This window comes from Ailuropoda melanoleuca, chromosome 2, assembly GCF_002007445.2.
Source record: "Ailuropoda melanoleuca isolate Jingjing chromosome 2, ASM200744v2, whole genome shotgun sequence".
Classification (NCBI taxonomy): Eukaryota; Metazoa; Chordata; class Mammalia; order Carnivora; family Ursidae; genus Ailuropoda; species Ailuropoda melanoleuca.
Window position 1 is genome coordinate 570198 of NC_048219.1, and position 66345 is coordinate 636542.

The following is a 66345-nucleotide window of genomic DNA, read 5'->3' on the forward strand; positions in this document are numbered from 1 at the left end:
CTGCTTGGGGGGGAAATGATTATTTTGCAGTGAGAGCAGCCAGCTCTAATTTATCAGATTTGAAAAGTGAAATTTTTGCTTCTTGGGTTTTCTAGAGGACATCAAAAATATACAGCATTTCCTGGGCTTAGAAAGTTTCAGTTTTCTGAGTCTTAAAAAAAAATGCAGCTATTCAACTCCCCTTATTATAGAAAGAATTAGAACAAGCCATGCTGGGGCACGGGGGTGGTGCAGTCAATTCGGCGTCCGACTCTTGGTTTTGGCTCAGGTCGTGAGCTCAGGGTGGTGAGATGGAGCCCTGTGTGGGCTCCGCGCTCAGGGCAGAGCCCGCTTAAGAACCTCTCTCCCTCTCCCTCTGCCCCCCCCCCACTCGTGTTCTCTCTCTCCAATAAATAAATACATCTTTTTAAAAAACGAAAAGAACCAGCTACGTTGTCCGGGTTAATTAGTTTGTTTTCAATCTTGAAACCACATCAGCAGTAATGAATCAATAAATCTTTTTTTTTTTTTTTTTTTTTTTAAAGGAGCAACCCNTACATCTTTTTAAAAAACGAAAAGAACCAGCTACGTTGTCCGGGTTAATTAGTTTGTTTTCAATCTTGAAACCACATCAGCAGTAATGAATCAATAAATCTTAAAAAAAAAAAAAAAAAAGAACCAGCCATGTTGTCTGGGTAATTAGTTTGTTTTCAATCTGAAAACCACATCAGAAGTATTTCCTTACTTGCTGTGATGGCCAGGAAGCTCAGAACAAGATTTGTAATACAGCTCTAACCTCCACCCAGAACTTTATTTTTTTTAATTTATTTTAAAGTAGGCTCCACGCCCAATGTGGAGCTCAAACTCACGACCCCAACGTCAAGAGTCACATGCTTTACCAACTGAGCCAGGCAGGCAACCTCTACCGAGAGTTTGAGGCAATATGTGTGTAGGCAACATTGTGTTTTAGTTTGTCTTTTAATTCATCTGATTTATCCCCTCCCCTAATGTTTGCTTGGCCCAGCTTCATCACTTATTTTTTTTTTTAATCTTTTGCACAATATACATTTAGGAAATCCTCTTTGGAACATGGTGGGGTCAATAAATATAAAATACAAATGAGTCATGTGGACTGAGCACTTTACAGAGGCGGTCTTATATAATCATAAATCTCCAAACATCATCAAGTCCACGACTTCCAAAGACAAATAAAATTCCAAGGCCAAGTGAAATTCATCCTGCGAAGCAGAAGGAAGTAGCAAGGCATGAGGGGTGGACTCTTTATCTAATAGATTTCATATCTCTTTGTAAACAGGAAGCATGCTGCTCGCGCAGCCAAGCCGCTGATGGGAGGAGGAGGGGAGGAAGGCCGGCTCCTGAACCAACTCGTTCTGGGGGCAGTGATGGCTCATTGCAGTTAATTGAAGAAACCAGCCACCTTCTAAGAAAGAGGCAGGAAGTTAAAACTATGCAGCGAGGAGACTTTTAAACACGCAGGCGTATCATGAATGAAGATGGCACTGATGAGTCCTGCTCATTGTGATGTGCTTCGAGTGGTTTCTCCAGCGGTGGGAGGGAGGGACTTTGACCTATCCCTCTTGCGGAGGGCCTCATGGAATTAAATCAAGTGGAGGAAGTGCTGCGTCATTTGGGGTTCTTGGTTGCAAGCCACGGAACTGCACTCTCGCTTAGGCAAAACCGAAATACCTTAGAAAGGTATTAGGGACCGAATGCTTGTGTTTCCCCAAACTTCATAGGCTGAAAGCCACACCCTCCATGTGACGGTATTTGGAGAGGGGGCACTTGGGGAGTAATTAGGGTTAGATGAAGTCAGGAGGGTGGGGCCCTCATGATGGGATTAGTGCCCTTGTAAGAGGAGACACCAGACGCCTAGGGCTCCCTCCCACCCACGGTGTGCTCAAAGAAGAGGTCATGTGAGCCCACGGGGTGATGCCCGCCAGCTACAGGAGAGGCCTCAGAATGAAGCCCACCTACCAGCACCTTGATCTTTGACTTCCCAGCCTCCAGCACTGTGAGAAATACATGTCTACTGTTTAAGTCACCCAGTCTATGATACTTAGTAATGGCAGCCGGAGGTGACTGAGACACAGGATACGGGGGTTCACTGAATCCAGAGGAAGCTGCGGGGCTGGCTTGGGAAATCAGCAGCAACAAAGGGAGCTCCAGAAGCTCAGCGGGCATGTTTGTACCATTCCTGGGGCCCCCAGCCTGCTGGCCGATTGTTGTCTGCCACATGTGTTTGCAAATAAAGCGTTACCTGAACTACCTTTCTTACCACATCGCTCGTTTCTTCTATCAGAACTGCAGAGAACAGTAACTGGCCCTAGAATACTCTTTAGGTTACATGTTGTCTAGTTTGCACAGAGATCATAAGACCTGCAAAGCCTGAAATATCTACCCCAGATGTTTGCTGATCCCTGCCGTAGACTAACATAGGATAGAATGAACTAACACCCCCCAAAGTAGTATAGTGCACGGGTGGCCTTGCCTGGGGGGAGGCTGGGCAGCAGAAACCACAGCTAAGGTCATGCTATAGGACAGGTCAGGTTCACATGCTGCCTCTGTGATGGGTCTGCAGTTTCCAACCCCTTTTTCCATTCTCTGTATCCTTAGTCCATTGGCTGAGCTTGAGTCCTGGACCCATTGCTATGCTGTGGGACAGAGGGTGGAAGGATTGGGCTCTCTTGGCCTCATATACAAGGGTGGGCAAGGGTGCCAGGCATAGCCCTCCTATAAGACTCCAAGTGGGTTCCTAGACAGGGGGCTTCGGGTCCTAACAGGAGGAAGGGGGAGCTGGACGCTGATCGCCTCAAAGTCTACAAAGGTCTTCATAAATACGAACAGCACAATCATTGTCTTAGGACCCATCAAGGTAGACACAGCTGTCTCATTCATTCATTGTCATGCCTCATGCCCAGAATCTTCTCCCCTGGCTGCAACCCTAGTCCGGGCCAACGTCATTGTCCTCTCTCCCCTGCATCATTGCAACAGTTGCTATCTTACCCTTCTCCCTCCTTCCAGCCTTGCTTACTGCAGTCTGTTCTCCACACAGCTTTCAGAATATTCCTTCTACTGTTTATTTCACTGTAAACTCCAAGTCAGGTTATATCATATCTCTGTTCATGCTGTCTAGTGGCTTCCTATGCAACTCTGTCAAAGCCAAAACTGTCACCATGGCCGACCAGGGCGAGATCTGTCCCCACACCGCACAGGCTCTCTGATCTTACCTCCTACCATTCTTCCCCGCACTCCCTCTGTTCCAGCCACACCGGCCTCCTGGCCATCCCTCCAATTGTGCAAGCATTGTCTTGCCTCAAGGCCTTTGATTTTGCCCTTCCTTCTGCCTAGAATTCTGTTCCCCCAGATAGCAGCAGGACTTCATCCCATGAGTCCCTCAGTCCTTGTTCAAAGGTCTTCTCAGCAGAAAGGGTGTCCTCGACTACCCTGTGACCTTTATCTCCCTCACCCTGTTCTCTCTTGCCCTAACATCTCTCACCACCAGATACGTTATACACGCCTGTTCATTCGTTTGTGGTCCGTGTGTCATCTCAGAGAGTAAATTCCACAAGGGCCACTGCGTCACCATAAGCTCGGCCTGGAACAGAGCAGCACTCGATGAATAGATGTTAAACGGAAGAATCGTGGCCTAGGAAGGGCCACTGCTTCCCTCGAACCCTGGGAAGCTCTGGACCCTGAAGCCCCCTAGAGTGTGAAAATGACCCTCTTTTCCCCACCCTCGGAATGTTGATCTTGAATTCCCTCACTTCACACTGGGGGAATTTCCAGACTATAAAACTAAAAGCTGAAGGCCTTGACCTTTTTAAACCCCAAAAGCCTCAAGAGCAGGGAAAGGGGGATGAGTCCTACAGCAGGGTCAAAACAATTTTCTGTTTCTCATCCCTATGACCCTGCTTTATTTTTCTTCATAGCATTTGAAACCGAGCTGAAGGCCCATCTAGACACTTGGCTGGTTCTGTATTTTATGTCTGTTTTTCTGAAACTCTCTTCCTTCTGATTTTCCTTGGGAGTCACCACACTTCCTCCCCGACTCCCTCAGTTCAAATGACTTGGTTAGCCTAACTCTCAAGAGCTCCAAGAAGGGGCACGCAGACAAGTCCACACTAGTCAGTCTGTTTTATCCCCCCACTGCAGTGACTGCTTTGAGAATGGCCATGTGACCCCACTGAGACAAAAGAGAATCAGACCACTTTAGGTCAATGGGACTGCTGGAGAGATAGGGTATCTTTTTTCTGCCATTTCTGGGGTGTGGGTTTTTTTGTTTGTTTGTTTAGATTTTATTTATTTATTTGTCAGAGAGAAAGAGGGCACAAGCAGGGGGAGCGTCAGGCAGAGGGAGAAGCAGGCTTCTCGCTGAGCAGGGAGCCCAATGTGGGACTAGATCCCAGGACCCTGGGATCATGACTTTAGCTAAAGGCAGATGCTTAACCAACTGAGCCACCCAGGAATCCCTTCTGCCGGTTTTAAGAGAGAACAAGATGTAAGCCTGGAATTGCTGGTGCCACTGCCACTGCTAGGGAAGAGCCTTCTTATATAAAGTGTTTTTTTTTCCTTTCTCTATAAAGTTTCACAGCAAAGAGAGAGAGATTGGTCCTGATACCATTAACACCCTGGATCCAGCCATATCTGAAGTCAGTGGACTTTCTGATCCATGTTGCCTAAGCCAGCTCGAGCTGCATTTTCCGTTACTTACCACCAAGAGATGGATCCCTTTTTATTCACTCTTCCCTCCCAACTCACTGTTCATTCATTCCCTCGGACTGCTCTTCTGCTAGTAGGAGCCGTATCTCTAGGTCAGACATCAGGCCCTGAAATGGGATACAAAAGCACTTCCTGCTCCAAGCCAAAACAACAGGATGAAGAAGGGGAAAGGTCAGTCCATTTTCCCCATGTTTCCAAATATTTGGATGCTTGTCAACACAAAAACAGACTTCTTGCTTTTGATCTGGTAATTCTGGAGCTCTGCCAATGCCAAACGGCTTGATTCTCATGCTCTCCTTAGAACTGTAGGACTAACTAGCATTTGTGCAGAACTTGGAGAGATGGACCCTAAACACATTTGCTGAACTATTTGTCCAGCTTCGTCTTAATCTACTTCAATGACATCATTGTTTTTAGAGCATTTTGAGCTATTTTTCATTTTTAATGTTAGAAGAATAGAAGCAGATACATGTGGACTGTATCTTTTCAATGTTACAAGAACAGAGGTGGACACATATCTAGACTTCTAAAAAATATTTCACCTTCATCATTTTTTTCTTATGGAAGTGAGAAATGCCTTAGAAAAATAAAAATTATAGGAATATATAACATAGGATACGTCAATTTCCCCATAATGTGACTCTCTAGAGATGGCCAGATTGACAGGGTGCTGGGTAGTCTAACACATACTAAAACATAAAGTTCTTAGACCCGAGTGGATTAGCGCACATATATTGTTTGTGACCTTTTTCTCTGATAGATCACGGACAACTCACCATTGTCTTTATATACCCTTTTAAAGGGTTGCATCCTATCTCATTGTGCGCAGGGCTATGCATGTTGTCTGAGTTGCCAGCGTGTGATAGTTCTGAATTTATAGAAATCCATCATTTATTTTTCCTTTTTTTTTAGATTTTATTTATTTATTTAACAGAGAGAGACAGCCAGCGAGAGAGGGAACACAAGCAGGGGGAGTGGGAGAGGAAGAAGCAGGCTCCCCGCAGAAGAGCCTGATGTGGGGCTCGATCCCAGAATTCCGGGATCACGCCCTGAGCCGAAGGCAGATGCTTAATGGCTGAGCCACTCAGGTGCCCCGGGAGAGAGAGAATCTTAAGCAGAGCCCAACTCAGGGCTCGATCTCACAGCCCTGAGATTGTGACCTGAGCTGAAATCAAGAGTCATATGCTTAACCGACTGAGCCACTCAGGTGCCCCTCCATTCTCTTTTTGATGGGCATTTGGGTTATCTAGAATGTTTGCTCTAATAAATAATGCTATATTTGGATCTTTCTGTGTTGGCTTGCTTGTGGAAGTATGTAGAATTTATCTCTAAATTTTGAATTGCTGGGTCAAAAGGTATACCCATTAAAGTTTTTTTTTTTTAAATATTCTATTTATTTATTTGAGAGAGAGTGAGAGAGCATGAGCAGGGGGTGGGGGAGGGAGAAGCAGGCTCCCCGCTGAGCAGGGAACCCGATGCGGGGTTCAATCCCAGGACTCTGGGATCATGACCTGAGCTGAAGGCAGACACTTAACTGACGGACTGAGCCACCCAGGCGCCCCAACATTTACGTTTTAATACCGAGAGCCTAACGTTTATTCTCTGCGGAGGTTGTACCGGCTTTTCCCGATAACGCAAGAGGGTGCTTTGGTTGGTAAACTTTTCTTTTCTCACTAATAAAAACCATCAGTAGGTGTCTTAATATGTCCGAGCTGCTAGAATAAACTATCACAGACTGGGGGGGGGGGGGGAGCGGGNTTAATATGTCCGAGCTGCTAGAATAAACTATCACAGACTGGGGGGGGGGTGGAGCGTGCATAAACAACAGAAATTTATTTCTCACGGTGGGAGACTGGGAAGTCTAAGATCAAGGTGCTGGTAACTGGGCGTCTGGTGAGAACCTGCTTCCCAGGTCATACTCCTGTCTTTTTTCCCCCCTCCTGCACTGGGAGGGCCAAGTGAGCTCCCTGAGATGTGTCATCAGGGCACTAATCCCATCATGGAGAGCTCTGCCCTCACCGCCTCCCAAAGATCCCACCTCCAGTCCTAGCCCATCAGGGATTAGATTGCCATCTATTAATTTGACGAGGACACAAACATTGAGTCACTGCGGTAGGGTTGTGCTGCTCTCTTCCTTGAGGACCTAGTCAGGATTAGGGAATGCGTTGCAGTGAGCCATTTCCTTTCATTTCACCTCTATTATGTCAGCCAGCAACCAAACTCAAACTGATTTGGCCAAAAGTTGACTTTATGAGGTAAATGGCTTCAGGCAAGGCTGGATTCAGGGCTCAGATGTTGCCATTGGAACTCATTTTCTGTTTCCCACGGGGTTGGCTTACTTCTGTTCTAGGTCATGCCTCCGGCAGCTCCAGGCTCTCTCCTTTCCCCCCCCCTTTTTTTTCCTTTCCTTTCCTTTTTTTTTTTTTTTTTANTCCTTTCCTTTCCTTTTTTTTTTTTTTTAAGATTTTATTTTTAAGGAACCTCTACACCCAACGTGGGGCTCAAAATCACACTTTAGGATCAAGAGTCCCCGCACGCTCCACCCACTGAGTCAGCCAGGTGCCCCCAAGGCTCTCTCCTTTTAGGGGCAGGGCGGTTGCAGGAGCTCCCCCTCTCCTATCCTCTCAGGTTCAAGTTCTGCACACAAAAGCACGTTTTCTAGGGGTCTGAGCCAAAGTTCTGACAGTCGCTGACTTTGGACATGTCATTGACCGGATCACAGTGACCCAGCAAGTGGGCTGAGTTGATTGAATTGCGCTGGGTTGCTCAAGTGCTCTGAGCCCTGGAGGTGTGGGGGTTAGAGCCCACCCCCCTCTCGGACACAGGGCCTGAGAGAAGGAGAGAGGCAGAGGCTCTAAGGAAACTCTGGGTGTGCTGAATGGTTGCTGGGGAGACAAAGCTCCGGTGGTCACACTGCTTCCAGTGCTGTCCTGGGGTAAATCCATTCTCCATACCGCAGCCAGAGAGGGGCCCTCCAAACGGCTGAGCCTTGTTTAAAACTCTTTGGTTGTTCTTCTTTGCCTTCAGGGTAAATTCCACCCTCCTTAACGAGGCCTCCAGGACCTGGCCTCTCCCACCCCCCACACTCCCTAGCATTCCTTAGTAAAGCCAGGCTACATTGCCTAGTTGTCCAAATATGCCTTGTTCTCTCTCCTACTTCTTGGCTTTTGCATAATAGTCTTGGTGATTTATAAAGGACTTACCAAGTGCCAGGCAATGTGCTAAGCATTTCATGTGTATTATATACCCAACGTGAGTCCTCACGACAACTGTGAAAGGAGGCAGGGTGTATGGGACATGACACACACAGCAGTCGATCTGCTGGAGTTCAGAGTTAGGCTCGTGTAGCAATCATATTTTCGCTTTCTGTGTTTTATGATGCTTGATGCTTTCACGTCTTAGGGCCTTGCAAATCCTGGAGCGATTGCCCCTCCCAGGGCTAGCTAATGCTTAGAGGTAGGAAACAACTAGCCTTCCAGCATGCCTCTCCAATACAATTCGGTCAATTCAAAGCCCACACCCCCAACCCCTCCTTTCCCCAACCCTCACGCAGCAAGTCAGTTGTCTCCCGGCCCTAATCTCTCACACACACACACACACACACACACACACACACACACACACGCACGCACCAGGTAATCGGACAACCAGGGCTCACCCTACAGGCTGGAGCCTGCTGACATTATTCACACTAGCCAATCTGAAACTCATTCTTTCCCCTGAAAATTGCAATCAAGGCTTTTGCTGGTGCTTTTTTTTTTCTGTCTGACTTGTGCTGGTGCTTTCCCACATGGCTCTGCATAGCATGGGGTGCCCCTGTTCCTTGGGAATTTCAAGTTATAAATCCTTCTTTTGAAGGCAGTTGTCTCCATGTCTGACATCTTACCATACCTGATTAAAATCAAATCATGGAGGGGCACCTGGCTGGCTCAGTCGGTAGAACACATGACTCTTGATCTTACGGTCGTGAGTTCGAGCCCCACGTTGTGGGTAGAGGTCGCTTTAAAATAAAATTAAATAAATAATAAAATTAAATAAAATTAACTAATAATAAATATAATAATATAATAGTAATAATAAATTAAAAATTTTTTTAAAATTTAAAAATCAAATCATGGGGGGTGCCTGGGTGGCTCAGTTGTTAAGCGTCTGCCTTCGGCTCAGGGCGTGATCCCAGAGTCCTGGGATCGAGCCCTGCATTGGGCTCCTCTGCTGTGAGCCTGCTTCTTCCTCTCCCACTCTCCCTGCTTGTGTTCCTTCTCTCACTGGCTGTCTCTCTCTGTCAAATAAATAAATAAAATCTTTAAAAAAAAATCAAATCATGGTTACACCTCACACTAGTTTAATCTCTAACTAGCTGTGTTACCTTGAGCTCAATCTCTGTCTTGAGTTCTCTCTCTCTAAAACAGGGATGACAGTACCTACTTCAAGGACGTAGGGAGGGCACCTGGGTGGCTCAAGTTGTTAAGCATCTGACTCTTGATCTCAGCTCAGGTCTTTGTCTCAGGGTCCTGAGTTCAAGCCTTGCACTGGGCTCCATGCTGGGCATGTGAAGCCTACTTACAAAAAAAAAAAAAAAGAAGGGGGGGCTGGGGGGCGCAGTGAGTTAAGCATCTGCCTTCGGCTCAGGTCATGATCCCAGGGTCCTGGGGTAAAGCCCGGCATCGGGCTCCCTGCTCAGTGGGGACTCTGCTTCTCTCTCTCCCTCTGCCCCTCCCCATGCTCATGATCTTTCTCTAAAATAAATAAATAAAATATTTTTTAAAACATAGGGAAGAATTGTGAAAGACTTTCAAATGGAAAAAAAACAAAACAAAACAAAAAACCATGAATGGGTGTCTGATGATCTTGCCCATCACAGTTATTGCTACCTTTCATGGTCTTTGAGTTATTTTGCAACTCTGTAAGTCATAGGAAACCGATAGTAATGCAATAATTATTGCTAATAGAAATGCAAATATTGTATCTGATGAAATGCAGCTGATTTTGCCCTGAGGATATTGACCAGTTTTGTCAGTTTTGCATCTATTCGTAGATTTCAGTATCCTTTTCCCAATGATCTCTGGTAGCACTTCCAACTTTCCAAAGTTCTATTCCCACCCATAGTATCTTAGTGGTTCCCTCCTTACTTAAGGAGTTCAATAAAGTCTTTGACGATGTTCACGCTGTCTGTCCAAGAGTCAGGATTTTACCATTTTGGACAATGATCTTTTAATATTCCACCCAGACATCCTAGAGACCCACCTGACAGCTGGGTGGACCTTGCCTGCAGAAGAGTGCCTCGTGGCTGGTCTAAGTGCAGACATGTCTCTTCTTGGCGCTCAGAAAAAGAACCGAACTAGCAAGAGAACCTTGCCTTTCCTGTTTCTCTCTTCTCTCTCTCTACTAGGTTTGTGTTTTGTTTCTTGTTTTGGCTCATGTACAGCCAATAAATTATTCCCCTTTTAGTGGTAGCCGTAATGGGGAATTTGATTTTTATGGTCAGAACATTTAGCAATCTCTGTAAATGGGTTAATGGATTATAAGAGATCTATTCTCTGCTGAGAGACGCAGAGAATCCGGCTCGTTCGTCTTTTTGTTTGTCTATTTGAACTCAAATCAATTAAGACTTTTATGCTTGCCAGAAAGGAAAAGAGCTCTTTGATATCTGGACCAGTGAGTTTTATGTGTTTCTCAGTTTATTCTTGACCCTTGGCTACAGTCGTAGGTTTGAAGCTGGAGCTGCTGTCTTCTTGAGGTTTCAGAGTTGGAGTCTTTCTGGATCCCTCTGGGCTAGGTTAGCAGTTATATCTCCAACCTTGTGCCTTCCCCTATCAAGCCCAGGTCGTAAATATGCTGCAACCATCCCTTTCTTTGTCCGAAGGATGAGCCCCATACAACCAGGGACGAGACTGTTGCCATCACCCTCCAGCCCACAGCTGGCACGTGGCAGGTGCCCACGTGTGAGTGCCAGAAGTGAGATGTCATGTAGGCGTGGCATTTTCTCCCCCTGATGCAGAGAGCGGGGATGCTTTCTGGAACTGCCTGGAACCCCTCAGCCAACCTAACACTCCCTGGGCACCTGTAGGCTGGAGGGAGTATCAAACCTTCTAAAAAGGATGCCCGGAGCCACTAGCCTCTCAGGACTTCAGTTTCTGGGTTTATTTATTTATTTATTTATGTTGTTGTTGTTGTTTCTTCTTCCAAACCAAATCCCAGAAATCCAGATTTTAAAATAACCAAGAAATGCAATCTTCTCCACCAAGCTTGGCAAAAACAAATCCTCAACAAAGACCAATGTGCAGTCTCGCTTCACACTTACTCATTTTCAGATGCCAACTCAGCTCTGTGTTGGGTGGGGAGGAGGAGGGGAGAAAGGACCCCTTGGGGCTGGAGGGCAAGGGCACAGGAGCGGGGCACCGACTGGGCGGGGTGGCAGGCAACCCGGCGGGGCAGGCATACGCCCTTGCGGGAAGACAGCTGCCTGGGACTGCTGTGAAGTCCCGTTTTCCTTGGAGTCCCAGCTTGCTGGTCCCCAGCCCTGAATCGGGCAGAAGATCAAAGCAACCCTGATCCAGAAATCATTCTCCTTCCCTGGGGAGACATCAGCCTCTGCTCCTGCCTGCCTTTCCCCATCGTTACTTAGGGAACTGGCTGACGGTAATAGGGAGTAGCATTTATACTCCTGCGAACAACCTCAAACTCCCTCCTCTTTTCTACATGGTCTATTTTTTGACCTGTCATCTTTCTTAATGCCTATTTTGTGGGCGAGAAAAATGTGTGATGGAAGAGAGGAAATTCGGGACCAGGGAAGGCCTGGAAAACTGTCAAATTTCATATTTCCTCCTCCTTTGAATCAGCATTTATGTCCCTCAATGGGGTTTTCCTGCATATGCTTGTATAACTCCTTTTTAAAACAATTTTTGCTGTTTTTTCCTTTCCCTGCCCCTGGGTAAGTTATTCCAACGACTACTTTCCACCTCAAAAGAAAGTGGTGGACAGGGACAAAGAGGTCGTGTGGTCGGTTGGCTACCACTCCAAGTAGAGCCGGGAGACTTTGGTTCTATTCTGAGTCTTTTTGGGAACAGGATGCAGGAGGGGGACGCGAGCCTTGCCCTTCTACGGGACTTCCCGGATGCGGTGCCAACAGAAGGAGGTTGCTTCCTCCCGATCAGAAGGGGGCCGGAACCAGCATTTACGAAACCCGCAAAGCGCCGAGGCTCACTTAATCCTCGCCACTGGGTGAAGGAGGGTTTGTGACTTCCATATTGCAGATGAGGAAGCTGAGGCTCAGAGAGATGTTGTGAGTTGCCCCAGGGGAGCACAGCTTGTCAGCAGGGAACACAGCCTGGCTCCGATTTCATTGAGTTACTCAATTTATTGAGCACCTATTATGGGCCACTCCCCATTCCAGTTGGGAGCAAAGATCCATTTTTTTATGGAGCTTCTATTCTCGTTGTGGGTGGGGCAGAGGAAGGAGGTAGACAGGAAATAAACACAATAAATAGGTAAATTATGTAACACACGATGTCTTCCAGGCTGAGGACAGAAGTAAAAATAAAGCAGGCTAAGGGTATTGGGAGGGTTGGAGACACAGTTGTACATTTACACAGGGTAATCAAGAGAGGCCTCCCGGAGGAGGTGACATTTGCATGAGGATTTAAGAGAAATGAGAGTCGAGGGTGGTGTTTGAGGGAAATTGTTACTGTCAGAGGGAGCAGTCAAGGCAGTGCTGAGACCCTGAGGTGGGAGTGTGCTGAGCATGTTTGACCAACGGCAAGAAGGCAGGGGTGAGCAGAGAGGGCAAGGAGTCCCTACCCAGAAAAGGGCCACTCTCCTGTGTTGTGAATAGACCGCAGAAGGGTGGGGAGAGCAGGGAGAGCAGGGGAGGGCTGTTGCAGTCCCAGGTTAGGGATGTAGTTGGGAGCAGTGGAGGGGTGCTGGATCTGGATTTGTGCCGAAAGCAGAGTTGGCGGGATTTCCTGACAGATTACATGTGCAGTGTGAGAGAGAGAGGCATCGGGCACGTTCCAAGGTCTCTGCTGGCCAGAGGAAGGTTTTGAGTGGGGCAGATGTGGGCAGGAAAGGAAGATCAGAAGCTTAGTTTTGGACGTAATGAGTTTGAGATGTGTAATTTCTCTCCATTTGGCCCCAAATCAAGATATCACCCAAAAGCAAGTCCCAGGATGCCCATTTATGGGGAGCCTCCAAACTAACCAGCCAGTTTCAGAGTTTCCCCAACATCATCTTCCTCTTTTTTCTTTAAAAGATTTTATTTATTTTTTTGAGAGAGAGCGAGGGAGGGAAAGAGAGCTGGGGAAGGCGTAGAAGGGGAGGGACAGAGAATCTCAAGCACACTGTGCTAAGCGTGGAGCCCAACATGGGGCTCGATCCCTGGGCCCCGAGATCATGACCTAAGCTGAAACCAAGAGTTAGACGCTTAACTGACTAAGCCACCCAGGTGCCCCCACATCCTCTTAACCATCTGTTTTTAACTCGGGGGTCCAAAAACTTGGATGGGAAAAAAATTACATCTTTTTTTCCGCCCCACTAACCTCTTACTAGAATTTTGCATTTCCTTCAGTTATGAATGTAGGCAACAAACCCCAGTAGACATAGCAAGGCCAGCAACTGTTACCAATCGGAATCACAGATATTTTCATTTTACATAATTGGTGCCACAGATTATCCTCAAATGTCTTTTATCTTCATCACTTCTTTGAACTTCTGGTAATTATTAGACACCTCTACAGTTTATGATTTCATGCATTAGCAAGCACATATATTACTATACCATAAATTGGAATTCAAGACATTTTTGATAATGGAATTTCATCATACTTAGTATCCCTGGTAATCCTATGTATTTTATCGTTTGTATCTAAAGTCATTATTTTGGGGGCACCTGGGTGGCACGGCGGTTAAGCGTCTGCCTTTGGCTCAGGGTGTGATCCCAGCATTATGGGATCGAGCCCCACGTCAGGCTCCTCCGCTTTGAGCCTGCTTCTTCCTCTCCCACTCCCCCTGCTTGTGTTCCCTCTCTCGCTGGCTGTCTCGATCTCTGTCAAATAAATAAATAAAATCTTTAAAAAAAATCATTATTTTGGGGGCCTCTGGGTGGCTCAGATGGTTAAGCGCCTGCCTTCGGCTCGGGTCATGATCCTAGTGTCCTGGGGTCGAGTCCCACATTGGGTTCCCTGCTCGGCGGGGAGCCTGCTTCTCCCTCTCTCTTTACTGTTCCCCCTGGTTGTGCTTTCTCGCTGTCTCTGTCCAATAAATAAATAAAATATTAAGAAAAATAAAAATAAAATCATTATTTTGAGGGGCGCCTGGATGGCTCAGTCAGTTGAGCGTCGACTCTTGGTTTTGGCTCAGGTTATGATCTCAGGGTCGTGAGACCCAGCCCCCGAATGAGGTCAAGCTGAGGCCAGAGTCTTGAGATTCTCTCTCCCCCAGCTCCTCCCTCTGCTCTCTCTCTCTCTAAAATAAAGAAATAAGATCTTTAAAAATAATAATGAAATAAAAATAAAAAATAAAACCATTATTCTGAGAAAAGCTTCAGCAGCTTCCCCTGACCGCCAAAGGGGTCCATGGCACAAAAGAGTTGAGACCCCCGATCTGAGTTAAAGACTCCTTGACAGGACAGGAGCAAAAATGAATAAATAAGCCACTAGTGTTGCTTGAGCCATGGCGGGAACCACGCCAGGAACTTGAGAGACGTTACCTCATGTAATCCTCGCAGGTGCAAGGTGGGTATTCTTATCATTCCCCCTTTACAATTGAGGAAATTGGGGCTCAGAGATATTAGTCACCCAGTCACTCAGTGAAAAATTGGGCGTTCAAACTCAGGGCTATTTCTAAAGTGTGTGTTTATGTTACTAAAACAAACTGGTTCCTATGCAGAGCCCTGCGTGGCCCTCTGAATCTGCACAGCCCAATGGCAGGGTGGTATTAGTTAAGAATTGAAGACTTGGGGGGTGCCTGGGGGGTGCAGTCGGAACAGTGTCTGACTCTTGATTTCAGCTCAGGTCATGATCTTGGGGTCATGAGATGGAGCCCTGTGTTAGGCTCTGTGCTCAGCAGGGAGTCTGCTTGAGATTCTCTCTCCCAGGGTCCTGGGATCGGGTCCTGCATTGGGCTCCCTGCTCAGTGGGGAGCCTGCTTTTCCCTCTGCCTGCCACTCCCCCTGCTTGTGCTCAATCTCTCTCGCTCTCTCTCTGGCAAATAAATAAAATCTTAAGAAAAAAAAAAGAATTGAAGACAGGGACTAGTCTGCCTGGGTTCAAATCCAGCCTAAATTATTCAAATCCAGCCTTTGGCTAAATTATTCAACCTCTCTGAGCTTTCATTTCCTTGTCTATAACCTAGGCATGAGGGTGACAAGAATGCCACAAGCAGAAATGTGTTGTGTGTTAGCACGAGCGTGACCCCTTGAACAGTGCCTGGCATGTAGAAGGTGCTTGCTTTATAAGGATTTACTTTTCTTAAGAGCTTTGGCTCTAAAGAGAAACAGATTGGGTTTGAATGTCAGCACAACTTCTTACTAGCTGTGTGATCTCGGGCAACTCACTTAACCTCTCTGAGCTTTCCATTCCTCATCTGTAAGTGGACAGTAGTCCACTGTCATCTTCCAGGACCACGATGGTGAGTTCATCCTCCGTCGGTGATAAGCACCTTTGGTCTTTTATCATCTTTCTCCAGGGCATTGGTAGCCTCCAGGAATAGCCATCCGATTCCTGTCTTTGCAACCGTCAAACACCTGATATATTGCACCCATCAGTTCGTTCTCTTCCTTTCATATCCCATTCCAGTTCATCACCAGTGAAAATTTTAACAATGGTGACATCATGGCCCTCAAGAGGCTGCTGGAACTCCACAAACCACCAATGATAGGGTCTTCATTGGCAGGCAACTGGCCCGTGATCCAGCTCTAAAATCCCATTTTAGTTTGCTTCCTAGAACCACTTTCTGTAGCAACTGATATAGGTTGGGTTCTCTGTGCAACAGATGCTGAGTCTGAAATTTGTATGGAAGACGTTTTCGTGGGGGTGGGATGCTCTCAGGAACCGTCCTGGTGAGTGAGTGAGGGAAGCAGAATCTGGTAGAGCGAGAAGCTGAACAGCAAGGAAGTTGCCCCAAAGCCTCAGAGAGAACCATGGGGAGCTTTGGAGTTGAGATGGATTTTCGGAGTTGTCCTGCCTGAAGCAAGAGGGCTGGGCATTGACTCTCCCTCCTGGACCAGTCATCAGATACAAGGTGCCTTTAGGGAGGAGCCTGATCTTGGGCAAGGCATCACTCTGTGGCTGAGCTGGGGGAGTGAGTGGCTCAGTTCTGCAATCTGGGATCTGAGAGAACCCCGCAGCATCCTCTATGGAGACTTTTTCATACCGGGATGCAAGGATTCCGTGCACATTTTAAATATTTGAGAGTCTGAATATCTTTGTTCAATCTGTCGTCTATTTGTCAACTCTTAGTGTCATTTGCTGAGCAGAATTCCTTAATTAGGTTGTAGCCAAATTAATAGATTTCTCTCCTTAGCGATTTGTCCTCATTCCCGAGGTCACAGAGATCCTCCTACATTACGTGTTTTTCATTAAATATAGTCTTACCTTTCAAATTTAGGTCTTCAGTCCTCCAGGAGCCCTCTTCGAATGCAGGTATTATGGGAAGTATTTCTTCCTTTTTCCTCTGTGTAATGAACCAGCTTTCTCCACGTGTCTTCGTCCCTCTGCTCTCTGGTTTCTGCTCTCATCATTGTCTTAAGACTCCACATCTGCAGAGAATCATTGGCCTCTTAATACTCTTAATTCACGGCTTTAAAAAAAGGAAAAATCTCCATTCATCTTGCCCTCTCTCCAGCACTGGGCGCTTTGGACCATTTCCACTGCTTGCAGCTCTGTGCGCAAGACCTTTCCAGACTTATTATTCTTGTTTGCCTTTTCCTCCTTCATCCTTTCCTCCTCTTTCATCCCTGGGGCTTTGTGGGTTGACTTTCTCTTGCAGCTCCTAACAATTGGTGTAATTTAAGGCTCTATGCTTGTCTTTATTTTTATTCTGTGTAATTCTATCTTCTTCGAGAAATCCCTTCATTTTCAAGGTTTCAATACTTCCAGGTGTGTGACTTCCCGGCTGGCAGGTCCAGCCCTGACCTCTCTTGTGAATGCCGTCAAATTTCAAACGGAAAACTGGGCATTTTTAGTATGTGTAGATTTAAATCAATCTTCACCACGCAAGTAATGTTATATGATTCACCTATATTTTATGCGTTTCCAGATCCTTCAACAATCTGGCATGGTATCTTCTTTTTTTTTTTTTAAAGATTTTATTTATTTATGTGACAAAGAGACACCCAGCGAGAGAGGGAACACAGCAGGGGAGTGGGAGAGGAAGAAGCAGGCTCATAGTGGAGGAGCCTGATGTGGGGCTCGATCCCATAACGCCGGGATCACGCCCTGAGCCGAAGGCAGACGCTTAACGACTGCGCTACCCAGGCGCCCCTGGCACGGTATCTTCTAAAAAGTAGGTGTTCCACATGTATTCATTCAAAGGATGAGAGGATCTCTTATGTTTAGCCGTATTAAAAGTCAGAGTCAAATATTTTTATTCGTGGTTTAAAAGATCAGAGTCACACAAATTTCAGAGGAAAGTTCAGCCATGAGTCAGCTTATCTTCTTCTTCTTTTTTTTTTTTTTAAGATTTATTTATTTATTTGGCAGAGAGAGAGAGAGAGAGAGCAGGAGCAGGGGGAGTGGCCGGCAGAAGGAGACGGAGAAGCAGACTCCCTGCTGAGCAGGGAGCCCAATGCAGAACCTGATCCCAGGACCCCGAGATCATGACCTGAGCTGAAGGCAGACACTTAACCAACGGAACCCCCCAGGCGCCCCAGTTTACCTTCCTCCTTTGGGAAGAGAGTGGTTCTCTCCTGGTTGGTCCCCTCCTCCAGTCTTGCAGCGTCACTCTCTCAGAGAGAGTAGGGCGTGAGGAAAAGAGTTGGCGGTGCCAGAGCCATAGTCCCTGTGCGGTAGTGGAAAGATCATAGTTTTGGAGTCAGAGAGACCTGCGTTGAATATTCCAAGCCCTCCACTTACAAGGGCTTGCTTTTCTTACCTATCAAAGTGGGTAAGAAGGCTCGGGGCAGATGGCTACCACAGACCAAAACAACACAGGGACAGTGCTTTTCACCCGAAGGATGCTAAAGAGAATTCTGAGTTCCCTTTCCTTCTTTCTCCTTGCATCCCTCTCCTGCATTCAGCTTCCAATGAAGACAGAAATATCTGAGCTCTCAGGATCAATGGCCTCTGTGTGAGCACCCTGCAGAGCCAAGGGCGAAGGTCGAAGGTCGAAGGTCAGGACTGCGAATGTCTGTAATCCACACGACCTTCCCCAGGAATCTGTAAGCCTGGCTGAGGGAACTACAACTGTCCCCTCTTTACAGATTCAGAATTCGACGGATCAGGTACCGTCCCAAAAGCATCCAACGAGCACTTTACAGTTTCCGACAGCTTAGAACCCAGACTCTCAGGAAGTGAGCTCACTTTTAACTTTTCAGATGGGCAGCGGAGGAGATCAGGTCAAACTGTCCATCCACCACGATCCTTTCCAATGACATGGGCAGCATGTTCCGGCTGGTGCGGGGATGAGATGTAAAGTCGCCGCAATCATCCCCAGTTTGTCTCTGGAATCCTTCCAGACCACCTCCTTGTTTTTCCACCCTGTGACTCCTCGTTCATGAGTTCATAAGTTTCTTTGTCCTCAACCTCCACCCACCTCTGTGCTAGATGGTCCTCTGGGCTTGACTCACGCTCCTGGCTCGCAACCACCACACTGATCCAAGCCATTGCTTGGTCTTTGTGGTTCGATCTCCCACAATGCTCCCACGGGTGAGAAGCAGCCCATCTGCCAGATCTGCTAGAGGCGCCCCACCCCTCAAGCAGAACCACCAGGGGTCATGGTGTCCTGCCGGTTTCAAGATGGTAGAATCAGGGCATTTCTGCCCCCATCATTAAAAAGCACCCCAAAACAAACAGCGCAGGATATGAAAACAAAAGTATCATTTATTAAATCAGGAGAAAACAGCAGCCCCCCATCGCACAGGGACCAGGAATGTGGAAAGATGAAGGGCTGATCTCCCCATGTAGACATTGGAGCCTCCCCACGGAAACACCAGATTAGACTGTGTGACAGAAGGTGTGTCTTATGCATTTCTTTATCCTCAAGGCTTAGCATAGGACTCATCATTCAACAAATCCTCATTTAACACTTGTTGAATGAATTACATCATTTTATATATATCACATAATAGTTACACGCAGATGAAGGCATATTTTATTGTAAGGGGAAGCGTTAGAATTGTTGCCTCTGTTACTAAGTGAAGCTGCCATTACTTCTCTTAGAGAGACGGCCCTTCCAAACCCGTATGCTAAGGAAGAGAACTCTAAGCAATGCCCTCGCCGTGATGTTTAGCATTTCATTGCTCCACATATTTTTAAAAACTCACCAAATCAGCTCTTTCATTAGCTCGGTGTTCGTCTTTCATTATTTTAACGTGAACTTGGTTCCTATGGCGGTCAGGACTTGATAATTACACGCAGCCCTTTGCAATTATTAATAAGGAACCAGGTAACGGTGCTGACATTTAATATTTAATTGTTTTTGATCAGCATTAATTAGTCACAGATGCACACCAGATTCCCATTGAATTAAATTCTCTCGGGAACATATTGCGGGCTCAGGGATTCTAACCACATCAAAAAGTAAATGTTCAACTTTAAAAGTTGGGCCCTAGAGACCCAGGCATCCATGGAGAGGAAATTCCAGATGTCTCGCATTCTCCCTCTTTCGTCAGAAGTCAACCTCCTCCTTGTAGCCCCGTGGAATCTAAAACCTCCGGATTCTGCAGGGGACCTTGCAGGCTGCAGTCTCTCCCTTTCGTCCACCAGTTTAACCCTCTTCCCAGAATCATTTCCATCCGCCTACACACGAGGAATTTCTCCAATCCTAAAAACCTGCTATGGACTGTACCGCTTCTCAAGCAACTGCCCCCTCTCTTTGTTCCTCTTTAGAGAAATACTCCTTGAAAAAACTGTATGCACTTGACATCTCCAGCCCTGCACCTCCTGGTCTTTCTCGGACCCACTGTCTTCAGTCTTGGGCTCTGACCAAAAGAACCACCTTGGCGAGAAATCCAACAGCCGGGTCTTCATCTCCCTTCGACCACGTCGGTCATATTCTCTTTCTTGAAACAGTGTTTCGTTGTTTGGCTTCCAGGAAACCATTCGTGTTGGGTTTCCTCCCACCCACGGTCATTCCTTCTGATTCTCGTGTGCTGGTTCACCCTCCGCTCCCCAGCTGAGAGTGCCATAGGCTTGGTGCTTGCTCTTCCTTGTTCCTCTGTCCACACTCATTCCTTAGATGATCTTAGAGAAGCACATCTATGCATTGAACACTCATTTTTATCTCCAGCACTGACCTCTCCCCTGCTTACTCTGCGTGTCCTCTTGAATGTTGACTTAGCCTGGGTGCCTTAGACATCAGAGCCTGAGGCCAAGCTCACACTTGGGCATGCTCTATTAAAGGAGTGCAATAGCAGGGCAGAGGTGGGGGGGAGGGAAACAAGGTAGGGAAGGAGAGAGAGCAAACACCAGGGGGTGAATTATCTAGGTAGCCATATGTTCACGAGAGAACCCAGCTAGCGGCAGGGTCACGTGGGAACATCTCCAGAGAGAGACCAGGTGTGTGTGTGTGTGTGTTGGGAGGGACCACAGCACCTCAACACTGCCTCTCAAGAAGCAGGAGGTTTATTTCTGGCCTGCAGAAGGAAATAGAATTCTTCTGTTGTCTCCTTCTTATCTCTTGTCTCTCAATGATCAAAGTTGAGTCCATCACAGCAGGGTTGCGGTCCTTAGCCCTTTTGGACTCTAGGATGCCAGCACTCCCAGCTCTGGTTTAGAACTTAATATGGGCTCAGACGTGTTTGGAGGAACCAGAGCCTCAGTGTCTGGACCTGCGGACCGTGTGCCGGGAGCTTGTGCGGGTCCTGGTGCAGCGGGCAGAAGGGAACTCATGCTGGGAGAGACAGAGGCAGCTGGTCTTAGCAGAAGGCCATTTGCTGTGGTGGCCGGGCCCTTCTTTGAGTTCACAGTCAAGAGCAGGTGGGGAGGATGGGGGTTGGGAAAATACGGGGCAGCACATAGACTGGGTCTCCCTGGCAGCCCCGAACTTAAGCTAGCCAGATCTGTTCCCCCACACAAACTCTTTTCTCCCATTTCTTCTTCTAAAAGATTTTATTTATTAATTTGCTGGGGAGAGAGAGAGAGAGCACGTGCGTGAGAGCATGAGCAGGGGGGAGGGGTAGAGACGTAGAGGGAGAAGCAGACTCCCCACTGAGCAAGGAGCCCAATGTGGGACTTGATCCCAGGAACCTGGGATCATGACCTGAGCTGAAGGCAGATGCTTAACCGACCAAGCCACCCAGGCATCCGTCTCCTGTTTTCTTCTGTCTCAGCTTCAACTCCTACCTTTCCCTCTGCTCACACCCGAAATCGTAGAACTGTCCTTAAGTCCTCTTTCTTTATTCCTCAAACCCACTTCCCATCCATCAGTGAATCCTATCAGCTCTACCTTCAAAATATATCCGGAAGCCAACCTCTTCTTACTGCCTCCTTTCCCATAGTTCTTAGATGATTGCAAGGGTCTTTCTGTCTGCTCTCGGCTTCTGCCCTTGCCCCCACATTCTCTTCTCAGCACAACGGTCAGAGCAATGCTTTTCAAACACAAGTAAGATGGTCACTTCTCCCCTCAGGCCTCTAATGTCTTTCTGTCTCACTCAGAGTAAAACCAGGCTTTGCTATAGCCTGCAAGCTTCTATACCTTCTGCTTCTACCACCCCTCTGATTTTTTTTTAAAGATTTTATTTATTTATTCGACAGAGAGAGAGACAGCCAGAGAGAGAGGGAACACAAGCAGGGGGAGTGGGAGAGGAAGAAGCAGGCTCATAGCGGAGGAGCCTGATGTGGGTCGATCCCAGATCGCTGGGATCACGCCCTGAGCTGAAGGCAGACGCTTAACCGCTGTGCCACCCAGGCGCCCCCCACCCCTCTGATTTTATCTCCTGTTTGCACACTCTGTTCCAGCCACATGGTGTCTTTATAGGGTCAAGCAGACTCCTGCCCCAGGGCCTTTGTACTTGCTCTTCTCTGTGCCTACAAGACTCTCTCCCCAATATCTGTGTGGCTTGGTTCCTCGTTCCTTCAGAGCCCTTCACCTTGTGTTCCACTGCTTCTCAGCTGGAGATGGCTCCATGGAGGATGGGGCTGAAGGATGAGAAAGACAGGAAAACAGGAGGGAAGAAATGATCCCTTCAGGAGCTTGTGGGAAAGCCCAAAGCAATTGCAGGGATAGTCTGGCCAACAAGAAGACCTTCTGTGTGGGAGAAAGTCCCATGAAAAGAAAAAGTTGAAGAGGGGGCGGAATCTTTTCAAATGGCTTTGAATGCTAATAAAGGGGAGAGTTATTTATTCTATAGACAAAGGCCCCCAACTGGGAATCAAAGTCAGTTCACTTAAGTTTCCATTGAAAAAATATCTTCCAATGGGAACTCTTGAGTCAGAGTTTGCTCTGGTGGTCAAACATAGCCACGAAGGAAGCAAGAGAAACCAGCATTGAAAAAGGAGCAACAAAGCTGAGAAAACTATATGTTCCTGGGAAGAATTTTCCAGGCCCTTTCAGGAAGTTGATAGGAGAAGGTAGTCTTCCCTAGAGCCACTCTTCGAGATCTTACACATCCCATGATGTGGCAACTGGGGGTTGGAAATGGGATTTCAAAAGCAACTCAACAGGAAGAACAGGGGAAGCTTGGGGTCCTCTTCTGGTGCTCTGGGGTCAGGACTACCTCACCCCATCACTAGGCTCTCTTGACCCCAGTGTTGTAAGGTCAAGGAGGTCAGCGACTGTGGGCGCCACTGCCCTCTGCTGGAGGGACTGCAGTCCTCCCCAAGGCCTGTATTTGGATCCTTGTCAATGGTTAACCTTCTTTGGATCATGGGTCTTTTTGAGAATGTGAGGCAAGCTATAGACTCAAAGAGAAAAAATAGGTACTAATCCATAAAGATTTGCATAGAGCTTCAAGGATTTGTGGAAAGATCCTCTGAAACCCATCCATCAACCTTCCAGATAAAGGTATAACTTTACTTTTTCCTATTTATGTATTTATTTATTTAGATTTCTTTTAAATTGAAGTATAGTTGACGCACGATGTTACATTAGTTTCGGGTGTACAACGTAGTGATTTGAAAGTCTAGACCTCATGCCGTCTATGTTTCCAGTAAGGGTAGCCGCCATCTGTCACCACACAACGTTATTACAATAGCATTGACTGCATTCCCTATGCTGTGCTTTTTTTATCCCAGTGATTTACTCATTGCATAACTGGAAGTCTGCATCTCCTACTCTCCTTTACCCTTTTTGCCCATCCCCCCAGTACCTCCCTTCTGGCAACCACCAGTTTGTTCCCTGTGCTTATGGGTCTGTTTCTGCTTTTTCGTTTGTTTGTTCCTTTGTTTTGGTTTTTCTCGATTCCACACATAAGTGAAGTCATATGGTATTTGTCTTTCTCTGTCTTATTTTACTCAGTGTAACACCCTCTGGTTCCATCCACGTTGTTGCAAATGACATGATCTTTTTTGGGGCTGAGTAATATTCCATTATGTATAGACACCGCATCTCCTTTACCCATTCATCTATGGATGGACACTTAGGCTTGCTTCTGTATCTTGGCTATTGTAACTAATGCTGTAATAAACACAGAGGTGTGTATATATCTTTTCCAATTAGTGTTTTCATTATCTTTGGGTAAATACCCAGTCGTGAAATTACTGGATCATATGGTAATTCTCTCTTTAATTTTTTGAGGAACCTCCATACTGCTTTTCCCAGTGGCCACACTAACTTACAATCCCATAAAGGTGTAACTTGTGAAGCAGACAGACCTAAGTGCCAGTTCAGGGCTGAGATACCCAGCTATCTGGCTGTGAGACACAAGAGAGATAAAAAAGAGGTTACCCAACCTATTTTTTTTTAAGATTTTTTATTTATTTGACAGAGAGAGAGAGCACAAGCAGGGGGAGCAGGGGAGGGAGAAGCAGGCTCCCCGCCAAGCAGGGAGCTTGATGCGGAACTTGATCCCAGGACTCTGGGATCATGACCCGAGCGGAAGGCAGACGCTTAACCGACTGAGCCACCCAGGCGCCCCCCTCAACCTATTTTCTGTCAAGAATGCCTTTTCCCTTCTTTGGATCCCATATTCAGAAATATTTTCCCTACCAAAAGAATTGCACTGACCAAATTTTTTGTTAACCAAACAGAATAGGCGAGTGATAGCCGGTAACCTCTTTATGGCTGAATCCATACAATCCAGGCAAAAAATCAAAGCTGACGCGACAGTCCGTTAGCCAGGGGAACTGTCCTGTAGACAAGTACATGGTACGTGGCTTTGGTTGGCCTTTGAAATAGCAACACTCAAGCTATAATGATTACACATGCACCAGCTCTTACTCTCAAGCTCATATATTTAAATCCAAAGCAATTCAGAGATGATATTTGTCTCAAACTCACACTCTCTCAGAAATCCATTTCTACGCCCCTTCAGTGTACCTTCAAATGCAGGTAAACGCACCTTACAGGCATCTTGCCAAGCATCCCCTTAGACTCCAACTCTCTCTGAGGTCAATTCCAACACATGGTGACCACAAAAGTACACTTAAGTCTGCTCTGGTTGTTACTCGAGCTGTGTCCCACCCTGGGGCCCTCCGGCCTCCTAGGCAGGGCCACGTGAGAACATACAGCATCAATTGAGCACCACTTAGTACCTGGCGCAGCTAGTGCTAGAGTTGCAAAAATGAAAAAAAAAAACATAAGTCATTCCTGCTCCTCATTCATTCTTTCAAGAAATGTTAGTTCAATGCCCTCAATATTATCAGACACTGTGAAGCACTAGGGATATGATGACAATGAGACACATGAAGTCCCCGCTTTCATGGAACTTGAGGTCTGGTGGGAGAAACAGGGCAGGGGAGGGGTGGGAAGGAGAGAGACGAGTAAATAAGCAGAGAACGTGATTGCAATTTTGGATATGCCCTAGGAAGGAAACAAAGAGGCAGTGGGCCGGATAGAGAATGGGGGCAGAGCAAGGATCTGTCGTGGTGTAACAGCCAGGGTCCCAGCAGGAAACACGGGGTACACTCAAAGAGGGGCATGGAGAGTTTAATACATTGGAGCTAGTAACAGTGGGAGCCATTGCCAACATTATGTCCACAGCACAAGCAGAAGAAGCAAACAGGAGAGTCTGGAGAGAGCTGATGGGGGGCGCATTTGATGAGAGCGGCTATATGTATGTACACAACCACCCACCAATCCGTGGCAGCGTAGAGTGAGAGCCAGCTCAGGATTTCCGGTCTGGCGCGTTCCCTGTTAGCTTGGTTTCCCAGGGTTGCTGTAGCCAAGTACGGCAGCCTGGGTGGCTTAAAGCAACAGAGTGTTCTTCTCAGTACTGGAGGCTAGAAGTCTGAAATCAAGGTGTCTGCAGGGTTGGTTTCTTCTTGGAGAAGCTCAGAGGGAGAATGTGTTCCATGTGTCTCTCCTAGTTTCTGGTGATTGCAGGAGTCCTCGGCATCCCTTGGCTTGTCGCCATGTAACTCCAGTCTCTGCCTTCATCGTCCCCCAGCCATCTTCCCCTGTATCTGCCTGCCTCCATATTTATCCTCCTCTTATAAGGACACCAGTCATCTTGGATTTAGGGTTCCCCTTATTCCAGTATGATCTAATCTTAACCTATACCATCAGCTGTGAACCTCTTTCTAAATCAGGTCACATTCTGAGGTTCCGGGAAGGACGTCAATGGGGTACGGGGCACTATTCAAGCCAGGATACCTACTTCTTTGCAAAGCATCAACTTTGCAAAGTGTCTTTGTCATCTTCTCTTTCAGGGTGCCCTTCATTCCATTTGAATCCCCCACTCCTGCTATATTATGGATTCGGAACATACGATTGAGTAGTATAATCACTTGAAGAAGTTAGGATTATCTTAATGAGACGCCATGACACACGGATCAGATTGGCAACAATTTTAGAGTGTAATTGACAATCAGCTGTTGGGGAGGATGTGGAGTAACGGGAATGGTCATGCACTGCTGGTGAGGATGTAAACTGGTACCATCACCTTAGGATAAAGTCGTTAATATCTAGTAAAGCTGAAGAGGAGCATGTCCTATTGCCCTCCTTGGTTACATATGCTATAAAAATGTATGCATGTATCAGGATACATGCACAAGAATGAGAAGCCTTGTTGATAATAATCCCCAAACAGAAACAACTCAAATATCCACGGACAGTAGAATAAGTAAACAAATTATGGGTAGAATGTAAGAGCACTGTATAGCAATGAAACCAGAATGAATTATACACACAACACAGGTGAATCTTAAAGCATAATAACGAACAAAAGAAGCCAAATACCATAAATAGAGACAATTCCATTTATATAAAGCTCAAAACCAGGCAAAATTAAACCATACTATTTAAGGATGTGTGATCAGGTAACAACGCTTACAGAAAAGCAAGGAAATGAGTAACGTGAAAGTCAGGATAGTGTTTATACTTGCAGGGAAGGAAAGGATGTGATTGGGCAAAGGACTCACTTGCAGGGAAGGAAAGGGTGTGATTGGGCATGGGCTTCTGAGATGCTAGTAATTTTCATTTTACAACAATTTGTTATGCTGTATTTAGACTTTTAGCACTTTTCTGTACGCTTGTTACATTTTACACACACACACACACACACACACACACACACACACACACACACACACGTGAAATATGGGGGAGGAGCACCTGGGCTTTAGAACCAGACAAAGAGGCTACTTAGTAGCTGTTTGACTCTGGACACACCGCTAAAGGGGTGAAACCATCTAAGACCCTCTAGGGGAAAAGAGATATGAAACAAACAAAAAAACATGTGTATCTCCTTTTAAGAAAGGAATTCACTTTTAATTGAAGGGAAATTGGAAAAAAAAAAAACTTCCTGGAATCTGAAAGACCTTATTTATGCAGGTGCTGTGCTATAAAATATTCTAATCTGCGTTGTTAATGAAGCTGGATTCACAACCCAGTAAACTAAACAAAGAGCTTATGTTTAGCTGAGTAACCGGTTGAGGGTGACATCTGACTATTTAAGTGACAGCTTTCACTTTTTCATTTTTCTTCTATTTAGTGTAGAAAGATGCTGGCTCTCTTGCTGTGAAATTGCTTTATCACAAGACTCTGTCTTTACCCATTTGAAGTGCAACCTTCATCTTTGTAACACCTGTTCCGTGCCGTGGGAAGTCCCAGCCGTAATGACAGTGACTTACAGAAAGAGTTCCAGTTAGGAACCAAGTGCTACTTTAGGCAGTTTGGAGTCACGAAAACATTTTGACATGACATTGCTAACATCTGAGGACTTCCTTACTGTGTGACACAAGAAGACGTTCTAGGGTCATCTCCTATTTGCCTGGTCCAGCCCTGGAGCCTCGGTCATTTTTCTCAGGAGTCCTGGTATTTAGAAGCCAAAAGCTAGGCTTGCTTATTGCTAATGATGTGTCGTTGTGATTGATTGATTGATTGATTGATTGGTTTCACATCCAGTGTGGAGCCCAACATGGGGCTTGAACTCACAACCCTGAAATCAAGACCTGGGCTGAGATCTAGAGTCGGACAGTTAACCAGCTGAGCCCCCCAGGTGCCTGGTGTCATTGTTTTAGACCCTCTCCTCAGACAGAATCAGGAAATACACGCACATATATTTATATTTATCTCTATTATATTAAATACCACGAGCTCATACCAATACATTCAATTCCAATCCAACAGCAATGGGTTCTTGCAAGGGTTCCCCCATTCCATGTTTGTAACTCCCTTCTCCAGCATTGGGAAGTCTATTTTTAATCATTTCAAGCATTAACTAAGTTTACAATGAATGTATTGCTGTTTTTCTTTAATGTATATGTACCACATTTGTATTGGTCTTTGTTCTCCGAGAGCTATAAAAAACTCCAGAGTTTTCATTTCTTTTATTCATTCAACCAACACGTATTTATCAAGCCAACATTATGTGTCAAATAATGTTCTAGCAGTGGGGATACAGCAGTGAACAAAACACCGTGTTGGGAAAGGAACCATGGAAAGAGAGAAAAATAGATACAAGGCTAGGAAATGGCAAAGCTGGGATCTGAACCGAGACAGCTTGGCTCCAGAATTCATGCTATTCCCATCTGCCTCTGGTTGCTTTTGTAAGTTGCTCTCTGCCTTCTACAAAAGTTTACAACTCTCTTGAATCCAATTAAAATGCCTCTGTCAGTTTCTAAATCTACAAGACACAGAGACTTGTGCATCTTCTCATACGACTTCTCTGAGACTCAGTTTCCAAATTTGTGAAAGTGAAGATACTAATTTCAACCTGCTATGAGGATAAATGGAATTATATAAGATGCCTGGTGCTATTTGTGACACATCATAGGTATTTAGTGAAGTCAATTTTTTTTTTTGTTTTCAACACAAATGCTACACTATACAATACCCCCAGAACGGTTTTTTGTTTTGTTTCGTTTTAAGTAGGCTCCACATCCAACATGGGGCTTCAACTCATGATCCTAAGATCAAGAGTCCCAGGGTTTACTGACTACGCCAGCCAGGTGCTCTGAAAGAGTTTTTTTCTCTAATTCATTCAATCATCCATTTGTACACTAATTCATTCTTACATCCGTTCGAAAAGCGTTTATTGAGAATCCAACATATACCAGGCTCTCTGCTAGTCATTGGGGATACAAAAATGGCACAGCCCTCATTCTCAAAGAGCTCCCAGTCACATCCAAGAGATACACAGAGAATTACAATACAATCTGATATGTAGCTCAGGATAGAGCTAGAAGAAGGGGTGGTCATGGAAGGAAGCCTTCCTGAAGGAAGGGGCTCTGTCATAGCAAGGATCGGTACAGCAGTTCTGTTAAAGTTGCCAAGAATAAATGAATAAATTAACGGGTGAATGAATTCAATTCAGTTCAACAAGCACTTCGTAGAAAATCATACTGTCCAAGGCATTGTGCTCTGAACAGGGAGCGTGCAGATGAAGAAGGGGCAGCTCAGGCCCATAATGAGCTTCTAGTTTTACTGGCAGATACAAACATCTATAAAGAGATGTTTCAATAGAATGGAGAGAATTCTATGGCGTAGGCAGGCTACTTGGACAGTAAGGAGATAGAGGGGGCTCTATCCTCTATTAGTGGATGAAGGGCGGCTCTAAGATCTATTAGTGTGGGCTTCCTAGAATGAACTCCTTGAGTCTTGGGTATATATGGAATGTCATTGACAGCTCCTGATTAGGATTGATATGGTCAAATTCGTATTTGTTGGTAGGATAGGGAAGGCAAATGGGGAAGGAAGGCTAAAATCAACGCCACCAGCAAGGAGGCTGAACTATGAATAGGAGGCGTGAGGTAGACATTTGATCTGGAGATAGAATTTGAAAGCGGTTGCAATTACTCAGGGAGATTATGTACAGGAAAAAGAGGATTGGTGTACTCCTTGGAACCCACACTCTTTAAGCATTTGGCGGAGAAAAAGCAACCCTGGAAGGGCACTTCAAGATTAGAGTCGGGAGCAGAACTAGGAAACATTGTGTCCTGGGAGTCCGATGAATAAAGAGAAGGCGGAGGCGAGGCGGACCAGGAAGGAGGGGGCAGCTGTGTCCAGCGCTGTGCAGAGGTCCCAAAGCATCCCTTTGATCTGGCCTAGGTGACCTATGCCAGAGCAGTTCCGTGGTAGTGGTGCAGGCGGGAGTCCCACTGCAATCAACGAGTGAATGAAGGAGTAGAAAGAGTGGAGTACATGAATGAATAAATCAAGCGCTATGCCCTCACTTGCCCTGGGAATTTCCAGGGCCAACGCCGGGAGCTGGTGCGGAGGAAGGGCCTTCCCGACAGAGCTCTGGATGCCGCCCGGGAAGCCGTCAGCCTTGCAGCCCTCAGGTAGGCGCGGCTCCAAGGTCAGGGTCACCTCGGGCCTCCAGGCAACCCGTCACCCTGACGACCAACTGAAAAAAAAAAAAACCGGAAAGGGCGGAAGCTTCCAGATCATCTCGCGATATCTGTCAGGCCGGCGCCGGCCTTCCGGGCCTGGAACCCGCGGCCGGCTCTCGCGAGACTTGTCTGGAGTCGGAGCGCGGGGCCCGACCTTAAGGAAAGTGGGAGCTGCGGGTGGGGAACATGTCGGATTCAGAGCTCGGCAGGAAGTGGGACCGGTGCATGGCGGATGCGGTCGTGAAGATAGGTAAGGGGCCTCTCGCCCCTGGCATTCCCCGCCCGAAGCCGGGCGGCCGGCTCCAGGCCCCGCTGACCAGGCGGGCGGAAGGGAAGCCCCGGGGGAGGTCAGGCCGACCGGCCTGATCCAGCCCCTCGGGCCAGGGCGAGCTGCCCGAGCCGGGCGGGAGGTCACTCGGGCGGCGGTGGGGGACGGGGCTGGCGGACCCTGGGCCCCCGCGCGAGGTGGGAGGGGAGGAGTCGCCGCTCCGGGGGCGGGGGGGCGGTCGGGCTGGCAGGTGGCAGGAGAGGTGCAGAGCACCTCGAGTAGAAAGCGGTCTGCATGGCACAACCTCGTGCCAGAGGCTGGACGTTCTCCTCCCCGGTGCCACATTTCCCGCACGGGGCGTGGAGCCCGGTCAGGGGTCACAGTGCTCGCCGGTTGAAACAAGTGCCTTCTAAAGAAGGTCATGGGGAGCGTTTTATAGGCCCTGCCAGGCCCCAACGAGCGTTGCTGTCATTCCCGAGTCGTAACTCGATTTATTGGCCTCAGCGTAGTCTGCGGCCTGAAATTGGAGACACAGTGATCCGAAATGAGAATTAACCAGGGAAGTAAGAGACCGGACACTTTTTGTTCCTTAGTATAACTCCGTGGAGCCTTTAAACACGTGCTCAGTGACGACACAAATTATGAAGTCACTGCATGGAGGGGAGCGGAGAGATGGAAGCTCATTTATGGAGCGAATACTAAGTGCCATACACTGTGTTAGGTGTGCAACTCAATACATTCTCATTCAGGTCGTGAAATTGAGAGTCAGGTGAACGGATTTGTCCAGGATCGAACGGATTTGCTCATAAATGGCAAAGTTGGAAATTTAACTCAGGTTTTCTGGCTTCCAGTCCCATGCTTTTTCTTATCCAAATTTGATAGTTTTGTATGGAAAACGCGAGTATTTAGGGGGCCTTAGGATTGTGTCCATTGAGTGATGGTGTTGGAAAAGGATGAAGACTGTAAACACCCTGAGAGCGGGGATGCTTTTTGGTGTATTCACTGCTGTATCCCCAGGCCCTTTCTCCGTTTTCTTGTGCTTAATAAAAATTGTTGAGAAGGAGTTAATAAGAGGAGTACTTACTTGATCACAGCTTAGCTTCACTCTTGAATTTACTTACCAGCTGTGTGATTTGGGGCAAGTTGTTGAACCCCTCCATCCCTCTGTTTCCTCATTTGTAAATTGACAGTAGTAATTATTATCTCACAGAGTTGTTAGGATTACGAGTTAGTTTAAGTAAAGGCCTGGGTATGAATCACTTCTTAAGAATGGGTTATTCTGTAAGTGAGCCAAGAAATACAGTTTTTGTTATTGTAAACAGCTCACATTTAGGAGAGAAGATTTAACATGTCCATATTAAATGACCACAGTAAGTACTAAGCAACGTGGTGGCAGTAGTTAAGAGTGGGCGGCAGATGGCTGAGTTTGAAGTCACGGCTCTGACTCTTCACCCCCGTCCTCACTAGCTTTGTAGCTTTGGGTAGGGTGTCTTCCATTACTATGAAATGGGGACGAAAAGACAGATTTACGTTAGGAATATTGAAGGATAGTAAAATGCGTAGGAAACTGAGCACTGTGACTGGTAGTTACCTGGTCAGCAAATGGTGGTCAGGATAATTGTTGATATTAATATTGTGCCACTGACGATCACCTGAGGGAGTGAGTAGCGTGGCTGTCGTTCATGAGTGGGACATTGGTGGGGGGGGTATACATGGGAAATAATGAAACGAGGCACAATGAATACATGATTACAGATAAAAGTTGAAATGAGTAATTCCGGCTGCTTCTGTTGTAGAGTTGTTATAAATGCAGTCAGTGTGGTGATGGGCTAAGGTCATCCAGTGAGAGTTTGCAAGGAAAATGGACCTTCATCTGACCTTTGGGGAATGACTTGGACTTGGATGGTCAGGGAGGGTGGGAAGACTGGGATGAGGCCTATTTGAACCTCTGTAGAACAGGAGATGGAAGCATGGAGAGGCTAAGAAGCTAGAAGTGGAGAAGCATGGGTTAGAACCCAGACATTCTAAATCCAGGACCCCTACTCTGAAGAAGGCTGGTTTGGGTGGAGTCAGAATTGTGAAATGTCGTATAGAAATTCCACGTTATTGGGGCGCCTGGGTGGCACAGCGGTTACGCGTCTGCCTTCGGCTCAGGGCATGATCCCGGCGTTATGGGATCGAGCCCCACGTCAGGCTCCTCCGCTATGAGCCTGCTTCTTCCTCTCCCACTCCCCTTGCTTCTGTTCCTTCTCTCTCTGGCTGTCTCTCTCTCTGTCAAATAAATAAAAAAAAAAAAAAGAAAGAAATTCCACGTTATCTTAATGGCTCCTGAGTTGCCTTTGGCTTTTTCTCATGCATGGTGAATATTCCACGTGGCTGTCCTAAAGACCTATTTCTGCTTCTCAGGCTCATTAGGTCTAAAGTGGTGGGGAGTCATGGGATGGTTTTAAGCAACAAATATTTATTGAATTCTGGGCCAGTCCGTGGGCAAATAGAGAAGCAGAAGGCATTTCATTTCCCTCAACAGGGAATTGATGTAATATAAATGGAATTTTGGTATGATTGTTCTGGCAGTGTTTTATACAGAACAGGTCAGGAGTCGGGGAGGCCAGCGGTGCTGTGAATGTGAAGTGATGAAAGCTTGCTCTGTTAGACTAGAGAGGAATGGGTGTATTTGAGAAACGTCCAGCTTTGTTCCCCATTTATAAAATGGAGATAGTAATTCCCACCTCCTAGGCTAGAACAGTGCCAAGTTCATAGTAGAAACTCAATAAATGCTATTTTCTTCATCTTTCTCTCCAGCTGGTTAACTTTGCTTCATTCCATTTCTTACAGAGATGACTCCAAGGTTAGAATGTGGTTATAAGGGGTGATTCACTGGTGGGAACTTGGACATAAAACAGGAGGGGGGTGTGTGTGCACCTCGTTTACACGAAGTAAGGAAAGACTAGAAACTGATCATGGGGGCTGGCGGGAGAAAGACCAAGGAGAACAGTGATCATGATTTTGGTCACTTTGCTGCTTATGTGATTGAATTGTTTGAGAATGATAATGAAGTTGAGTAGGGAGTTTTAATTTTGTGGGAGAGGCTGAGTTCAGATTTGGAGGGCGTTGTCCCTTTAGTAGTGGACTTAGAGAAAGAGCATAAGAGCGATGAAGCCCAGAAGTGTTATTCGGGGAGCCTTTAGTCTTTGAGACAGTGAAGAGGGGCACACTCTGTAGTGAGCGTATTGGTTCCCGTTCCTGTCGGTGGAGAGGTTAATGGGACTCTTCAGACCTCCTTGGCCGCCTGCTGCCTGGTCCTTCAGAATGGAAGTGGAGACGCTGCCTGCCAGAAGATAGATAGAGGTTTTGTAGAGATGTAGGCGGGGAAGAAGGGCCAATGCAGGCTTTCAGCTACGTATTGGTAATTTCATTCCCTGGCTTGACAGAGACTGAAGGGAAGCCAAGGTGAGTGGACAGCTCCCTTTGTGAGCTCTTCTCTGTGTTTGACTGCCTTAAACCTGAAGTGTTTTTGTTCTTTTCCCACTGGCTTGCTGAAAAATGACTTATTTTCATTGCTCATGTTTAGCTAGATGGAGTACAGCCGAGTTAACGAGCATATGAGTTTGTACTTAGACAGCAATTCTTTAAAAAAACAACTGCTGTTCATGGATCTCTTACTCTGAAGCTTGAGCAATGTGTCAGTAGAAATTCTCCGGTGATTTTTGTCCTGTAGGAAGAGCTACGTTTATCCATAAATACCTTTTCCCTGCCCTTCGCTGTCATAAGAAACTCAGTTTTATTTCCCTCATTAATTTTGGTTTTAAAATATCTATTTATTTTGTGTGTAATAGCGTGGTAGGATAGGTGGTTTCTAATATGGTTTGACCCAATATATCGAGCCCATGAATCAAACAAAACAAAACACAACACATGCCTCCCTGTAATAGACACAATAGGCCATTGTTCCTTACACATCTGTTTCTCTCTTTCAGCTCCTGGGCCTTTCTTTTCCTTTCTCCCCCTCACATTCTTACCCTTCTCTTTGGTCTGTGTTCTTATTCCTGCCACTCATATGCATTGCTTAGTTTCTCTATAAAGTTTGAGATTATGTATCTTTTTTAAAAAAATAAACTTGTTAACATTGAATAAGTTCCTAGGTGTTCTGTTTATTGTCCATCACATCACTAATTTTTCTTAATAGCACATGGCATCATCTGAAATTTGCGATTTGTTTCTTTACTTGCTTGTCCCTCCTCGCTAGAATGTGAACTCTTGAGACCCAGAGACTTCTGTTCACTGTTGATCCCTAGCCCCTGGCACAGAGGAGGCATACAATAATTACTGATTAATGAATGAATGACATGTATTGCTGAGAATTTTGCAGACTACATTCTCTGCCCATATTTGCTCTTCAGTCTGTGTTTATTAACTGAATGAATTAGCATTTAAATTAAAAAGCCACGTCAGGTAGATTTCACGTGAATTTCTGCCAGCTCACATGTTTGATCCTGTGTCCCTGTAATCTTGGGACTTTTACCAACTCTCTATTTCATCTGGGGATGTAAATTGTTGTCAGGGGATCTTCATAATGAAGTAGTCTTAGAAATGTTTGGGAGTAGTCAGCTAAGAAACACGAACCAGAGAGCACTTTTGTATTGTAACAAGTAGAGGGTGATGTTGGTTTAAGTGGTAGTGCCAAAGCCTTATTGCAGGAAATTAAAAAGGAGTGAAGAATATTACATTTTATGAATGGCATGTTCCGTTAGTTTTTATGTGAATGCGTCATTAATGGTTTTTTGCTAATTTTATGGATTTACTTTTAAGTTTTATCAGGTTTATTGAATGCTCTGGTTTTCTTTCTGCACTCAGTTCACGGGCTGTGCCATTCGTTTTCCTTGTACATACCGAATAATTTGTCTTGTGTGTACCCACATGAATAAATAACACCTTCTTGTTAATGAGAATAGAAGGCAAGGTATCTTGCCAAAATAGAAGGCTTAAAAGCTCTGGGACAGAGCTGTTGCCCTCGGCTTGTGCTTGTCACTCTGGACTGGATAGGCAGTTATATCTGTGTTCTATTTCCCCGGAAAATAAGATTCCAGGAGATGAGAAAAACCCAGCTAAGACTTCAGGAAGTGCTTCCCTGTGATTTGAGAATTTCTAAGCCGTGCAAGTGTGGGTCATGGAAGCACTGCCATTGTTCTCAGAGCCTTATTATAACTCCCTCTTGAATGCTGGAGGTCCATGCTGGCTGGCTCTGACCTCATGACCAAGTTGATGTCTGTGTGACAGTGTCCAGGGCCTAGAGTTGCAGATTTGCCCAAGGAGGCTTAGAGGAAAATCTGATCCCAGTACCTCCTGGATTCGTACTAAGGTCCTGGAATCCCTAATGTGGCTTGCAAAGTGGTACAATGGACTGTGTCCCTTTTCCCGGGATTTTGCTCCCACTGGGATGCCAGAGTCCGGAATATCTAATCTTACTAACTTGTGAATTGGCCAGGAGATCCAAAAGAGGAGAAGGAGATGTCATGGTTGGGGCTTGGGCTACCCAAAGCTGTGGTGCTTTCCAGAAAAAAAGGCTGTCTCTGCAAGCCAAGTATATTCAGCACAGCACAGTTTTTCATTTTCTTGGAAATAAGGAAAAGTGCAAGCCATGAGCGTTGGGAAGCAGCCCTACAGTGTGTTGCATTCAGTGGACTCCGGGGCATTCACAGTGCTTTCCTTTTCTTTCCCTGGCTCAGTTGGTAGAGTGTGTGACTCTTGATCTCGGGGTCCTGAGTTTGAGCCCCACATTAGGCATGGAGTTTACTTGAAAGAAAATAAGTCAGTCAGTCAATCAATAAGTACCTCTTTGTGCCTCAGTTTCCTCATCTATAGAATGGTAGTATCTTCCTCAAGGGGTTGTTACAAGTAAGGATAAAGTGAGATATTCTCTACAGAACAATCAGGACATTACCTGTACTTGGTAAATATTAGCTGCAGGCATGTGAATGAAAGCTGGCCGTCATAAGTTAAAATAATTACCACATTTGCTTTTGTCTTGCTGCTGTGGGTAGTATGGAAGCCTGATGATCAGTATTCCAGTTGATACATGTAATAGTAATCGTTAATGTATACTCCTCCCCCCCAAATTTAATGCCAGGCATTATGGAGAGCCTGGGGAGTGCAGTGCACAAATAATCGGCACCAGCCTTACCCTGGAGGGCCTTACTTCTGGAGGAATGTGCAAAGAAGGTGGTGATGTTGAGGTTCCACCTTGGAGAATATGTAGGCATTTAGTAGGTGGACCAGGTGGAGGGCTGCATTCTAGGCCTTGGAAACTGTCCAGATGGTGTCCCAGAGGACAGAGAGGCTTTGGCTTCTGCAGGGAATGATGGTAGTGGCTGCCATTTATCGAGCACTTAATGTGTGCTGCCAGATACTGGCATTTTCCATTTTATATACATTATTGCATTTAAGCCCTATAGCCTCCCCAATTTTCTTTTTATTGTGATAAAATACACATAACAAAATTTACCATCTGAGCCATTTAAAAATGCACAGGTAGGGGCACCTGGGTGGCACAGTCGTTAAGCGTCTGCCTTCGGCTCAGGACGTGATCCCGGCGTTCTGGGATCGAGCCCTGCATCAGGCTCCTCCACTGGGAGCCTGCTTCTTCCCCTCCCACTCCCCCTGCTCGTGTTTCCTCTCTCGCTGGCTCTCTGTCAAATAAATAAATAAAAATCTTTAAAATAAAAAAAAAATGTACAGGTAAATGATACTGAGTACATTCATAATGTTGGGCAGTTAACTGCCACCATCCATCTCCATAACTCTTCGTCTTGTGAAACTGAAACTCTGTACCCATTTAACACTAACTCCCCATTCCTGCCTCCCCCCCAGCCCCTGGCAACCTCTGTTCTACTTTCTGTCTCTGATTTTGACTTCTCTAAGCACCTCCTGGAAGTAGAGTCCTACAGTCCTTGTCTCTTTGAAACTGACTTATTTCAGTTTGCGTAATGCCCTCAAGGTTCATCTGTGTTATAGCATATATCAAAATTTCCTCCTTTTTAAATCTGAATAAGATTCCATTGTGTGTGTATATGTGTGTGTAACACATTTTGCTTATTCATTCACCTGTGGACGGAGGATGCTATTGCGAATAATGCTGCTATGAACACAGGTACACACCTGTCTTTTGGAGACCTTGCTTCCGGTTCTTTTGGGTTCATACCCAGAAGTGACATTGTTGGATCATATTGTAAATCAATTTTTAACATTTTGAGGATCTGCCACACTGTTTTCCACAGCAGCTGGACCATTTTCTGTTCCCACCTGGAGTGCACCAGAGTCTGTCCCCATTATTTCACATCCTCACCAACAATTGTTATTTCCTTCCTGCCTTTTTTTGGTAGTAGCCATCCCAGTGGGTGTAAGCTAGTATCTCATTGTAGTTTTGATTTGCATATCCCTAATGATTAGTGATGTTGAACATCTTTTCGTGTGCTCGCTGGCCATTTGTATATCTTCTTTGGAGAAATGTGTGGTCAAGTCCTTTGTCCATTTTTGAATTGGTTTATTGCTGTGTTTTAAAGATTTTTTTTTAAATTTATTTATTCGACAGAGATAGAGACTGCCAGCGAGAGAGGGAACACAAGCAGGGGGAGTGGGAGAGGAAGAAGCAGGCTCATAGCAGAAGAGCCTGATGTGGGGCTCGATCCCATAATGCCGGGATCACGCCCTGAGCCGAAGGCAGACGCTGTGCCACCCAGGCGCCCCTATTGCTGTGTTTTAGGAATTCTATCTATATTCTGGATATGAACCTCTTGTCAGATATATGATTTGCAAATATTTTCGTTTATTTATTTGAGAGAGAGAGAGAGCAAGGGGAGAGGCAGAGGGAGAGGGAGAGAGAGAGTATTCCAGGCAGACTCTCAGCTGAGCATGGAGCCCAATTTGGGACTTGATCCTGTGATGCTGAGATCATGACCTGAGCTGAAACCAATAGTTGGACGCTTAACCAACTGAGCTATTCAGGCTCCCCTATCATGGGATTTTGGTAAGGATTGCACTGAATTTGTAGATTGTTTTGGATAGTATTGACCTGTATTAACAAATAGAATACGGTTTATTAGTTTTTAATGCTATTTATATTAATGATATTTATATTAACACTGTTAATATTAATTTGTTCTGTTACCATAGAATACTATGATAAAGGGGCACCTGGGTGGCACAGCGGTTAAGCGTTTGCCTTCGGCTCAGGGCGTGATCCTGGCGTTATGGGATCGAGCCCCACATCAGGCTTCCTCGGCTATGAGCCTGCTTCTTCCTCTCACTCCCCCTGTTTGTGTTCCTTCTCTCGCTGGCTGTCTCTATCTCTGTCAAATAAATAAATAAAATCTTAAAAAAAAAAAAAAGAATACTATGATATGGATATACCACATTTTGTTTATCCATTTACTAGTTGATGGACGTTTAGAGAGAGCACAAGCGGTGAGGGCAGGGTAATGGGGGCTCAATCCCAGGACCCTGGGATCATGACCTGAGCCGAAGGCAAACGCTTAACTGACTGAGCCACCCAGGTGCCCAGTTGTTTGTACTTTTTGGCCATTATGAATAATGCTGCTGTGATCATATATACAAGTTTTTGTGTGGAGGCCTGTTTTCATTTCTCTTGGGTACGTATATACCTAGGGGTGGAATTGCTGGGTTGTGTGGCAACTCATTGGGGATCATTGAGAAAAACCGTGGAATGTGAAGGTGAAGAGGGACATGGTTGGATGTCTGACTTCAGAAAGATCACCGAAGTAGCACGAGGAGAATGAGCGAGAAAGGACCAGGATGAAGGCAGGGGATTGGTTAGTATGTTACTGCAAATTCACGCTAAAGATGAGGTGATCTGATTAGAGGAAACCAAAACTAAGATGGGGGCAGAGGAGTGGAATGGAGACAGATGTCATGGTGCTGTGCAGTGGTCCTATCTGTGGAACTTGAAATGCTCACGAGTGGGAGGGTCGGGATAATGCCGCGTCTATGTAAATGGAGAATGGTGTTGCCCTTGACAAATAGGAGAGGCAGGAGAGGAGCCCAAGCAACATTTTGCAGTTTATTAATTTCTGGTACGTCTTGGGATAGGTCGCTGGTTATATGCAGCTCAGTCAACAGAGATGAAATTGCTTTGCCATGCGTTCATTTTCATGAAAAGAAAGGGTTTGGCCTTGTTTCTTCCTTGTTTAGAAAGTAGGACAGTAAATGACTTAGCAGGTGACCTGCCTTAGAATTAACCAGCAGATTTTGTATATTCATCCAATAATCAATTACGTGTTGTTAAATTAATTGTGAAGGCCATTTTCATGTCAAAAAAATACTATACTGAAAGAGGCCACTGAATAAGGTCATGGAAAAAGAAAGCAAATTATTGTTTGTCTTTAAATATCAGTTCATCTGATCAGTGTGGGTTACCACAAAGTATTGGTGGCTCACCAAAAATTGGCTTTTGGTAGCCTGTGTTTGCAAACTGACACGTCTCCATTTCATGGAGTGATATCACTTAGGCTAAACTAAAATACTTCAAAGGTTTTTGGCTGTTTATAGGTTTGAGTTTCAAATTAGTACATGTTAATTGTTGAATTAGTAGCCATATTTTGTTTGTTATATGTATTTCTAAACAGTTTTTGAGAACAAAAATACTTTTTCCATCTGCGGCAGCGATATGAATAATGGAACATGGTGATCTTGCTAGAGGAGAATTTTGTTAGTATTATAGAATAATGTAATTAGGCACTCTATGGAACTTGAAAACATATTTAAATTTTTGTTCTGGCTGTGGTTTCATGCTTTCCTAAAATGTGGCCTGAAACAGTTTATTAGTAAATATGCTGAGTTGCTTTCTCTGGCAAGTGCATTTCAGTATTGAATCCAAGTGGAAATACAAATATTTACTTATAAAAGTCTTTTTGGTGTGGTAATATTTTTACTGTGGCCATTGACCCACTAGTAAAATGTGAGGCATTGCTAGATTGGATCTTGTTTATTTAAAGACCAAGAGAGGGAAAGAGAGAGGAAGCTAACTTTAAGTGAATGCCTGGTATCTGCCACCATACTTGGTACACGAGTATCCCCTTTTTACCCTCCTAGCAACTCAGTGAGGAAGTTTATAGTCTCTCTCTTTTTCTAGCAAGAAAAACAATGCTCAGAGATATTTATAGAAATTGAGAAGCTGATTTTTAAATCTGTATTAAAGTGTAAACAATCCAAAGTCACCAGAGCAGTTTTTAAAATGAAAAACATAATTGGAAAAGTAACATTACCTGACATCAAGACTTACCGTAAGGCTACAGTAAATGAGACAGTGGTATTGGAGAAGGGGACACATTTAGATTGGTGTCTAGAAATAGACCCATCAGGGGCGCCTGGGTGGCTCAGTTGTTAAGCGTCTGCCTTTGGCTCAGGTCATGATCCCAGGGTGTGGGATGGAGCCCTGCATTGGGCTCCCTGCTCAGCGGGAAGCCTGCTTCTCCCTCTCCCACTCCCCCTGCTTGTGTTCCCTCTCTCACTGTGTCTCTCTCTGTCAAATAAATAAAATCTTTAAAAAGAAATTAAAAAAAAAAAGGCCCATCAGTAGATAGTCAGTTAAAGATGCCAAGGCAGTTTAATGGGGAATGGGAAATCTTTCCAACAAAGTGTGCTAGAACAGCTGGGTATCCATATAGAGAAAAAAATCAACCTCATTGTGCATAAAAATTAACTCGAAAGAATCGCAGACCTAAATGGAAAAGCTAAAATTGTAAAACCTCCAGAAGAAAACATAGGAGAAAAATCTCTGCGACCTTGAGTGCAGGAAAGATTTCTTAGGTCACAGCAAAAGTCACAAAGAAAAAAATTGGTATACGGGATTTGATCAAAATCTAAAACTTTACTCTTTGAAAGACACCATTAAAAGCACAAGAAGGCAAGACGCAGAATGGGAGAAAATATTTGCAGTACATATATCTGACAAAGGACTTGTTTCCGTAGTAAATAAAGAACTCTTGGGGTGCCTAGGTGGCTCAGTCAGTTGAGCTTCTGCCTTGGTGAGCCCAGGATCCAGCCCTGTGTCAGGCTCCCTGCTCAGTGGGGAGTCTGCTTCTTCCTTGGCTTCTGCCCTCTCCCCCCCCCCCCCCCCCCCCCCCCCCCCCCCCCCCCCGCCCCCGTGCTCTTGTGTGCTCTCTCTCTCTCTCTCAGATAAATAAATGAAATCTTAAAAAAAAAATAAAGAACTCTTAAACTTAATGGTAAGAAGACAACCCATTTGAGAAAATGGGTTAGGGCTCCTGGGTGGCTCAGTTGGTTAAGCATCTGCCTTTGACTCAGGTCATGGTCCCAGGGTCCTGGGATTGAGCCTGAGTCTGGCTCCCTGCTCAGTGGGGGTCTGCTTCTCCCTCTCCCTCTACCCCTTCCCCCTGCTCATGCTTTCTCTCTCTCTCCCTCTCAGATAAATAAATAAAATCTTTTAAAAAAATGGGTAAAATGTTTGATAAGATTCTTCACAGAAGAAAATTATACTAATGGCAAAGAAGCATATGAAAGGATGTTCAGTAGTATTGGTCATTAGGGAAATGCAGATTTCAATCATAATGAGAATGCCCTTCCACACCTATTAAAATAGTTAAAAAGACAGAGCACACTGAAGTTCCACTAGGATGTGGAGCAGCTGGAATTCTCCTGTTCATGGGGTTGTGTAATAGTACAACCACTTTGTAAAACTGTTTAGTAGTTTTTTATAAATATACCATCTCGTCATTCCACTCATAGGTGTTTACCCAAGAGAAATGAAAACATTTGTTCACATCAAGTCTTACATATGAATATTCATAGCAGCTTTACTCACAATGCCCCCAAACTGGAAAGAACCCAGAAGTCCATGAATAGGTGAATGCATAAACAAAATCTAGACTGTCCATAAAGTGGACTATTCATTAATAAAAACAAATACTAATACATATAACCACATATATACATTTCAAAATCATTATGTTGAGTAACAAGCTAGACACAAAAGAGTGTATTCTGTATTCCATTAAAAAAAAATGTTTTTTCAAGTAGGGTCCACACCCAGTGTGGGGCTTGAACTCACAACGCTGAAATTAAGAGTCACATGCTCTACCAACTGAGCCAGCCAGGCATCCCTACTGTATTCCATTTATATGATGCCATTTGTATATAAAATTCTAGAAAAAATCAAACCAGTCTGTAATGGCAAAGTAGAGAAAGTGGTTGCCTGGGGCAAAGGGTGGAGGGAATGGTGGACTGCAAAAGAACACAAGGAAACTTCTAGAGGTGACAGCAGTGTTCTGTTTCACTGTTGGAGTGGTGGTTTCACAGGTATATACACTTGTCAAACACTGTTAAGTGGCTGCAGTTTATTCTACAGAAATTATACTTCCAAAAGTTTCTTAAAACCAAAAATACTCCGTGTTGGTGAGAATAAAAGCAACCAGAAGCCTCAGACTGCCTGTGGGAGTATTAATTGGTGAACCGCTTTGGAAAACTGGCAGTATCGACTAAAGCTAACCGTAAGTGTGCCGTGTGACACAACAGTTTCATGCCTTGGTATCTACCCAGCAGACATGCATCCATGTGTTCAGCAGATGACTTACACCGGACTGTTCATAGAACACGGTTCGTACTTGCACCGACGGGAAGCTACCCAAGCGCCCATCCGCAGAGAAGGGCTGCGTGGATGGTGGTGCGCTGCTGTGATGGACTGCTCTGTGGCAATGATAATGAACGACCTACAACTGTTCCCAGGTGTTCGGCTGACGTGCTCACTGTGTGATTCCATTTATAGAAGTTGAGAAGCAGGCAGAACTGCTGTATATCTGTAGAAGTCAGAATACGATTGCCCTCGGATGGAGAGCTTTGAACAAGGGAGCCCAAGGCAGGCTTCTGGGGATGTTGGTCATCCTCTGCGTCTTGCTCTGGCTGCTGGTACCGTGGGTGTTTTTAGTCTGAAAATACATCTTGTGGTGCACCTAATTGTGCAGCTTTCTGTCTGTAGGTTGTATTTCAATAAAAAGTTTTTAAAAGACGTGCTGTTGGGGCGCCTAGGTGGCTTAGTCGGTTAAGTGTCCACCTCTTGATTTCGGCTCTGGTCATGTTCTCAGGGTCATGGGACCGAGCCTGTGTGGGGCTCTGCACTCAGTGGGGAATCGGCTTGGGATTCTCCCTCGTTCTCTCTCTCTGCCCCTCCCCTTGCGCGCGCGCGCTCTCTCATGCGTGCATGCACGCTCTCTCCAAAATAATAAATAAATCTTAGAAAAAAAGACGTACTGTTACAGAATGGTGTCCTTGATAATTGTAAAGTGAGAAAAGCAAGTTGTAAAACGTCATGCATGATGTGTGGTCCCATTTATATAAATGGAATGATAAACAGTAAACTTAATCCAAATTGTCTCTTGGGAATGCTGATGATGCTAGGTGGGGAGGGTCATTAACTTTGCTGTTTTTATAGTGTAAGCAAATAAACACATAAGAACAGTTTCTGTTTAAAAAAGTTATCTAGGGGCAGGCTGCTCAGTTGGTGGAGCGTGAGACTTGATTGCGGGGTTGTAAGTTTGAGCCCCATGTTGAGTGTAGAGGTTACTTAAAAAGAAAATCTTTGAAAAAATGTTTTTGAGTTATGTAGGGAGTCCATTTGGTTCCTGTACTTGAGGATTATGAATAATCTTTAAATGAATATGTTAAGTCTAATTTTGTTATTTAACAGGTTAGTGCTTTAAAGTGAAAATCTTTATAAGCTTGTTGCCAACTTTGAAATTATATTTGTATCTATTAATGGAGTTTCTCATTGGGTGACCTATTAAGGGGTTTGCTTTTGGTGGATGTGATGGCCCCTTGTTGCCTTGGACGTCCCCAGTCCATTAACCTCCATGAATTCATAAACTTAAGGGTGTGGAAGCTGAGGGCCTTTAGCTGGAGAAGCAGTGCAGGATAGTGAAAAGCCAAATGGGCTCGGGACAGTTACGGGCTCTCTCTGAGCCTCAATTTCCTAGTCTGTAAACTTGGTTGTCTTTTTTTTTTTTCTTTTTTTTTTTTTAAGTAGGCTCCACACCCAGTGTGGGGCTCAGACTCAACCCTGAGGTCGAGTCACATGCTGTACCCACTGACCCAGCCAGATGCTCCTCCTTGTCTGTACGCTTGGGATGCTAGTCCCTACATGGTTTTGATGAGGCTCAGGATAAGATAATGATCTAAATGGACGTGAAAGCACTTTATAAATTGTAAACTCCTAGACCAGTGGTTCTCCACTGGGAGTGATTTACCGCTACCTCCTACCCCCTGGGGACATTTGGCAATGTCTGGCGACTTGTATGGTTGCCAAATAGGGGATGGGAGAGTGGGAACGCTACTGACATCTAGTAGGTAGGGGACAGGAGTGCTGCCAGGCATCCTACAACGTGCAGAACGGCACCAAAGGATTGTACACCCTAAATGTCAGTAGTAGAGGCTGAGAAACCTTGCCCTAGGCTTCTGTAACTTCCCTCAGGTTCGTACTCCCCGTAGCTCCCCTGCCACAGTCTTTCAGACTAATACTCGCATGACACAGGCCATATATTCGTATATCTGTATGCACATACTTTTTCAGCAACTGAAATCAAGGTGAGAAATGAAGAAAAAAAAAAGGAACACACAGAATAAAATGATTTTAAAGAAAGCATAGGCCATTATTTTTAGGGCCTTGAAAAACAAACCACCACGTGCATGCATATGAGAAGGATATGGGATATAAGAATATGAGTCAATATTAATGAATGACAACAGGGAGCTGAATAGCAAAATGGTGTGAGGTATGGCTGTTGAGAGCGGGCAGATAGCAGTGCTTTTTGGAAACTATACAGACTTTCCAAAGTTGCTTCAGTTGGGTATCTTAGGTAGAATTTAGAGCTATTTGAGTAATAGTTAACAGTGTATATGGGAGGAATTGAAATCCACTATGTTTATGTCAAGTTTCTTTATCCAACCTAAAGCTGCATTAGAATGCTTAGGATAATTTATAATTATTGTAACACTGACATAATTGTTGACAGATTTGTAGACTTACTTTGACAAATGTTTACAAGTTAGAACAAATGTTTCTGATTGTCGGAACCTGCACGTGTAAACCACTCACAATTTCTGTGTGATAGATTTTAAATGATTAAGTGAAGCGAATGATTTAAGCAACGTAATTGAGCTTTTACCAGGAAGCAGTCCTAAGAAAGCTGCCACTTTCTTGGCATCATCTCAGATGATTAAATCGAAATCCATGAGTTGTAGGGTTTTGTTTTGTTTTTTTAACCATTTTAGTATAGGCCTGTATGTGACAAACCCTGAATTAATGAGCTCATAAATATCCCATTCTGATTAGAAGCAAAAATAGAGTATATTACTGCTCTAATCATGCATTGTCTTGACATTAGAATATATGCTACTAATCTTACCAATTTCCAGAAGAGATTGGCTGTGACCATCAAAAACTCACAACTTATTTTTCTTCTTGTTCCCACACAACTTGAAATTCATTTTATTTCAGCTCATAACTTCTGTTTTAGAAGACTTCTTTTTTTTTTCTTTACTCGGTTTATGAAAATTGAATTCTTGGTTTCTCTATGTGTGCAAGTCCAGTGATTTGGAGAGGTTCGTTCGTGGGGCTTTGTAGAATAATGATGCCTTTCAGAAAGACTGTGGACTTCTACGGGAACATAAAGTCAGCTGGGTGCTGTTGCCTCTCTGGGGCCCCTTATTAGAGCCAGATTTGAGTAGCAGAGAACAAGTCGCTTGCTCACAGAGGTCCTGAAATTGAGATGAATCCTTCTAACACCTTTGCAAATGCTGATTCGGGATATTCCCCATTTGCACCAACAATAATGCGAATGGTTTTAAATGCAAAACCATTGGTATATTTTTCAAATATTTGAGCCCCTTTTCTATCTCTGTTTAGCTTTGTCCGTAACTGTGTCTTAAGGATGCCTTATTTTAGAGTCCTCACTGAGCATGGTCGCTCCCACTGCTCACAAGTTCCTAACCCCTGACCAGAGTCACGCTGTAACCTGTGCTGCTCACCTTTCGGTTCTGCCTAGCAGGGGGTACAGGGGAGGCAGAGGCGGGGCTGTTGAGGAGAGACCACAGTATGTAAGATACCATTTTGCAGTCAGATGGACAGAAGAGAGCCTCTGGTCTGGACCTGTCTCCCACTTGGGCTACTGTGATGGCTTTCTCCTTCACCCCCATCTCTGATGAGGGTCTTTTCACATCTGTCCCCATTGCTGCCAGAGCAAGCCCGTTGTCAAGTGCTCATTGGATGTTGTTTCCCCAATTAATTCCCTTTTTTGCTTCCCTCCTGCTTACAGTAGAGGCCTGGGGCCCTTTGTGTGTCATGAGAGACTTGCTCCATCTGCCTCACACTGGATAATTTGGCACCAAGGAGCTCCTGGGAGCCCCTTTCCTTTGCCCCTTCTCTAGCCCTCCCGAATGGTTTGGGTATCCTCCCAGTGCTTTTCATGCATCCTGTTTCCGTCATTGTACCTCGCACCTCGAGTTTCTGGTTACAGTTAGTTCCAGAACTGGACCGTGAATTTATCGGCTGCCCGGCCTAGCATAGCCGCCGCCCAGGGCAGGTCCTCAGCTCCTCTGATTAAGGGAATGCTCACACATAGTGTTGGCCAGGATGAATTTGGGAAAGTATTCTGTTTCCTTTGGGGAGTCAAAATTATTATAATAGCTTTGTGTATCTGTGAGGGGGGGTGATCAAGGACCAGGCCTTTGGAGTTAGGCTGCCTGGGTTCAAATCCCAGATGTATGACCTGGGGCAAGGTACTTAACCATCCTGTGTCTCCATTTCTTGGCCTGTAAGATGGGGCTAATAAAAGAAGTTTATCGTCAGGATTAAATGAAATAATGGGCTCCTGAAGCTTAAGTGCTTAGTGAATGCTTTTCACTTAATGTCATACAGTTTTCCTGAAAACATTGTAGATGCTCCTTTTTTTTTTTTTAGGATCTTATTTATTTATTTTAGACAGCATGAGTTGGGGGGAGGAGCAGAGGGAGAGGGACAAGCAGGCTCCATGCTGAGCTCAGAGCCTGACATGGGGCTCGATCCCATGACCCCGAGATCATGACCTGAGCCGAAATCAAGAGTCTGAGCCTCAACTGATGGAGCCACCCAGGCGCCCTTGGATGTTGCAGTTTTATAAACCCAGTTGTATTTTAGATAAAGGGAATTTGGTATTAAAAGGTTATTTGATGAATGTTCTAAATAGCACCCATGTTTTTCTAGTTATCCAGATAGGCGTTCTCAGCATTTTCTTTGACAGCCTGCCCCACTGCAGCCCCCAAACCCCAGACCCGCATACACACAGTCAGTTGTTACGTCCTGTAAATTCTGCCAACAGAATGTCTCTTCCTTTCCAAGGGACCCTACATACCTTAGATGAGTCTTACTAAAGCATAGCTTCGGTCAGGTGACATATTTTAGAATACTCTTTAGGACGGCCTCCTGCCTGCTAGATTAAGTGCCGTCATGTTTTGGGGCCTTCAGAATGGCCCCATCCCTTTCTAGCCTTATCTCCTGCTCTCCCGGTCATGCCTCATACTTCAGACAGGCTGCCCCGTCTCCCCCTCCCCCGCCCCACAGTTTCCCTGCACGAGCCTTGGGTGGAGCACGTGCCCCTCAGTAGCTGTTGAGTCTGCTCTTTAGGACAATTCAGATGACCCCTCTGTCTTGAGTATTTTTTTTTTTAAAGATTTTATTTATTTATTTGACAGAGATAGAGACAGCCAGCGAGAGAGGGAACACAAGCAGGGGGAGTGGGAGAGGAAGAAGCAGGCTCATAGCGGAGGAGCCTGATGTGGGGCTCCATCCCACAACGCCGGGATCACACCCTGAGCCGAAGGCAGATACTTAACCGCTGTGCCACCCAGGCGCCCCAGGAAGAAGCAGGCTCCCAGCGGAGGAGCCTGATGTGGGGCTCGATCCCAGAACGCTGGGATCACGCCCTGAGCTGAAGGCAGACGCTTAACGACTGCACCACCCAGGCGCCCCTCTTGAGTATTTAAAAAAAATCTTCCCAGCTAAGTGTGTCCCTCTTCCTCTGGACCAGCAGAACATGGTCCCTTCTAGTTTTCTGGATACCTGACTTATTCTCCTTCCCTGATCACAAGCTCCCCAGGGAAGAGGCTCTGTCTTATTTATTTCTGACCCGTGTTGAGCCCCGGACTCTTGTAAATATTTGAACTTTTGATTTGTTCTTGAACAATCCTCCCACCTTCTCCCCGCTCCCTTCTCTAACCCGTCAGGATGGTTTGGCTGGTTGGGAGAGGAAGGGGATGGCAGTTACAGTGTGCAGTGTGCTGTTCTTCCGGGCTTTTTACACTTGTCCTGCTGTGTCATCCTCACTGTTCCCCAGTCGGGTACAGGTACTTTTAGTATTCCTGATTTCCATATGAAGAAACGGATGCTGGGAGGAGCTCTATCATTTGCCCAAGGACTGAGACACACAACTAATAAGTAACCTACCGGTATTCTCCTTCACATTTAACCTGTCTTACCCCAAGTCCACACAGCCTTATCACTGAAGTAGACGGCCGTGTAACAATTCCCACCTTCAAAGAAGAAACACCTGTGCCTTCTACTTAATAAATGCTCATAAATGTAGCTCGAGTAAATGTATAAGGAAGAGAAATTATTGGTTCTTGTTTCTCCATTGAGTTTTTCATTTGAATCCGGAGTAGATGACAACATAATCTCTGTAATGATAGACATGTCTATCATTAGACACGATATCCCAGGTTCTTTTATTTCCTTTCCCAAAGGTGAGAATACAGTTATTATATTGATGGGGATGGGCTAGAAGGATTGGGGCTATGGGGAGGGAAGGGACTCACTGGAGGATATCCTTCTGAGCAGTTTGGATGAATTTGGATTCGTTTTATCAGCGCTCAGCCCATTTGGATTCATCTGATGTCCAGCCAGTGCACAGAGGGAAGTACTTCCCAGTTTGGGTTGTGGACTCTTTCTCATTGATTCTGAGTGATTTCAGGTTTTTGTTACCACTCCTGAAAAGTCGAACTTCCGCGGTTTCTGTTGTTTTCTTGAGGGACTGAAGAGTAACATAGTCATAAACTACCTGCCACAATGCAGAAAACACTTTGTTCTCATATGTAACATTAGACCAGTTGCCCTGCTGTTCTGCTTAACCCTCCATGAAGTTTACCCCTGTATCTAGGAAAGAGCCTTGACTTTGGAGTCAGACAGCCTGGGTTTGAATTCCACTTTTTTAGTTGTGTGTACTTGGGTAAGTCAGGTCCACTAAATTGTTTCCTCTTCTGGGAGACAGGATCATAGTACACCTTACAAGGTGGTTCTGTGGATCAAATGAAATGATCCATAGAAACAATATGCAGGGCCTGACAGCGTAAATGTTAGTACCTCCACTGCACCCGCCCCCCCAGTAAGTGTAATGCATTGTGTCTTACTGTGTTTATTGAGACTTAGTAATTCTGCATTTTTATTTATTTATTTATTTATTTATTTGACAGAGATAGAGACAGCCAGCGAGAGAGGGAACACAAGCAGGGGGAGTTGGGAGAGGAAGAAGCAGGCTCATAGCAGAAGAGCCTGATGTGGGGCTCGATCCCATAACGCCGGGATCACGCCCTGAGCCGAAGGCAGACGCTTAACCGCTGTGCCACCCAGGCGCCCCTGCATTTTTTAAAAAAGATTTTATTTATTTATTAGAGAGAGAGCGAGTCAGCGAGAGAGGGAACGCAAGCAGGGGGTGGGAGAGGAAGAAGCAGGCTCCCAGCAGAGAAGCCTGATGTGGGGCTCGATCCCAGAACGCTGGGATCACGCTGTGAGCCGAAGGCAGATGCCCAATGACTGCGCCACCCAGGCGCCCCAATTCTGCATTTTTTTTCAGTCTCCCTTAAATTACTCTTCAGAGCGTTTTCTCCTTTTCCGACATGCTCTGCCCGCATGTGAATTTATTAGCTAATTATATGTTAGTACAACGTGTACCAAACCTGTTGTGCATTCTTGGAAAGTTGTGTGGCGGTCAGAATTCCGGAAGTTGGATCACGTGCTACACGCACTCATTTAAAAGGACCCTTGTAGTGAGTTTGGCTTTTCTTGAAGCGGAGCACCCCAGTAATGACTCCGCATTTCCCTTCCCTGTCTTCCCTGCTTTCTGCTGACTGGCTGGCTTGTTCTGATCAGGATCCCGGGAATTGATGTCCACCCGAGAAATCCTTGCCGATGTTCCAGCCTCCATCTAGTCCGGGTAGCTGCAGGAGCGTGGAGGTCTCGCATAGTAGCCACCTTCTGCGTCCGGTTCCTCTGTACCCCCAGCGATGCTGACTTTTGAGAGGCTGGTGAACACAGACTGAATTTACCGTCTCTGGGTCTTTGGTCCAGCCCACTTTCTTGGGTAATTCACATGACTTGGCATTTACACATGGACACCTGGGACAGTCTGTCTTTGCCTCAGAGCATTAAGTAACACAGTTTGGAGCTGACTTAAAACTTTTTTTTTTTTCTCCTCCTAAATTGGGCCCTGAGCATCTTTCATAAATCAGGAATGTTTCTTGGAAATGTAATTCTCACTAAACTCAGTCTCAAGGGTACTTCTCTATAAAAGCACATTCTTGTTTGTTCTGTCGTAACAAATGCATTTGATGGTTGTAATAGCATTGATCGAAACATGATTGAACAAGAACATGTGCCCATTATAAATAGATCAGTTTGATATTAATCCATGTTCAAAGCGTAAATAGAGCTTTATGAAACACCAGATAGCCCCAGGAAAATTTTTGTCATATTTTAAACAAAATGTTCTAGTTAGCCATGAGTCTGAGGGAATCCCCTATTTTTAAGAAAAACGTCTGTCAAAACCTGAGGTGTTCCTATAAACAGTTGCTGATACCCACACAGAGTTGGGGGGGAGGTCGTGACTTTCAGCCGTGGCTCACCCACAGCGTGATCCTAGGCAAGCCAGTGGGTTGTATTTTAATAGAGGAGCAACTTACATGACACTTTTGACCTATTTTGAGTTTGATTAGAGAAATAACAGAACTTACGACCACTTGTTGAGTTCTTTCCCAGACACTGCCAGATGCCTTACACTTTCCTGAAACAGCAACCCTGTGAGATTGTTTTTACTCTGTAGCCTAGCGGGCTGAGGCCAGGTGACCTTAGTAATGGATGTACAGTCAGAGAGCTAGCGGCCGAACAGTGGTTGACATAGGCCCATCTCATGATGACACCAGTCCTCTTGCCATGCCACTCGGTGGGAGACTAAAACCCTCCTTGCTTTAGAACTTTTATGTTTTCTTTCAGACATTTATGAATAAAGTTGCTTGGCACGTGGCTTCTAGGGATCTGAAAGACTTGCTTGGAACTCCTGAAGCTTCTCATATTCACAGAATTGCCAGTGCAGTGGTACTTAGGTTTTACTCCTACATTTTGATATAAGTTTTAGAAATTAAAATGGAGTTGGTTTGCATTTTTACTTAATTTTTAGATACAGATCAGATTTTAGCATTGATAACTATACATTAGGCTCATAAATTTATTAGGAGCTTTGTTTAACGTGTGAAATGTAAGTCCACTTCTCATGACGAGCACTGAGTAATGTGGAGAATTGTTGAAACCACTGTATTGTGCACCTGAAACTAATATAACACTGTTAACTATACTGGAATTAAAATTAAAAACTTAATAAAAATGAAAAATCAAAAATAAATAAAAATAAAATGGTAAACATAAGCTGGAAGGAGAATTTAATATTGTATAATAAAGTTATTAATAAAATGGGCCCATGGTCTTTTCTTCCCCCCCGTGATCTTTCCTAGAAATGTTTTCTAAGTGACTTAATGATTTTTTTTCTGTGCCCCTCCAAACAATGAGTGCCTCCTCCTGGCCCTACAAGTCCGTTGGCAAGTGCAGCTTTTACCAAGTCGGTTCCGCAAGAGCGTGGATTGCTCCAACTTGTTCTGCGCAGGGGCTCATATCCAAAGTACACTTCCACCCTGAGACTGCAATCCGATTGTGTAGCCTGCTTGTTAATTCTTGCTGATTATGCTTGCTTCTTAATGATCAGCAGTGACGTAAAGCGTTATGCTAGGTGGCATGGCAAGAGCTAAGATTTTTCTAAATAAAGTTGGAACCAGAAGTTGTCCACATGTCACAGTAATGGCCGTCAACATATATTTATTTCCTCCCCTTCCTTACACAGAACGTGGCTTAAGGCATACACGGATGTACTGCTTTGGGTTGTTCCTCTTTTAAATCTGTTACAAAACCCGCTTGGGCATAAGATACGGCAATATTTTACATGTATTTTATGTGTCGCTAGTGGGAGTGAGTGAGTTCTTGTTTTCTTATTAAAATAGTATCAGATGAACTGCTAAGGAATTGGTCCTTCCTAAAACTTTGTGTCTCTGTCCTAGCCAGCTTTATGATGTCCTTTTGGTCACTAAGCGTGCACTGAAGTGCAGGCTTAGACTGATTTGGAGTCCTTTCTTTTTGAAAGAGTTTGTGCCAATTCTTTTTCCTCTCCAAAAGAAATGGTTTCAGAGCATGGGCTCCTTGCCTAATGTCAATTCCATAAGGCTCCTCTGGTGTGTGTGTGTGTGTGTGTGTGTGAGTGTGTGTGTGTGTGTGTTTGCCTTGCCCCCTCCTTCCCCTCATAACTGGACTTTGCCACGAGGAAGATGTGTACCTATAATCAGGCATTTCTTTCTTTTAGGGTGATTTGTCATTCCAGACAGAGCAAAAGAACAGGCTCGAGTGGGGGGAAGGCGAAGTTATATAAACTTTATTCATAGTTAAATGTTTGCTTCCAGGGAAGGTGAAAAATGCTTTGTACTTTTTCCTTTGGCTTTTTTCCTCTAAGAGAGCTTGTCATGCAACAACACAAAAAAGTGGCCAAAGGCGGAGAAAACTCTTCTCTTTTCCATGTTGGTTTGTTTTTATTGTAAGACAAACCTTTCATGTTTTATTGTTATGAAGTTTAAACGTGGCCTAGAGGTGCCAATCTTTAGTGGAAACAGCTGCAGAGTGGGTGTCCCCAGATCAGGTGGGACTTTCTTTGAAGCAACATGTTGCCTTTTAAAAGAAATCCAGCATGTGAGAACTTGAGCCTGTAAAACTCATCAGCGGCTCCGCCGTTGCTAATCTCTCAAATAACCGAGATAGCTAAGTTTAAATAAAACATTGGCATTGAAAAAAATCAGTTTCTGTATTATTTTTTTCTGAGGAGAACAGTCTTGTTATTTTGTGTCTTAAAAACACAGAAATGGAGGGGGGAAAATCACTCTTCAGAATTGAAGAGGTAGCAGGCCAGTTGAAGACCGTAGCGCACCCTCCGTCTTTTGCTTAGTCTGAACTGGGATTTGGATCTCAGATTTGCAGATAGGTGCCTTTGCTGGGAGCAGAACTCGGTGTTAGGCATATACCTGAGCTTAAGTGTCTAGGGTAAAGCTTTCCTGTGTTGTATTGATTGCTGTTGAGACATTTCTCGTCTCTGTGGCGAGTGATGCTGGTAACAGTGGGTTACCATCATTCTTGGTCTGCTACTTGGAAAAGTTGAGCTTCTGAGAGCTTTCTTTCCTTGGGGAAAAATAGGAGAGACAGGCATGGAGTCAGAAGGACAAGAAAAATGCTGAAATATTTTCCTTTTGGGCTTTTGATTTGTTTGCCAAAAAATTGCCTTCCAGATGGAGAAGACCAAAAGCTCTGATTGTAAGCCATTATGTTTTTACTGGCCTACCTCCCCATCCCATTGCCGGGTTTGAAATCTGTAAGCCAGTCCAAATCCTTTACCTCATTTTCTAGTACCAATTTACTGTCTTACTCATCTTCCAGCTGCAAGGGGGTGAGGCAAGTTGCTTTGAAATTGAACCCAGTGCCATTTTATAAACTGGGCGACAGCAGATTCTCGCCAAGGAGTATCAGTCATGATAGCTCGCATTTCTCTGAAGCTCTTGAATCTCACCTACCAGGTGGACTTCTGTCTGTGACGTGTTCAGTACGATTAGTCTGGGAATGAATCTGAACAAGCCCTTTGGCCTTGTGCAGACTTGTTACTGCCCTGGTTGCCGAGCGTTCTGGGCTGTTGCGTGGGAAGCACAATTTGGTTTTTGGCTGTATCTTACTTCAGTGGCAGTAGAAATCTTGACACTCCAATTTTCCCTTGGGAGCTAGTGATTGTGTCAGGGTTGAAATTGTAGGGGACTCCAGTGTCAAGACGTAGCGGGTAGAGTGGCTTTGGAGTCTGGCAGACCTGGGCCCCGTTCACTGCCCTACCACTAACTGAACAGAGTACCCTTGAGCAGATTATTTTCTGCATCTGAAAAATGGGGAATGATACCGTATCAGATTGTCGTTTGGTTTGAAAGAGAATTTGGGGGCAGGGAGGGGGAGAGAATGGTGGGTAGTCATGGGAAATACCAAAATGTTAGTTCCTTTTCCTTCAGATGATGTCAGCCTTGAGCAGGTTTAACTATTGTGATCTGACTGGCTTCCCACCATGTCATAAATTATATGGACGTTGGGGTGACACGAGTGATTTTGAGATACTGCATTTTGTTTGTTTTTTTAAAAGATTTTATTTATTCATCTGACAGAGAGACAGCTAATGAGAGAGGGAACACAAGCAGGGGGAGTGGGAGAGGAAGAAGCAGGCTCCCAGCAGAGGAGCCTGATGTGGGGCTCGATCCCAGGACGCCAGGATCACGCTCTGAGCCAAAGGCAGACGCTTAATGACTGAGCCACCCCGGAGCCCCTGAGATACTGCATTTTGAAGTTGAGCACTGAACCTAATGCAGGGTCTGATGGACGGGGCAAAGTCATGATTTTTAACGAAAATTCATATTTGTATAGGATGCAGTCATAGGAGAGAAACCTGTACACCATGGCCGCATACATGTGGCAGGAGAGAATGATCAGAAATCATTCTGAGTAAGTGGCGTTAATACTTTCTTCAGGCCCCCTTCAGCTGGCTGGTTGCATGGGTGGATGAAAACTGGTGTGTTTTAGCTTGCTTGTGCCGAAGTTCTGTGTCTAGAGCAGAGAGGTCAGGCCGCTGACCGGGGAAGGACTTTGAGTGTTTACACTGCAGTAGCCTAAAATCATGGTTAGACGGAGAAGCTCTCAGAATTCCAACAGCCAAAATTGGAAAAGTATTAAGGCAAAGTGAGACTCGGGACTTTTTTGTGGTGCTTAATTGTAAAGAGGTTGGCTGGACCCTGGAGTAGACACTTCTTGAAGAGCCTCAGAATACTCTGAAAGGTCTGAAAACAATTGTCAAGTCTCAAAAACAAATATAAAATCAGACCTTGGTGCTCTTTCTTGGTGTGTATAACTTTTTCGATAATGGAAAAATGACGTGTATCACTATAGTATGGGGTGGTGATTTCTTTTCCCCCTAAAATGGTACCACAGACCAAAAAAAAAATCTTTTAATGGTTCTACATTCATCTTAACACATTTTTTAAAAGATTTTATGTATTTATTCACGGAAGACAGAGAGAGAGAGAGGCAGAGGGAGAGGGAGAAGCAGACTGCCCACTGAGCAAGGAGCCCGATGTGGGGCTTGATCCCAGAACCCTGGGATCATGACCCAAGCCGAAGGCAGACACTTAACCAGCTGAGTCACCCAGGCGCCCCTCATTTTAACATATCTTATGAAAAAGATATAACTAGCACTCAAAGCTATGATTACACCAATATTATTTAAGTTCAGGCCAAATTCATTTAACGAAATATGTGCATTGATCTTGTCTTTTTTTTTTTAATGATTAAGTAATTGTGAAGGTAATGTAGATTTAGCAAAAATTGTGATGGCAGCACTAGAATAACCAAGGTTTGAGAAATACTGGTGAAAATAAGGATCTAGTCTTTATCCCCTACAAGCTTAGGTTCCTGTGAGATTTGATTGAAAATTAGGTATTTAATTTTTTATTCCTACCAGACCATTAAAATAGCTTGCATTTGTTCTTTTATTTTGAAAATAGTGGTTGAAAATGCCCTGTGAGTGAAAATAAGGGAAGGAGACTAATCTTCACATTCGGGGCTTTTGAGGGAACACTTTCCCTCTGAGGACTCTGACTTGTGTCTGACATGTGACAGCCTTTGCGAACTTTCTGGATCACTCCTTTCCCTATTCCTCAAAAAGTTGCCATCACGCAAAGTGTGAAAATGACAAGGGGAGCTTCCAGCTGACATTGCTTCCAGTCTGACGTCCTGGCCCAAGCACCCTATTGGAAGAGGTCTCAGAGTGGCCGAGATGCCGGACACTGTTTGCGAGCGGGGCCCAGAACATCGACTCAAGAACTGTCTCTTGGCTCGCTCCCCTACCCCGCCAGACTTGTCTAGACAGAATTGGGAATAAAGTTTCCCTCCCCTGTTGCAGGCAGAAGGACCAAAGGCGTCTGTACAGCCTCTGAGATGAGAAAATCAACTAAATACCAAATTATTTAAGACAAAATTTGTTTTCTAGATGTTCACATTTATGAAATGGTCATTTTGTTTTTGTTAAGTTACTGTTAATAAGATTTAACATGTTTTTCCTCCCTCTTTGTAGGTACTGGTTTTGGATTAGGACTTGTTTTCTCACTTACCTTCTTTAAAAGTAAGTGTGACTTTTACTACTTTTTCAACATAATGTCCTCATGCGCGTGCACACACACTCACACACACACGGAGCAGGCACACTTCTGGAGGGCACAGCTACGTGGTTGCCACCCCATCCGTTTAGGGGTGTAGGTAGGCCACTGTCGAAGGTGCTAGACAGACAGTGTGGACTCAGAGGAGGTCAGAGTGGGTTGGGTACCTCCAGAGTTCCCCCTGGGCGTTGAGTCAGGGTGCTTGATATCTTCAATATGATATCATCTGAAAAGCCTGTACTTTATGCCAGTGAGTCATTTGGCCAAATCTGCAAGCTCAGATAGTTCTAATTAATTATAATTTTTTCTAAAGGAACTTGAAAATGAGTCTTGCTGGTCATAAAAACAAATGGATGAGAAATACACATGCTTTTTGGCCAGAAATTCTCCTGAGCAAAGGGCGAGCAATATCCCTTTCATTCTGTGGAAGAAATTCTGAAGTTTGGTTATTGAATAGAAGCCAGAGGGGTCACTTTGACCCCTCTCTGTGAAGAATGGGTAGGGCATACATTACCAGAGAATCATATTACACAGCGTTGATACCAAATAATCACTTACCGTATTGGCATAAAGAAGCTTTATGACTTACTGCAGTCAGAATTCACTTGATTCCATTTAAAATTCAAGCACCTTCCTGAAAGTGCTGTTTCTGATAGGGCTAAGACATTACTTAAAATGAGCAAATGATGAAAGTGGATGTATGAAAATTAAAAGGTTCAACCGTGTCTGCTGTTTTCATATGCACCACTTGTTGAGACCTCGCACCTAGCAGGATAGATACTTAATAAGTGTTTGCTGAATTAATAAATTCAGTAGTAGACTCCCTTTGCTCGTCTTTCACTGTGGATTAAACATCGATAGAAATGTGTGGCATGTTGCAGTCATCAGTAGGATGTATGTTGAATATTTATTGAATCCTAAGCAAATGTATTTGAGCCAAAGAAAAAGCTTCTATCTTCTCTCATTGGTTCCCTGTTGGGATTTTCCTTTTCCTGCTCACTAGGAAGAATGTGGCCATTAGCCTTCGGTTCTGGCATGGGATTGGGAATGGCCTACTCCAACTGTCAGCATGATTTCCAGGCTCCATATCTTCTACACGGAAAATATGTCAAAGTACGTACAGAATTGATATTTCTCTCCCTTTTAAAAGACAAAGAATTTCTCCAGAGTCCCTGAGGAATTCTTTGGAGCACATTTGATTAGTAAACGGTGTGTGTCATTGTGGCACCACCGAGCTCCTCGTTGCTCTTTGGCCTGTAGTGGTGTTGACACCACTTTGGTGCCTGAAGCCTGTCCCTTCCACTGTAGCTTGGGGCGCGGCTGTGCATTTGCGTATACACTCTCACGTGAGCGGGTGGGACTGACGAAGCTGCCTGGGGAGGCCTGTCGTAGTACAGCAGGTCTGTCTCAAGTATCTGGAAGCAGCGCTTACGTTCACGATCTCAGAGTGCCCCGTCGACATCTCACACGTGCTCCAGCTGGGCCTCAGCATTCTTCCGCTTTTTGTTGAAGAGGGTAGGTTCTCGACTCTTAAGTCCCAGTGATTCTGCTGGCGTCCTTGTCTGCAGATGGATTTGTAATAATGCGGACGGGATGAGACCCTGCGGCCCACGCCTCAGGAGGGAGCAAGTAGCCCACGTCTCCTGAGGTTCTTCCCGTTGCCTTACTTTAGATGATTGATTACCGTGGGGTTTGGGGGAAAGGATCATGGGAGGCTGAGTGCTCAAAGACAAGGGTGGTATTTTTGTATGCCCAGGGCCAGGAACAAAGTTGACACTCGAATAAATAGGAAATGACCGAGTGAAGCACACTGTCTACCCTGCTAGATGTGTTTGTGGCCTCGGGCTTGCTAAGGCAAGGTCTTTGTAGCGACACCAGCTTCAGGGCCGAGCGTCCCGTTGCCCAGGGGTGCAGAACCCTCTCCTTTCTGGGTCACCCTTCAGCTAGAGTCACTATGATCTGGGCAGCAGCAGCAGGGGACGAGGGGGAAGAGCCCAGAAGCCAGGAGACCGGAGGGTGGGTCCTGGGCCACCCACCGCTTGCCTCCCGTGTGATCTTGAGTTTTTTCACTTCTGACGTTCTGGCTTCTGTCTGTAAAATGAGGGTAAGAATTCCCGCCTGCACGGTTGCTGTGGGAATTCAGTGTGAAGATGATTTTACGCTGCGAAGTGCTAGATCGATAGGAACATTGGCGGTCATAGTCGAGGCCAGCCCGGAAAGGGTGATTGACTTACCCATCGTGCCACCGAAATCACAAGTGGAGCGGAAGATGTGCTACCGTCGAGCGTCCCCATTCTGGTCAAAAGCTGGAGCCGTAAGGGTCACCAAATCTCAAACGACGGTCCCCACCACAGCTCAGTAGCCTCTCTCTCAGAACCCGCTCAGACCGCCCACTGCCTGCCAGGCCCTGCGCCCGCGCATGCCCGGCGAGAGGCCTGGGAGCAGGGGGAGCTGCCCGGCCCGGGAGCCGGGCCGCCCTCCGCGCTAGTGAGCCGTCCCTGCCCCAGAGCCCAAGAGGCCCTGACGGGGACAAGAAGAGGCGCAGCCGCGGGGCACCAGGGCTGACGACGGGCAGTTTCCGCCGCTCCCTGGCCCTTTGCTTTCTCGGCACCGCGGCTGGATTTGGGGGCGAGGAGCTTCAGGTCTTCTGATTGCTCAGAATGTTTTCATTGTTCAGACTGAGTTGTCGTGGACAGTGGCTCAGGGGTGATTCTGTGCATTTTCTACGTTTCATGGCTGGGAGCTGCTGTGGAAAATATCGTTCCTTTTTAACAGCCGTGTGTGTGCTGCTCCAAAGTGGCCTTGTAACCGTATGTGGACTTGAGTCTGTGCCTCGGTGTGGTCACCGTCCATTCTCTGCGGAGAGCAGCACAGCGCAGGGCTCTTCCAAGGTAGCCGTTGCACGGTTCTTGCCTGTCGAGGGCCTGCTACGCTCTGTGGGCCCTCCTGGGGGCCTTGCCTTTCTGTTCTTTCTCGAGACCTCCCTCCCAGTATGTGAGCGGGAGAGGTTTTCCTTGCCCTCCTTCAGCAGGCGAGGATGCAGTCGTACCGGCGGTGGTCGGCTGTTCAATCCCAGAGCCGCGCCGCGTCCTCTCACCTGTGAGGCAGCCTTTTGCTGAGTTTTAGGAACAGTGGTCCGGGTACTGACTGTTGAGTGCTCCCCCCAAGATTAGGGAGCCACTCTTGAGGCCCTGGGTGGGGGGTGTTCACAGCTCTCCTGTGAGACTGTTGTAAAGGAAACAGGGTGTCAAGGTTTGGGGCCCATGGGTTCCGTGGGTCGGAGATGGTTGTCCAAGTGCTGTCTGCTCATTTCTAATCAGAGTGTCCTTACTTCGCAGGAGCAGGAGCAGTGACTTAGACCCAGAACATCCCAGTGGGAGGAAAAGAGAAATCGTGTTTATTCCTCAGGAATACTGCCGTGCCCTGGAGTAAGCCGACATCCTTCTGTAACAATGTTATCAGTATCGCTTTAAACTCCAGCACACTGTTTATGTATTGGAAACGAAGTCTGTTTCTTGTTTTGTATTTTCTCTCTGGAAATTGCAACGAGGTGGTCTTAAAAGAAATAAATTAAAAATAGGCAGCCCAGTGCATCGCCTGCGTTTCTTTGCCTTGGGTCTTTGAGCCTCAGGAAGACTGTGTTTGAACCGCCAGTCGCTGTAACCTCCTGGTCCCCGCCTCACAGAGCCTTCCCGAAACCACAGCCGTTGCGCATCCCGCCCCCTCGCCCCCTCGCCCCCTCGTCCCCTCGTCCCCTGACGGGTCGTGTTCGGAGCTGCTTCCACGTCCCTCAGGTGGTGTCGGAGGCGGCTGCTGTGTTGTGAGCTGACGGTGACAGACGCCTTGAAGGGCCTCGTCTTGCCGTAACAGCTCTGTGAGGTCTGCGTACCGCCCTTACCATAGCCCCGGTGGGACACGTTTCAGCTGTGCCTGCTGCATGAGGCCGGCCGGCCGGCTGTGTAGACGGGTGAGCACGCGGGCTACGTCAAGGGCTCACTCCACCCACGTCACGGTTCCCTACAGCTTCGTGGAGCCGGACACAGCCCAGGCTTCACCTCGGGGGGCTTCGTGTTGTGGGGAGAGCTCGTGGCATACCCACCCAGCTGGCTGGAAGGCCACATTTGGGGTGATTTTATCTTCACACAGCAGCTGAAGGTGCATACCCCTCTGTGAGTTTATTCCTTTGGTTTCACTTGGGAGTGAAACAAGTGAAACCAAAGGAATAATTCCACTTCACTTGGAACCAGGGAGGCTGGACGCAAAAGTGATAGTGTGGCAATTTCTTCTGAAAATGTATAGAAACCTGCAGGAAGCTCAGTCTTTCCTATGGTGTTTCTCTTTCTGTAATAACATGAAGATGGGCAAAGCTTGATTCCCCTGGTCCTTTTATCCTGTACATGTGGGTTGAGCATCTCGTGTGAGCCAGGCACTGTTCCAGGCCACAGAGAAAGACAGAAAGGTAAGCCACGAGCCCCTGCCCTCGAGCTGCTTAGAGTGTGCTGGAAAGCTGGGCCTGCAGACTCTTGACACCGAGGCAGAGGGGTGTAGGAGACGTGCAGTGAGAACCAAGGAGAAGGAGCAGATGGCCTGGCGGAGGAGGGATACCATGGACCGGTACTTGAAGTTGACAGGGACACTCGAGCCAGACGAGGAAGAGCCGGAAGGTGCTTATGTGAAGGCACAGGGTCACGCAGTGCATGTGGTCATTGGGGAATGACAACGAGGTCCGCAGGGGCCAGGAGAGGTGTGGAGGGTGAGGCCAGGCACTGGGGAGGAATCGTGTCTGACCCCAGTTCTGGAACATTGATTAGACGGTTCCTGCAAGTGTCGTAATGAGTAGATTCTGGGTAGAAGTCCTCTTTTTTCCCTCTGTCATCCTTCACCCCACCCCTCTTTCCAGAAAGGGTTGCTCAGCTCTGGAGCAGAACAGACAGCAGTGGCTCTCTGCCCTGCAAACTTGTCCAGACTCTTCTGCTCTCTGGGCCTTTTTGTTGATTTGAATCCCTTAAAACCCAAAGTGGGCCTGATCCCAGGACTAGAAGTCACGGCCGTGGCTCCCCATAGCCATTCTGCTGTTTTTCTCTCTGCCCCCTTCATTCTGTGATCAAGACAACCCATATCATTAAAAGAAAAAATACCTTTGCAACCTGTTTCATCCCTTACTCTTGACTTCATATTTGCTTTAAAAGTTATTATTTCCGTCCAATTTTTCTGTCTTTATTCAGGCAGAGAGAAGAATAACAGGTCCCTTTCCAAAAAAAGAAAACAGAAAACACAGAGTGCCCACTGCTTCTCTGGGTAGTGTCAGAAGACTATGGAGTGGAAATGGACACTGGAAGCAGGCTTCCCTATCTCGCTTTGGTTACTGGCTTGGGCATGAAGTGTGGAGGGTCCCTTTGCCCAGCATCTTTGAAACGCCACTTCTGTGTTTGAGAAACTGGTCTGCTCTGTGAGGGAATGATTCCGGGCAAAGGCCAGCCAAAGGAAGCATTGGCTGTTTGCTTTAATTCCAGAGCACTTTGTATTCCTGCCTTGTAGCTCTTAGCAGAGACTGGCCCGAAGCACAGTGCTCAGTCTTGTCCCCACTCCCTGCCCCCATCTCAAATCAACCTTCAGAAAGTTCCAGCTTGTTGGCAAAGGCACACATTCTGTTCTACTTTAAGTTTCATTAGAAATTCAAGTCCTCCGGGGCTCTTTCCCTTGTGGGGCTGTGAAACTTTGACTTTGCCTCTTGTCTGCCCTTCTGGAACCAAATACAAGGAAATTCGTTGGGTTTGGGGAGAGAGTGATGGGAACCCAACTGGGCACAGGATACTAGAATAAGGCTGTGGTGCCCCGAAAGTGGCCTGCTCTGCCAACATATATAAATTCATACAGTCTGAACTTGACACTGTATAATTTGGCCCAGAACAATATGTATTTTGAACTCATTTAGGTAAATGGCTTTGGCATTCCAAGTACCCATTGGAGGAGCCTTTATCAGGCTGCATTCGCCTTATGCAGAAGTAGGCGTTTGTTCTGAGAAATGGCCTCAGAACGCACTCTGTTGAGCTGTCTCCTTAACTGAGTGTCATCCCCTCTCATCCATTTCAGAAGATCCCAGGACGCAGTCTTGAAATCATGCTTAGAGGAAACGCAGAGATTGGGAATGAAGGAGATATCTATGTAGATTTGCTTTTAGTTTTCCCAAGCCTCACTGTTTACATTTTTTTTTTATGTAACCAAGCCATAATTACATTTTACTTGTCGTGGTTCAATCTGATTGTATTGTTGAAGGACTATTTTTGAACCTGTCCAAATAAACTCTGCAAAGTATTTCCGCAAGGATGTGCTCCGTGGGGCTGGAACAGCCTTCATCCTGAGCGGTCCAGAGACACAAACAAGTTGCCTGTTGCATGCTTTCTAATTACATAAATGCGAAAGGGTGGAAGGGAGAAAGTGGAAATTCTAAGTACCAAAAGGAATGTTAAGTTTAGAATAACAAGCTCATCTGGAAGCTATCACCACTTTTTTCTTTAAGTGTGCTGCAAGCCCCGCTTCCCCTCGGACACCAAAGGATGAGGTCGGGGTGAACACCGACCTGGGCAGGAGTGGGCTGGAGGCTCCCGTGTTCGCTGAGCAGCCCCTGTGTGGAGCCAGTGTGAGAGGCAGTGATCACCTTTACAGCTAGAAAGTTCCTCGAAGGAAGAGGACTGGTGGGGAGCGAGGAAGAGGTGGGAAGACTATACGGCAAAGAGCATGGGATTTGGAGTCAGAGGAGCTGGGCCCAAGTTCCCATTCCACCACTTACTCGCTGAATAACTGCCTTCTCTGTAAAGGGGGAAAAAAAGAATTCCTACCTTTATAGGCTTCGAGTGTCAAATATATGCGCTAGCACAAGTATTAAAAAGGGGTTGTTGCTCTTTGAATCAGAATGGAGTACGTGGTATTACTAAGGGGGCTAGAGGACTGTTCTAGAACAGAAAGGGCATGGTCCTTGGGCTCAAGGAATCCGGTTCTTAGAGTCTAAATGAGCAAGATCTGAGAGCGAGCATGGATGTCTCAAATGAGTTTCTTGTAATAAACAAAGTAGTTAGCACACACTGTATCTTCGTAAGAGCGTCATTTGTTCTCTCTCTGCCCCATTGAGATGCACACGAGTACAGCCACTGTGGCATCTCCCCTTCCGACACGACCCGAGCTAAAACTCAGTTACTCACTGAGCACACGGTACGCAGCAGGGGCAGGGGGACGGGGGACACGAAGGAAATAGAACGGGAACGTGAGACCTCCTCGCGGAGCTTCGGGCATGGTGGGAAACAGCACCGCGAGTGAACGTTTGTATTCAGGCTCATTGGCTTCAACTGTGCGATCCTCACTTCGGAGCTCGGAGCCAGGAGGTGTAAGTGGGGGAAGGCGATGTCAAGAATTCTTGGAGGAATTCGCGAGTGGGCAGAAGAGTCTTTAATAGGGAAGAAGCTGGGACGAGCAAAAGGAGCTCATTATCAACTGCCAGCCACGTCATCTTTCCCTCTTCCTGGTCCAACCAGTCTGAGTCAGGCAGAACTTAATTTGATCACTTCGAGTGAATATATAATAAATAGGATTTATGGCACACATGCTTGTTGCCGGTTACTGTTCTCAGGGTTTATGTATGTCGTGATGCTTCATTTTTGTAACTCTCTATGAGAGAAGTACTCTTATCCTCTTTTCTAGATGAGGAAACGGATTGGGAAAGGATAAATTAACGTGCCCAAGGACAAACAGCTAAGAAGTGATACAGGCAGGGTTTTTATCTGATTCCAGAACCCAAGCTCTTAACTACTCAGTTGAAAACTGTTGAAACTGGGAAGGGTCATTCAAAGGAGCTTGACCCACTTTACGTCTGATTTGATGCCCTTGAACTTGTTGAAATTGATCAGTTTCATTGAGTTTAAACTGATACAAACTGGGGCACCTGGGTGGTTCAGTCGGTGGGCGTCTGTCTTTGGCTCGGGTCGTGATCCCGGGGTTCTGGGATTGAGCCCCACGTCGGGCTGCTCAGGGAGCCTGCTTCTCCCCCTCCCTCCACCTATGCCCCCTGCTTGTCTCTCTCTCTGTGTCAAAAAAATAAAGATGAAATCTTAAAAAAAAAAAAAACTCATAAGAACAAGATGATTCAATTTCAGATCAGCTGTATTTATTTAAAAAACATTTCCTATGTTTATTAATCAGAAACATAATTGTCCATCAGAGCTTCAGGTCAGTGTTAACTGGCGTGTTTTGCTAAATCCTTTACACATGTGATAAATAAAGCATCATGACACTTTATTGACCTCTGGATCTTAAAAACTGTACGCTTTTCAATTAGGTTTTTTTTTTTTAAGACATAATTTACAAATAGTAAAATGCACCCATCCCCTAGTTCAAAAATGAAAACCCTTTTATAATGTTTACCTTTATATTTTACTTTTCAGAGGCTAAATATTTTTGTAACTTGATTTGATATAATTTTACATTTACAGAAAAGTTGTGAAAATAAGGGGCTCCTTCGCACCCTTACCCATGCTTACCAATTATTCACACTTTACCTTGTCTGCTGTACCACTCTTTGTATCTCTCTGTGTGTTTATGGTATTTTTGAGCCGTACGAGAGTAAGATGGAGACGTCATGTCCACTGACACAAATATTTCAGTGTGTGTTTTCTAAGAATAAGGACATTCTTAGATAAACACAGTACAATTACCTAACTCAGGGAATTAACGGGTGCCTGGCTGGTTTCGTCAGTAGAGCATGTGACTCGATCTCAAGAGTCGTGAGTTTGAGCCCCACATTGGGTGTAGAGATGATTTAAAAATAGAATCTTTAAAAACAATAGGGGGTGCTTGGGTGGCTCAGTCGGTTAAACATCCAACTCTTGATTTCAGCTCAGGTGGTGATCTCAGAGTTGTGAGAGCGCTGTGTGAGGCTCCGTGCTGAGCATGGGGTCTGCTTGAGATTCTCTCCCTCTCCCTCTGCCCCTCCCCCTGCTCCCATGCATGCATGTGCTCTCTCTCTCAAATAAATAAATGCAATCTTTTTTTTTTTTAAGATTTTACTTATTAGAGAGAGACACAGCAAGAGAGGGAACACAAGCAGGGGGAGTGGGAGAGGGAGAAGCAGGCTTCCCGCTGAGCAGGAAGCCCAACGCGGGGCTGGATCCCAGGACCCTGGGACCATGACCTGAGCCAAAGGCAGACGTTTAACGGCTGAGCCACCCAGGCACCCCAGAAATAAATGCAGTCTTAAAATAAAAACAGTAAGTTAGGGTACATATTCCAGTTTTGTCAATTGTTGGTACAGTACGCCGCCCTGCTCTTTGCCCAGTCCAGGCTCATGCACGGTCGTTAGTTGTCAAGTCTCTCCTTTTAATCCAGAACCGTGCATTGGCCTTTCCTCTTGCTCTTGACATTTGTGAAGCGTATAAGCCAGTGATTCTGTAGAGGGTTTCTCAGTTTGGGTTTGTCTGGTATGTTTACTCACGGTTAGATTCAGGTTTTGCAGTTTGGGGAGAGATGAGTCTTTTTTCAGTGCCCAGGACGTCCATGTGTCTCAGCAGTAGTGGTGTGAACTTTGGTGACCTGGTGTGAGTGCTGCTTGCCTGGTTTCTCCAGTGTACATTGCTA

General features: G+C 45.7%; 1 protein-coding gene across 1 annotated transcript; it reads left to right on the plus strand.

Annotated features, from left to right (window-relative positions):
• The first annotated feature begins 29904 nt into the window (after nucleotides 1–29904).
• MICOS10 (mitochondrial contact site and cristae organizing system subunit 10) lies at nucleotides 29905–60309 on the plus strand. The gene is made up of 4 exons (XM_002915631.4): nucleotides 29905–30054; nucleotides 56640–56687; nucleotides 57725–57834; nucleotides 60060–60309. Exons 1-4 carry the CDS (start codon nucleotides 29991–29993, stop codon nucleotides 60072–60074), a joined length of 237 nt encoding a protein of 78 aa, XP_002915677.1. The 5' UTR covers nucleotides 29905–29990; the 3' UTR covers nucleotides 60075–60309.
• Nucleotides 60310–66345: the final 6036 nt, after the last annotated feature.

Bases quoted from the DNA above. Each gene is read 5' to 3' on its own strand.
- MICOS10 (XM_002915631.4), top strand. From the start codon at position 29,991: ATGTCGGATTCAGAGCTCGGCAGGAAGTGGGACCGGTGCATGGCGGAT. The intron at 30,055-56,639 runs GTAAGGGGCCTC...CCCTCTTTGTAG, and splicing joins GGATGCGGTCGTGAAGATAG to GTACTGGTTTTGGATTAGGA. The intron at 56,688-57,724 runs GTAAGTGTGACT...CCTGCTCACTAG, and splicing joins CTCACTTACCTTCTTTAAAA to GAAGAATGTGGCCATTAGCC.